The sequence below is a fragment of the Chlorocebus sabaeus genome, chromosome 13 (assembly GCF_047675955.1).
Source record: "Chlorocebus sabaeus isolate Y175 chromosome 13, mChlSab1.0.hap1, whole genome shotgun sequence".
Classification (NCBI taxonomy): domain Eukaryota; kingdom Metazoa; phylum Chordata; class Mammalia; order Primates; family Cercopithecidae; genus Chlorocebus; species Chlorocebus sabaeus.
In genome coordinates, this window is record NC_132916.1 from 1,397,856 (window position 1) to 1,469,944 (window position 72,089).

The window sequence follows — 72,089 nt, forward strand, 5'->3', positions numbered from 1 at the left end:
GGCTGTTCCTGCGATGGGACCACGTGAAAGTGTGCACGAGGGGACTCGGTCGGGTATTGCATGTCACTGGGAGACGTCCTTGTAGGGGATCTTCACTGAGCAGATGAAGCAGAATTTGGGTTAAAATGAATTTTCCCAAAGCTGCAGTACAGTTTTTCAGTCCTCTAACTGCCTGAGATAAATGTTGGCAGCTTCCTTTGACATTACATTTCACTTTTGTCACATAATAAACTTGGTTATTGACCATAATAACTTTATTAATATACAGACTAATTATTGATACTCACCGATGTATTTTATGTGTTATTAAGAGCCAGTCATTTGGTTTAGAAAGACCAATATCACATTGAATCATTCGAAACATATTTAAGGCATAGAACTTGCATTTTTTTCTCTTAAGCAAAATGAGGAGTTCTAGCCAATCTTGCTCGTGTTATTTATAGCATCTTATTTCCTGAGAGAAGACAGGAAAAGTGAGTCCCTGCCTTCCCTCTCTCTGTCTGGCTCCTCCCAGGCCTGTCTGGCAGGGGCCGGGGTGCAGGAGGAGGAGGCGGCCTCCAGTACAGAGGGGCTGGACTTGGACCCCTGCAGCAGGTACTCGGAGCAAATGGTGAGATCAGAAGGGGGATGATGTCATTCCTTCGAAGGAATGAATTAAACGTGCTTCCTCGTGTGTCTGATTGACAGCACTGCACAGGAGAAGCGGCATATAAAGCCGCACTGCCCGGGAGCCGCTCGGCCACGTCCACCGGAGCGTCCTGCACGGCGGGGCCGGTCTCCAGCTCCGGCAGAGCCTGAGTTTTTCTGACTCAGTCCGGAACACTGAAATCAGTCATCGCTGCATCTTTTTAGCAAACCAGGTACGATTATTTCTTAAACTCAATTATTTCATCGTGCTCCAATTTTAAGAAATTAGAGCTCTTGAACTCTAAGAAGGGGAGAAGAAGAAAGAGCTATGGAGATTCTTAAGGTGGGTGGTGCATCTATTAACACTAAACGGCAAGCCTTTCTTCACGTGGAGTTTTTACTGCCCACTGGAAGAGCAAGGCACGTGGCCGCCGCTAAGCTTTTCCTCCGCGGCTCCTTTGGCCGGCTGGCCCGGCACCCCTTCCTCTCTGAGGGCTGTGGTTGCTGCTATTATAATGCATATACCTGCCTGGGAACCCGGTAAAGGCTTTACGTTTTCAGCTTCAGAATAAGAAGATTCCACATGAGAGTTTGTTATTGAGGAGGGAATTAGAAACCACTCCCGGAGTATCTGAAAAGTAACCGAGATTAGAGAGAGACTCTGATTGTTAACATTATTAGTAGTTTAGAGAGAGACTCAGATCTCTGATTAACATTATTAGTAGATTAGAGAGACTCTGATTGTTGACATCATTATTAGCAGATGACAGAGAGACCGATTGTTTACATTATTCGTAGCTGAAAAGTGGTTTTGAACCTAACTAGAGAGTATTTGTGGTAAGTCTATGCAAAGTCCTGTGACTACCGGGACACACAGCGACTTTTAACAGTTTTGCGGCAGTTTGCATATGAAAAGCCAGCTGGCGGGTTGCCTGGCTACCACTTAAGGAAGGTGGGTTTGGCCGCCCAGGGCTGGGGGCTGAGCACCCAGGAGTCTGCTGTGTCATCAGACTGCTCTTGGTGGGGGATGGCCGGTAAACAATTAGCTCTCTGCAAAGTTATCTTTTACTTGGATTGTTCAACTGAAAAGAGTTTTCAAAGACCTTTGCAAATTCAAACTGTGTTCTGCTGCAGACAGGCACTGAAATCTTTCTTTTGGAAAGACACAAGCATAAACGTGGGTGCGTGGCGTGCAGAGGCTGGGGCAGGGGTGAGGGGCACTGGCTCGTCCGTGGCTCCATCCCTGCCCGGTGTCCCTGGATGGGCTGAGGCCAGGCAGCCCGGCTGCTCATCCTTCCTGTGGCATGGAGCTTCACTGTCCTTTGACAATCCTCAGCGGCGGATGCTTTGTTAGACTCCTGCTCTTGTAAGAATCCACCTCAAGGCAGAGACAGTAGGATGTGGTTTTGTCAAAGGAGTTTGCTTTACTTTTTCCAACCTGTCCTTATGAAACTGGGCATCCAGAACTTTCGCGTTTGCCATCCTGTTCTTGGCTGGCCTCTGCAGGGCCAGCCCCACACAGTTGTCCTTAGGGGACAGCGATGTGTCCGGCAGTGTGGGCTGATGAGGTGGAGAGGTGGGAAGAGCCTGCCAAGGCTATACCTGAGCTGTGTATTCTAACACCTCTCTGTGGTGCTTACGGTGTGCAGGCACTGTTCTAAGCTCATGGTCAAGTGTTCACTCATGTCATTAAACCCTCTTAAGAGCTCCATAGAAAGGTCCTGTCAGCACTACCATTATTACTGCGGCTGCCTCGGGCTTTTAGAGCAGAAAGTGCCCCAGACCCAGAGGCACATTCTGCTCCTGTAACCCATGCCTGTGGTTTGCTGGGCTAAGTCAGCCCCTGGTGAAGATTCGTTTGCTGAATTCATCTCTCATAACAACCCGATGAGGTGGGCGTTTTATATGAGGCTATGTTTCTACAGATGAGGAAACTGAGACAGAGAGGTTAAGTAAGTTTTCCTAGGTTGCACAGCTGGTGTTCAGCATTGCTCAGCCTGGTGCTGGCCTCGGCCGGCGGCTGGCCGTGCTGCTTCCGGAGCCAGGACAGATGAAACACTCACCAAGGACCCCGGGGGTGGCACTGGGGGCAGCAGATGGGTTGCAGGGGGGCCGGGGAGCAGATGAGTTTGGGGGAGTCCAGGGAGCAGATGGGTGTGGGGTCTGGAGGTGCTGCCAAGCATTTCTTCTGGGGAACGTTTCTCTATTCCTGGAAGGTGAGGATTTCCAGGTTACCAAATGTTGTTTCTGGAGAGGGAGAGTCCTTGGATTAACAATGAGAAGTTAACAGCCTTTGCTCTTCGAAATACGGGAAGAATTGGGGTCTCAGTCTTTGCTTCAACCTGGGGCAGGGTGTGACCAATTGCTGGAAGGGACTTGGGGAGCCCTGGGACCCACAGGCTCATGCTCCTTCGGGAGAGGAGAAGCTGAGACCCACAGGGTTAATCATGCCGCAGGGCATTGGGCCACGTCTCCTGACTCCGGGTCCAGCCTCCACTGAGCTGTGCCAACTTAAAATCCCCAAGAATGGAAAAACAGGCCTGCAGGAAAATAAAAAGGCAGGGTCAAAATGATGGCTAAGTCAAGTGTTCTGTTTTTTTGTAAGTATAATTCACCAAATTAAGTTTATTTCTAACTTTTTTTACAGTTAGTATTTATTCTGTTTAATTAGGTTATGCGTAACTGTTTTTTTTCTGGATATTTACACAAAATGCTTTCACAGATTATTTTTGTCAGGCTGGATATTTTTCTAAATTCAAACTTTCCAGATCTAAGTCCTGTCTACGAGTCATATGAACAGAATTACTCCGGGCAAGCGCTGACCTTGCCCATCGTCCATTTGCTCATCTGTAAAACGAGGACAATTAGAGCACCACTTACCTCCTCGGCTATTATGAAGATGAAATAATAGGAATATTTAGAAGGTGATGAGCACAGTGCTTGCCGGCGAATGCTAGCCCAACAAATCTTAGTTATAGTTAGAAGAATCCTGCTTGAAAAGTAAATTTCCTCCTTAGCTCTTAGTTTCCCACAAATCCAGTTGGTGCTGAGTTTTATACGCAAACTGTTTTTCAATGGTCATGTGAGTCACTGGGCCAGTCTCCCTCATAGGCAGGGTTGCAGCTGTGGACTCATCACTAACAAAGGTTTCCTATATCCCCAGGAGCTAAACTGCAGGAGGCAGGATGGTCTGGGGGCTGGTCCTGCTGGCTCTGTGGGTGTGGCCCAGCACGCAAGGTGAGTGTCCTCAGAGCCTGTGGTCTCTTGGGCTTGTGAGATGTGGCTTAGCTGCAAGGCGAGAGACGACAAAATAAAGTGTGCAGTAGGACAATTTTACCCGTGAGGACCTTCTAGCTCCTTAATAGTAACTTACTTCAGAGCCAATATGACATGAGAGAATTTATCTTTGGAAAATTCAGGTGTTAGAGAAAAATGCCATTCCACTTGGAGTTGCACAGTTTATCCTTTTTTTTCTGTAGAGGATGTTCACAGCACTGCAAGTATTTGGTGTTTGTTGAATTATTTTTGCTCCACTTTCTTCCTCCTTTAAATATTTTCCCATGTGTTTACTTTTCTACAGTATGATTTTTAATGACCACGTAATATTTCATCACAGATGAAGCCTGATCTTTTTCAATCAATTCCCACTTAGATTGGTTTATTTTCATTAGCATAAACGGTGATACAAAAAATACTGACGTGGATAAATCTTAAGTAGCATTTGTGATTATGTCCTTTGGATAGGTTACAAAATTGGAATTGTTGAATCAAAGCTTTTAATTCTTGCCAAGTAACTCTATGGAAAGTGGTCCCATGCCCACTTCTATCAGCAACACTGTGTATTATACTGTTCTAATTTGCCAAATATTACATGAAAAGGAAGGCTTTGTTTAAACTTTCCGTTCAGTGTATTACTTCGAATTATTTAAACTGTTATGATTTTGGTGAGGTCTGATCACTTTTCTTGCCAATAGCTTAGGTGGTGACTTAAAACCATTTGTTTCTATACTGGACACTGATCACTCTTTCAGATCCTTACCCACAGGGTGCATTAAGCATTGGAGAATACATTTTTACAAAATAGCAACCTGCTAACATAACGGGTTTTAGGCAGTGGATCTCAACAAGAAAGCAACATACGATTGAGCCGCTTTCAGACACTTTATCAATAGCAAGGCTAAAGATCCATGTCTTTCCTAGTTTGTTCATTCATTTACTTCCTGAGCAATCAACTGGTAGAGAGGACGGCTGCTTTTCAGCCTTAGATCTGAGATGGAAGAGCCAGACAGAGTGACTTGGGACATGTGCCAGAATGTCAGTCGAGGCCCGGATTCCCTCACTAGGAAGGTCGGGCTATGCAAAGGGCCAGCTGAACAGACAGGGTGTTACCTGGTCCCACTGATTTACCTTCTGGCACACGCTCCTTGGCCAGCCAGGGACAGAAGTTGACCCCACAGACCTGCAGCTGCGTTGGGACCACACTCTGAGTAGCGGCACTGGCAGTGGCTTTTCATCAGAGACGGCTCTAGCACTCCTATAAAAGAGGGGGAGAAGCTGTGGGATATTGGGAGGCCTGGTTAATTTCCTTACACAGGAGGTTCTGGTTTGTCACCCTGGGTCCGGCCAACCTCGCCCTCTTCCCCTACGTCACCCTTCTGCACTGCGGTTCCCTTTGCAGCTGGTCACCAGGACAAAGGCACGACCTTCGACCTTTTCAGTATCAGCAACATCAACCGCAAGACCATTGGCGCCAAGCAGTTCCGCGGGCCCGACCCCGGCGTGCCGGCTTACCGCTTCGTGCGCTTCGACTACATCCCACCGGTGAACGCAGAGGACCTCAGCAAGATCACCAGGATCATGCGGCAGAAGGAGGGCTTCTTCCTCACGGCCCAGCTCAAGCAGGACGGCAAGTCCAGGGGCACGCTGCTGGCTCTGGAGGGCCCCGGTCTCTCCCAGAGGCAGTTCGAGATCGTCTCCAACGGCCCTGCGGACACGCTGGACCTCATCTACTGGATCGATGGCACCCGGCACGTGGTCTCCCTGGAGGACGTGGGCCTGGCTGACTCGCAGTGGAAGAACGTCACCGTGCAGGTGGCTGGCGAGACCTACAGCCTGCACGTGGGCTGCGACCTCATAGACAGCTTCGCTCTGGACGAGCCCTTTTACGAGCACCTGCAGGCGGAAAAGAGCCGGATGTACGTGGCCAAAGGCTCTGCCAGAGAGAGTCACTTCAGGGTACGCTCTGCAGGGAGGTGGCCACGGTGAGGGAGGAAAGAGCTTTGCTGGGAACTGACCCGCGAGTGCATCTGGTGATGCGATGCTTGAGCAGGCGGAGCCTGGCCTTAGAGAAGCACACTGCACCTCCACACACGTGCTCACATGCACACATGCACACACTGCACACCACATGCAACCACAGGCATGTGCACACGTGCACATGCACCACACACCCATGAACATGCATGCACACAAACACATGAACACACATCCAAAGACATATGCAAAACACTGCATATGCACTCACACTCGCATGTGTATATACATCACACATGCACACACACGAACACATATCCAGAGACATATACACAAACACTGCATATGCACTCACACTTGTATATGTATATACATCACACATGCACACATTACACACACATGCAAACACACATGCACACAAACACACGAACACACATCCAGAGACATATACACAGACACTGCATATGCACTCACACTCGCATATGTATATACATCACACATGCACACACCACACACATGTGAACACACATGCACACAAACACATGAACACACATCGAGACATATACACAAACACTGCATATGTACTCACACTCGCATATGTATATACATCACACATGTACACACACCACACAACACATGCACAGACACACACCTCACCACATACACATGCATGTGAACACACCCTCACATATGCATGCCCGTGTGCAAACACCGTACATGCGCACGCACATGCAGACCCACATAAACACCATTCACACACTCATATGCACGCATGCACACCACAGACATGCATGTGAACACACACATGCACACACATGCACACACCCTACATGGGCATACATGCACATACACAAATAAACACCATGCATACACTCACATTCACACAGATGTGTGCACGTGCCACACATGCACACACACACCACACACACATGTGAACATACTCTCACACATGCACATGTGCACACAACCATATATAGGCACTTATACAGACATGTGGACAAAACAGGTGTGCACACACCACACACAGTCATTCAATGCACACACATCATACGCATGTGAACACACACATACATGTGCACAAAAGCACCATACACAGTCACACACATGCACACACCTCCACACATAAACACACCATACATACACTCACATTCACTCACATCCCACACACACACACAAAAACACATATAGATGCACACACAGAACCACAGATGTACAGACGCATGAACACACATGCACACACACTCATACACACGTATACACACACAAACTCCACATGTGAACTCATGCATACACATACGTCCACCATGCATGTGTACACACACAGGCACACATGCACACACAGGCACACATGCACACACAACGCATGCAGAGCCACAGGCAGTTGTCAGCACATACATACTTTCACACATGCACTCACCCTTTCATGTGCAAACACCACCCACAAGCGCACACACACACACAATGCACGCCTTTCTAAGTCATGATTAATCAGAGAGGGCCGCCCCAGCTGTGCTTTCCTAACTGCACTAATAACCATCCGTTGTGATTGAGGGCTGGTTTGATGATCAGGGAATCAATCCTATTCCAATGTTTCTAGCAATCCCAGACTCTTTTGATCACGACCAAAACCACTCTTAAATGTTTGCTTTAGTAGCGAAATGATGGGAGAGCAAAGTAGCAGGTGCCCTTTTCCAAGGGAAAGGGCTATTGATTTATAAGGGAATGGTTTCATGTCCATTTTGGTTAAAATATGTTTGGAAATGAATCTTCCTTAAACTGCAGGTGTTTAGAATCACAATAGGGTGTGGTACCTTGCTCCCTCCCAGTCATGTAGGGCCTTGGAAATAAGTACATGCTTAAACTCAGTAATTTGAGTAAAAGGCCTAGAGATGCATAGCTTGTTTTTGAGTTAATCTCTCATGGGTGCCCAGGAATTCCATACTATATAGGATTGGCCCAGCCCCACCGTAACTCAGCTGCGGGAGGCGCTCAGGGTCTGTGTCTCTGAGTAGACCAGTGGGCCTCTGTGAGCTCCTTAGCCCAATGCAGAAACTCGCTAATCATGGTGACTTGCAAGGAAAGAATGGCCTTGAACGTCCATGGGAACATGCCCAGAACACACAGCAGGCCACACCTCTCCAAGGGCCATCTCACTCATTTGTGAAACATTTCCTTCTAGGTAGATTTCTTACATTACACTTCCATTTCTTGTGTCATGCTCAAAAGCAAAATTTCAAAAGTCCTATATACAGAAAAACTGATTATAAAGAGACTGCAAACCTGCTACGTAGAAGGAAATACTTTCACTACTTGAAGATTGCATCTTGTATGTTTAGAATGACAGTTAGTTTGGCATCAAACATTGGATGTTTATCTGTGGCTCTATTTTTCTGCTTGTATGTATTTACAGGGTTTGCTTCAGAATGTCCACCTCGTGTTTGAAAACTCTGTGGAAGATATTCTAAGCAAGAAGGGTTGCCAGCAAGGCCAGGGAGGTAGGTGTGTTTTCAAAAATGCATTTGATTTACTGGCTTGGATGGGTTTCTATTGTGACATGATGTGTGTGTGTGTGTGTGTGTGTGTGTATGTATGTGCATGCATGCTTGTAAAAATTTAAGTAAAAATATTTGGAACTACCACTATTGTCTTTGAGTGAGTTAGCTGGTCACCTTAGACATGTTGATATCTGAAAATAATAAATTGATTAAGTAGTTAATTTTAAGCAGATTTTAATAATCCAAACAATTTTATTATAGAAGACAAAATATAAATAGCTGGTACTTTAATATGACTTTAAATATAGGCAACTTTTCCAGCATATTAATGTGTGATGCTCGTCTGCCTAAGGAAAGTCATAGATATTTGTTGAACTTGACTTACAGAAGTTTTTTTTTTTTTTTTTTTGAGACGGAGTCTCGCTCTGTCCCCTGGGCTGGAGTGCAGTGGCACGATCTCGACTCACCACAAGCTCCGCCTTCTGGGTTCACAGCATTCTCCTGCCTCAGCCTCCCGAGTAGCCGGAACTACGGGCACCTGCCACCATGCCTGGCTAATTTTTTGTATTTTTAGTAGAGATGGGATTTCACAGTGTTAGCCAGGATGGTCTCGATCTCCTGACCTTGTGATCCGCCTACCTCGGCCTCCCAAAGTGCTGGGATTACAGGCATGAGCCACTGCTCCCGGCCTAGAAGTTTTCTTACACTGTTCATAGTCGTTATCTCCATCATATGATGGAAATCTATGCTACTTAAATCATTGGCAGATGATCTCACCTTTTCTGTTAGTTACAACTGTGAATAGTATTTCCAAGCATACTTTCCAGTATTTTCTTGAGCATTTCATTCCGAAGGTCGCTGTGACAGGCTCATTAAATGTCATACGTCATTTAATCTTCAGAGTCACTACGTGAGATGCGTACTTTCACTTTCTTCGTTTTACAAAGAGGAAGCCTGGCGCCCGAGAGGTGCTGTGTGGCTGCGTGTTCAGCTCCCCAGTGAGCAGGCAGCAGGGCTGCTGCTGGGGTCTCACAGCCTCAAAGCGGAGCTCACGTCTGCCACACGGTGTGGCTGTGTGCGCATGAAGGCCAGGCCATTTCTGTTCCAAATCATGACAAGTGTGAATTGTTATGTCATCAGGAAGATGTGGGATTTGGTGTCTTTGATGCACAACGACTCTGTGATCCCATCGCCCACTTCAGAACCGGGGTGCGTAGCCCACTCCTCAGTTACACGTTGCAGGTCCTGATTGCTGTGCATGTCCTGTGGGGAAGGAGAACAGGGAGACATTTGATCATCAGTGCAGGGAGAAGCGTGTTCTAAGACCAACCCTCATCCCAGCTCCGACTTTCACCCCGCCACGACCCTCGCTGTGCCTGTGACCTGAGGGGTAATTTGCAGCACAGGCGGCGTTATCTCGGCTCCAGCACTCCGAGTGCCAGGGCCTCAGCTTCGTGAGGCAGTGCTGTTCCCCGGGCTCCTGGGGTGCAGGTGGCTGCGGGGCTTTTGGGTACTTTTTGTTGCAATAATGTTTTCAGTCTGATATATTTATATGTATGTATGTGGGTATGTGTGTGTGTATTTTCACTAATATAGAAAAATATTGTTTTTATAAACAAAACATATATGCAAATATTATTTGTATGAAAGAAAATACACCCTTTGCGGTGTTCCTAATCACACGTTCGTACCATAATTTCACGTGGGTTCAGTTAAACTAGAGCACAGGTTATCTATGGCACGTTGAATTAGTTGTCATAATGGTTAGTGAGTAAAACTAACCTACTATGACAAACACGACTTACAACTCTATGTAAGCAAACACCCTGTGTGTGTGTGTGTTACCAGCATACACCCTAGCAGGTGCAGTCTCCTTCAGCAGGTATTTCCTAGGCTCATAGGTACCAGTGAATAATCCCTGGAACTATTAAAAGCAAACCTTTAAAACTTATGAGAAACTCTTAGATCTCCCCCCCCCCAAAAAAAAATCCTAGACTTACAGAGAAATCTAGATCTGTTATCTCCAGATGTAGAATAAGTATGAATCTATATACATATATCTACCTACCATATGTGGCAATCAACCCTGAGTTAGTCTACTCAAAGCCAGGTGGATGCCGATGTCCCATTTGGAGATCTTTGCCGACGAAGACTCCTTCTTCACTGGTTATGTCAGACTTGAGGAAAATGGGTCTTTATAGAAACAGCTACTTCATGGAATGGTGCTTGGTAATGACACTCCCTTCTTCACTGTTTGTTAAAAGTAAGAGTAACCTTGTGAAGGGGCTGAGCCATTATTATTTTACAACTGAGAATATTGGCAGAAGCCTGGAGAAATGCAAGTTAGTTGGAAGGTTTTACTACCAAGTAAAACTACATTCCTGTCAGAGCCGGAGCAGAAGCAAAGATATATGCGGTCTTTTGTTTAACTTTTAAAGGAATGAAAAGCAAATACCCTAGGTTAGCTAAAGATCAGTGTGCTGGGTAAAATCCGCTCAGGGTGGTTTCTCTCTCTGCTAACACATCGATACTGACCTGACTGTACATGGCTATGGGCATGATGAATCTGAGGGGACGCTTCTGAGCTTAATGTGAATTGCAGCACAGTTTATAACCAAGTAACAAAAACTCGATCATGGAATGCCTGACAGTGCTGTAAAATGTGTAAGTCATTCCTCAATAATGGACTGTCCAAGAGAAGTCAGGCATTTCAAAGATGGGATCCTCACCCCTAAGAGGGAGCGGAGTCCTAGACGCGGGTGAGGTGAGCTCCGGCGTAGAGCCTGGGCCCCTACTGCGTCTGTGCAGGCCCCACTGAACCTGAGGACGGGACCTGCCTCCGACCCCAACTTGCCTTGGGTCAATTTGTAAATTACATGCCATACCCATCCAGGTCCCACGATATAGGGTTTCAGACAGAGCGGTGGGAAGGTAGGAAGGTGGAAGTGGGGGGAAGGTGGGAAGTTGGGAAGGTGGGAGCAGTGGGAAGGTGGGAAGGTGGAGTGGTGGGAAGGTGGGACGGTGGGAGCTGTGGGAAGGTGGGAAGGTGGGAGTAGTGGGAAGGTGGGAAGGTGGGAAGGAGGAAGCAGGGGGAAGGTGGGAAGGAGGGAGTGGGGGGAAGGTGGGAAGATGGGAAGGTGGGAAGGTGGGAAGACTGGGACCAGCAAGGCACAGTCTCGAGGGGACCGGCTGTTTCAGCAAGAGGATGAGTGAATTTTCTTTAAAGCAGAGCAAGGAGCCATAAGAAAGGGTGTTTGGGGATGAAAATAAAAAAGGTTGAAGAGTCGAGAGGAGCCGTCAGAACTTGTGGGAGATGTGTTGTTCAAGAAGCAGATTTGTGGTCGGAAGCTTTGGAAAGAGGGGACCTGGGTCTGAGTGACATGCGTGGCCGCTCCTGCTTCTGCGTTTGGACCGTGTGGGCCTGTCCTATATTGCTGCGTCTCCCCACTCCTAAGCTAACCGCGGCTCCGCTCCTTCTGTGACGCGTGACAGTGTGGGAAACAGTCGCTGTCCGCTGTCCCCTGTCCCTGCTGTTCCTGGTGTCACCCAGCACCAGGCCTCTCTGGGAACCAGGGCAGGTCATCCTCCCTGTGGTTCCAGCCCCTGCTGCTGGCCACATTCTCCGTGACGCTCACGGCCCTTCTGTACTTCCCCTCAGCTGAGATCAACGCCATCAGTGAGAACACCGAGACACTGCGCCTGGGTCCACATGTCACCACCGAGTATGTGGGCCCCAGCTCGGAGAGGAGGCCCGAGGTGTGCGAACGCTCCTGCGAGGAGCTGGGGAACATGGTCCAGGAGCTCTCCGGGCTCCACGTCCTCGTGAACCAGCTCAGCGAGAACCTCAAGAGAGTGGTGGGTGCCCGCGCGGGGCTGCAGGGGTCACAGGGCACGGGCAACTCCGCCACTGGCCCATCTTGGTGGGTCTCAACACTCCCTGGCCTGGCGGTGCCTAGTGCTCGATGTAAAAACCCACAGTTCTCAGGGGAGGCATCTGCCGGGACCCTTGCTCAATATTCAGCGTTGTTAGAGGGAAGTTGGGTAGATCTAGGGAAGTATTCCCAAGGAAAACAGTCCTGGGCACAGTCTCCAAAGTAAATTCTTAATTTGGGGAAATTTACCTCCTTGGTAAATCTGTAGGTATGAGTGTACACACACACACACACGCACCTGCAGAGGAAAATACTTTTATTTAAAGGACTGCATGTTGGAGTAGCTGAAGAAGCAGGATGGGAAGTCCCTGTGAGGCTGGCAGGAGTGAAATGGGTTTTAGCAGCACAGCGTGGCCAGGAAGAGCAAGGGATGCCTGTGGGGCTCAGGACGGGCAGCTTGCAGTTTAGAGAAAGGGACTGAACATAATGAGGTGCTCTGGGCCATAGTGCCCCACGATGTCCACATGGCTAACCAGGGCGCAGTGATGCTGATTGTCACTTGTACCCAGAGGACACGAAGTAAATGATGCCAGGAGATGGAACCGGGGGCAAGGAGGGCCACGAGGGCAGGAGCCCGGGGCAGGGAGGGTGGCGAGGGCAGGAGCCCGGGGCAGGGAGGGTGGCCAGGGCAGGAGCCTGGGGCAGGGAGGGCGGCCAGGGCAGGAGGTTGGCTGTATCCCTGCCTGTCCTATGGCTGCTGCCTGGGGACCTTGTTCCCACCCGCAGTCCCACCTTGGGTTCCCATTGAAGGAGCCCCAGCGTTGCTCTGCACTGACCCCGGTGTCATGTGAGCCGCGCAGTTTCCACTCCCCTGGAAGGCAGGTGGATGGGTCGCCGCAGAAGCCCAGGCAGTGGCAAGCTGTGGCACTGGCTCAGAAAGCTCCATGAGGATGGAGGGCAGCTTCTGGAACTTCCTCCCAGGGATAAGTCAAGTCCTACTTGACTTTAGAGCTTTTTAATGAAGGAGGAACTTTGTTTTTCATCCACAGGCATGATGACTAAATACGTTGTTTTCTTGTCTATACTTAAATATTTCACTTGATTTTCCAGTCGAACGATAACCAGTTTCTCTGGGAGCTCATTGGTGGCCCTCCTAAGACAAGGAACATGTCAGCTTGCTGGCAGGATGGCCGGTTCTTTGCAGAAAATGAGACGTGGGTGGTGGACAGCTGCACCACGTGTACCTGCAAGGTGAGGCCCCAGAACACGGCTCTGGGGGGAGGAGGCCACCACTGGACAGTCGGCAGAGCTTGACTGCCTGGAAATGCCAGCGTTCAGTGTGGCTGTGTAAAACCTGTTCAGCTATGTGAGGAAATCCGAGTGTAAGAACCACAGACGGGCCAGGAACCATATTTATGACTCGAATCAACCTCTTTGTTTGCACATAAAGAACCAGAGCCCAGAGTGGGGGGAGCGACCTGGCCAGCATCACCAGTGGGTTAGAAACAGGAGGAACAGAGAAGCCAGACATGGCCCTAGACTCTGCATTTAATTCCATTCGGTTCTGACAGAGCCTGAGGCTCAGCAGAAACATTTGGGGGAAATACAAGCCACTGCCTGAAGTCTTATAGACAGACAATTTAGCTTTTAGTGTTACTCTATTTCTGTAACAATGGCCTCGGAGTTACCTTAGATAGCGGGAGTTCCTGCTGCGTGTCTCTTCTTCCCTCCTTCTAGGAAGCGTGGAGCTCTCTATTGCTTCCTTGCTGCTCAGTGAAGGGAGAAAGGAACGGAATGGATGCAAAGAGCCATCTGGGGGCCCTGTTCTTGTTAGGCTCTGAGCACTAATGGGAGAAAAAAGATGCCCTTATTTTCACATCTCTGTTTGTAACGTACGGTCCGTAGGATGGAAAACATTCAGCCATTCTGTCGACTCCTTCTAGTCTCAGCCCTTGTACCAATGTCCTCTGCTTTTAAATGAGTGTTTCATGCATGCCTTTCTTCACCTGTAGAAATTTAAAACCATTTGCCACCAAATCACCTGCCCGCCCGCGACCTGCGCCAGCCCGTCCTTCGCGGAAGGCGAATGCTGCCCCTCCTGCCTCCACCGTGAGTATCGCCAGCCGGCGAGCGCATCCTGCATTTTTAGGACGTCCATGCTTGTTTGTTTATTGATTCATTGGTTGGTTTTGGCGGAGAAGAGTGAGGTTCAGCCCCATGAGGACAGGTGAGGGAATCAGGGGGCCACCCCAGGCCACTGGTCGTCCACTGAGGACTGACTCGTGGCCAGAAAGGAGTGTGGAAGCCCTGGGAACGTGGGGGTGGGAAGGCTTGTCCTGATGCTTCTCAGATGTGGAAGCTGAGCCCAGGGGTCATGCAGTGAGCCCAGAACAGGCCTCGATGGGGCCCCAGTTGAGGCAGAGAACACACGTAGGTCTGTGACTGTGTTACGGTGGCGAGCGATCGCTGTATACACACTCCTGGATAAGAACCATAGGAAATCAGACAAACAAAAACCAAAGACTGTTACCCGAGGAATATGTTCTAAGTGATAGAAATACGTTCCAAGGAACAGAACCTGAGACAGAGAGGAACCATGCGTGGACACCCTGGGGGTCCCGGGCCACCCTGGAAACTCAGTGCACGTTCAGAGACTGAGTTGGCCCCAACACTGCCCTCGGGTCTCTGTGCTGCCTCCCACCCCTGCCCCGAGTTCCCTTCCCAAGTTGGCTCTGCTGACCCCACCCAGAGCTCCTGAGCCATCCATGGCTCCCCAGTGCCTTGCCATCCGGGCAAAGTGCTTCAGGTCCACACCTCAAGTTGCTGCTGCACTAAGACCAGGCAACGCTTCTCCCAAACTAAACTAGTCACCATCCCCCAAACATTCCCAGAATGTTCCGGTGGCCCCAGAGCTCTGTCATCCTCAGGACACCTTAACTCTGATGCGGACAGAGAATGAAGGGACTCAGAGCTCACGCTCTGCCACTCTGTGATTTTGAATACAATGGGATTTTTCTGAGTTTCAGATTTATTGCCTGTAAAATGCAGAAAATGTATCCCCTATATGGTTAGTCTTATAATGAAAATCAACAATTCAGTACGCATAAAAGTGCCTGTTAGGTATTCACAAAGCCAGATTGCTCCTGGCACAGCATAAAAATATAATCTTGATAATTAAATGGCCCATATTAGACTAGAAGGAGATATTTTATGTTATCAAGAGCATCATAACCAGAAAAAGATCGCCTTGACCATTTTTCTTTTCTTTCCCTGCTTTCTGGAACACTGAGTCATGGCACATTCATTGGGTTTCTCTCCTTACGAGAATGATTTCTTGCATCAGGTTGTTCTTTCCTTCCATTTGGGGGCTGTGATTACCCGTGAGGAATTTCTTTAGAGGGAATCTCCTTTTTATTAGCTTGTTTCAGTTTACTTGGAAATAAGTGACCTGTAATTTTCACCAATAATTGAAATGTTTCACTACATTATGTAAATCAGTGAACAGAGGTTAAATGGAAATACATTAAGTCTTTCTAACTTTAATGAAACCTCAGGTAGAAAAGATTCAGCACTGTCTTTGGCAAGCTATTTTATAAAATTGATTAGAAGACTTTCCTGGACACACAAAGTTTTAGCTCCTTGCAGCACCCAACAGTAGACCCAGAAATGTGTTTCTGCTCTTCCCTTGAAAGGCAGCCCCTGAAGTCCTGTGCTGGTCACAGACTTGGGTCCCACAGAGCCACAGCCCAGTCACCGGGACGTCCACCTGCCCCAGCCAGGCAGTGGCTCCTCAGACTCCTGGATGCATGAACTGTGGCCCCATGCCAGCTGCCCTGTGCCTGTTCTGTTCTGTGGCACGTCTGCGAGGCAGGGCCTGATTCCACTGTGTTTGCTTCCTCTGGCAGCGGTGGACGGTGAGGAGGGCTGGTCTCCGTGGGCAGAGTGGACCGAGTGCTCAGTGACGTGTGGCTCTGGGACGCAGCAGAGAGGCCGGTCCTGTGACGTCACCAGCAACACCTGCTTGGGGCCCTCCATCCAGACACGGGCTTGCAGCCTGAGCAAGTGTGACACCCGCAGTGAGTGTCGGGCATGTGACACCCGCCTGCCTGTGGGGTGGGCTGGGCTTCCCTCAGCCTTTGAGACCTTTGCAAGGGACACAGTTGCCCTCAGGAGGCGCTGGACCTTTGCAAGGATTCTGGCCAGGCGAGGCTTTTCCTCCCGGCTGATGGGAGGGGCTCTCCTTCCCTCTCCTCAGCAGCCGTGAGATGCTCCTCGGTTAATAAGGCACATGGTTTACAGGCAAACGCCCCTCTACGCGGCACAGCCTGATGTCTCTGTGCTTCTTGTGTTAGTCCGGCAGGACGGCGGCTGGAGCCACTGGTCACCTTGGTCTTCATGCTCTGTGACCTGTGGAGTCGGCAACATCACACGCATCCGTCTCTGCAACTCCCCAGTGCCCCAGATGGGGGGCAGGAATTGCAAAGGGAGTGGCCGAGAGACCAAAGCCTGCCAGGGTGCCCCATGCCCAAGTAAGTGCGGTGAAGACGGGGCCCTGGGTGGGTGGGTCCGCAGGCGGTTCACAGTGATCCGGGGTGCCAGGGTCTGTTCCAGCCCAGTCCAACCGAGCAGCAAAGGGGGCTGCCATCCCAGGCCTGGCTCAGTACTGGACCCATCCTTTGTGGTTAATTCTGCTCACCTGTACTCAGCGCCAACCTCTGAGATAGTCCTGTTTCTTCCCGGTTCAGGAGAGACTGTAATTAAAAGAAGAATGAGCCAGCACTGCAGCTCTGTCATGGGAGGGAGTGTGGATGGGGAGGGAGTGTGGACGGGGAGGGAGTGTGGATGGGGAGGGAGTGTGGACGGGGAGGGAGTGTGGACGGGGAGGGAGTGTGGATGGGGAGTGAGTGTGGACGGGGAGGGAGTGTGGAGGGGGGAGTGAGTGTGAATGGGGAGGGAGTGTGGACGGGGAGGGAGTGTGGACGGGGGAGTGAGTGTGGATGGGGAGTGAGTGTGGACGGGGAGTGAGTGTGGACGGGGAGGGAGTTTGGAGGGGGGAGTGAGTGTGGACGGGGAGGGAGTGTGGACGGGGAGGGAGTGTGGAGGGGGGAGTGAGTGTGAATGGGGAGGGAGTGTGGATGGGGAGGGAGTGTGGATGGGGGAGTGTAGATGGGGAGTGAGTGTGGATGGGGAGGGAGTGTGGACGGGGAATGAGTGTAGATGGGGAGTGAGTGTGGATGGGGAGTGAGTGTGGATGGGGAGTGAGTGTGGATGGGGAGTGAGTGTGGATGGGAGAGAGAGTGTGGATGGGGAGTGAGTGTGGATGGGGAGTGAGTGTGGATGGGAGAGAGAGTGTAGATGGGGAGTGAGTGTGGATGGGGATTGAGTGTGGATGGGGAGTGAGTGTGGATGGGGAGTGAGTGTGGAGGGGGGAGTGAGTGTGGATGGGGAGTGAGTGTAGATGGGGAGTGAGTGTGGATGGGGAGTGAGTGTGGATGGGGAGGGAGTGTGGATGGGGGAGTGAGTGTAGATGGGGAGAGAGTGTGGATGGGGAGTGAGTGTGGATGGGGAGTGAGTGTGGATGGGGGAGTGAGTGGATGGGGAGTGAGTGTGGATGGGAGAGAGAGTGTGGATGGGGAGTGAGTGTGGATGGGAGAGAGAGTGTGGATGGGGAGGGAGTGTGGACGGGGAGTGAGTGTGGACGGGGAGGGAGTGTGGATGGGGAGTGAGTGTGGATGGGGAAGGAGTGTGGATGGGGAGGGAGTGTGGATGGGGAGTGAGTGTGGACGGGGAGGGAGTGTGGACGGGGGAGTGAGTGTGGATGGGGAGGGAGTGTGGACGGGGAGGGAGTGTGGATGGGGAGTGAGTGTGGATGGGGGAGGGAGTGTAGATGGGGAGAGAGTGTGGATGGGGAGGGAGTGTGGATGGGGAGTGAGTGTGGATGGGGGAGTGAGTGGATGGGGAGTGAGTGTGGATGGGAGAGAGTGTGGATGGGGAGTGAGTGTGGATGGGAGAGAGAGTGTGGATGGGGAGTGAGTGTGGATGGGGAGTGAGTGTGGATGGGGAGGGAGTGTGGACGGGGAGTGAGTGTGAACGGGGAGGGAGTGTGGATGGGGAGTGAGTGTGGATGGGGAAGGAGTGTGGATGGGGAGGGAGTGTGGATGGGGAGTGAGTGTGGACGGGGAGGGAGTGTGGACGGGGGAGTGAGTGTGGATGGGGAGGGAGTGTGGACGGGGAGGGAGTGTAGATGGGGAGAGAGTGTGGATGGGGAGTGAGTGTGGATGGGGGAGGGAGTGTGGATGGGGAGTGAGTGTGGATGGGGAGGGAGTGTGGATGGGAGAGAGAGTGTGGATGGGGAGTGAGTGTGGACGGGGAGGGAGTGTGGATGGGGAGTGAGTGTGGAGGGGGAGTGAATGTGGATGGGGAGTGAGTGTGGATGGGGAGGGAGTTTGGATGGGGAGGGAGTGTGGATGGGGAGAGAGTGTGGATGGGGGAGTGAGTGTAGATGGGGAGAGAGTGTGGATGGGGAGTGAGTGTGGAGGGGGGAGGGAGTGTGGATGGGGAGTGAGTGTGGACGGGGAGTGAGTGTGGATGGGGAGTGAGTGTGGAGGGGGGAGGGAGTGTGGATGGGGAGTGAGTGTGGATGGGGAGGGAGTGTGGATGGGGAGGGAGTGTAGATGGGGAGGGAGTGTGGATGGGAGAGAGAGTGTGGATGGGGATTGAGTGTGGATGGGGAGTGAGTGTGGATGGGGAGTGAGTGTGGAGGGGGGAGTGAGTGTGGATGGGGGAGTGAGTGTGGAGGGGGGAGTGAGTGTGGATGGGGGAGTGAGTGTGGATGGGGAGTGAGTGTGGATGGGAGAGAGAGTGTGGATGGGGAGTGAGTGTGGACGGGGAGTGAGTGTGGATGGGAGAGAGAGTGTGGATGGGGAGTGAGTGTGGACGGGGGAGTGAGTGTGGACGGGGAGTGAGTGTGGACGGGGAGTGAGTGTGGATGGGGAGTGAGTGTGGACGGGGGAGTGAGTGTGGACGGGGAGGGAGTGTGGATGGGAGAGAGAGTGTGGATGGGGAGTGAGTGTGGACAGGTAAGGAGTGTGGATGGGAGTGAGTATGGACAGAGGATACCGCAGATGCACAGAACTGTGTCTCTCTGAAACAGCCTTCCCCTGCGTCTGTGCAGACTAGGGTGGGAGTTACAGAGCACTTGGCCCAAAGCATCAAGGGCTTCCCCAGGGAGACCTGGCTCAGGAAGTGCATGGATGTGCTGAGAAAAAGAGGGTGTGTGGGGATTGCTTTCAGCGGTGCCTCATGGATACCGCTTGTGAGGACATTCGGTGTCACACCAGGCTTCTGAGTTGAGGTGACCCTCCATGACAGAGGGACACATTGGCGAGGAGTTCTGAGCTTCTCAGTGTAAACGGTGGTGTGGGGCCGGGCACAGTGGCTCACACCTGTAATCCCAGCACCGTGGGAGGCTGAGGCAGGAGGATTGCTTGAGGCCAGGAGTTTGAGAGCAGCCTGGGCAACATAGCGAGACCCTCTCTATTAAAAAAAATTATTTTATTAAAAAGAGGAGGTGGTATGATTTGTCTTCTGGAGGTCAAGAGGTCGCAGCAAAACCACTGGAAACGCCGTCGTCTGCATCACTCCTGGAATACACCGTTGCAGCAGGCTTGGTGGTGCGATCACGCTCTGACCTGTAGTCAGCCAACCTGGGGAGAAACCAGTTTGTGAGGCTGTATAGGGAACACCACGTCCCACCTGCTCTTCCCTCTCAGCCAGCTCGCGTTCTCCACCCCGGGCCTTGCTCTGACCTCCCCCCATTGGTTTTCCCCGCAGTCGATGGCCGCTGGAGCCCCTGGTCCCCGTGGTCAGCCTGCACTGTCACCTGTGCCGGTGGGATCCGGGAGCGCACCCGGGTCTGCAACAGCCCTGAGCCTCAGTACGGAGGGAAGGCCTGCGTGGGGGATGTGCAGGAACGCCAGATGTGCAACAAGAGGAGCTGCCCCGTGGGTGAGTGAGGGGTGGCAGCGGGGGCGCTGAAACCGGCTTCCGTTCTGATGACAAGCGCAAACGCTTTGGGAAACTAGATGAAAAACACAGAAAAGAAAAATCCATTTAGTTGCACACGTGAAGATAACTGCTTTTAACATCTGTATTTCAGTCCTCCTGTATTTCTAATGTAAAAACAGAAAAGATGCCATGTGGCGTGACCTGTGGAATGCAGGTAGTTGTGTGGTGTGGAATGCGGTGTGTGGGTAATTGTGTGGCGTGGCCTGTGGAATGTGGGTAGTTGTGTGGTGTGGTATGTGGTGTGTGGGTAGTTGTGTGGTGTGGAATGTGGTGTGTGGGTAGTTGTGTGGTGTGGAATGCGGTGTGTGGGTAGTTGTGTGGTGTGGAATGTGGTGTGTGGGTAGTTGTGTGGTGTGGAATGCAGTGTGTGGGTAGTTGTGTGGTGTGGCTTGTGGAATGTGGGTAGTTGTGTGGTGTGGTATGTGGTGTGTGGGTAGTTGTGTGGTGTGGAATGTGGTGTGTGGGTAGTTGTGTGGTGTGGAATGCGGTGTGTGGGTAGTTGTGTGGTGTGGAATGTGGTGTGTGGGTAGTTGTGTGGTGTGGCTTGTGGAATGTGGGTAGTTGTGTGGTGTGGTATGTGGTGTGTGGGTAGTTGTGTGGTGTGGAATGTGGTGTGTGGGTAGTTGTGTGGTGTGGTATGTGGAATGTGGGTAGTTGTGTGGTGTGGAGTGTGGTGTGTGGGTAGTTGTGTGGTGTGGCCTGTAGAATATGGGTGGTTGTGTGATGTGGAATATGGTATGTGGGTAATTGTGTGGTGTGGCCTGTGGAATGTGGGTAGTTGTGTGGTGTGGCCTGTGGAATGTGGGTAGTTGTGTGGTGTGGAATGTGGAGTGTGGGTAGTTGTGTGGTGTGGAATGTGGTGTGTGGGTAGTTGTGTGGTGTGGCCTGTAGAATATGGGTAGTTGTGTGGTGTGGAATGTGGTGTGTGGGTAGTTGTGTGGTGTGGCCTGTAGAATATGGGTAGTTGTGTGGTGTGGAATGTGGTGTGTGGGTAGTTGTGTGGTGTGGCCTGTAGAATATGGGTAGTTGTGTGGTGTGGAATGTGGTGTGTGGGTAGTTGTGTGGTGTGGCCTGTAGAATATGGGTAGTTGTGTGGTGTGGAATGTGGTGTGTGGGTAATGTGTGGCATGGTCTGTGGAATGTGGGTAATTGTGTGGCATGGTCTGTGGAATGTGGGTAGTTGTGTGGTGTGGTATGTGGTGTGTGGGTAGTTGTGTGGTGTGGAATGTGGTGTGTGGGTAGTTGTGTGGTGTGGCCTGTAGAATATGGGTAGTTGTGTGGTGTGGAATGTGGTGTGTGGGTAGTTGTGTGGAATGTGGTGTGTGGTAATTGTGTGGCGTGGCCTGTGGCATGTGGGTAGTTGTGTGGTGTGGCCTGTAAGATATGGGTAGTTGTGTGGTGTGGTATGTGGTGTGTGGGTAGTTGTGTAGTGTGGCCTTTGGAATGTGGGTAGTTGTGTGGTGTGGTATGTGGTGTGTGGGTAGTTGTGTGGTGTGGAATGTGGTGTGTGGGTAGTTGTGTTGTGTGGCCTTTGGAATGTGGGTAGTTGTGTGGTGTGGTATGTGGTGTGTGGGTAGTTGTGTGGTGTGGAATGTGGTGTGTGGGTAGTTGTGTGGAATGTGGTGTGTGGTAATTGTGTGGCATGGTCTGTGGAATGTGGGTAGTTGTGTGGTGTAGACTGTGGCATTTGGGTAGTTGTGTGGCTGGGAACATGGCATGTAGATAGTTATGTGGTATGGAACATGGTGTGTGGGTAGTTGCATGGTATGGAATGTGGCACATGGATAGTTGTATGGTCTGGAACATGGCATGTAGGTAGTTGTTCAGTGTAGAACATGGCACGTGGGTAGCTGTGTGGTCTGGAATGTGGTATGTAGGTAGTTCTATGGTCTGGAACATGGCACGTAGGTTGTTCGGTGTGGAATGTGGCATGTGGGTATGTGGTGTGAAACGTGGCATGCAAACTGTGATATGATCCGGAGCGGGGCATGTGGGTTGTGAAACATGGCATGTGGGTAGCTGTGCAGTGTGGAACGTGGCACATGGGTAGATGTGTAGTCTGGAATGTAATATGTAGTTGTATAGTGTGAAACGTGACGTGAGTAGCTGTGTGTTGTGAAACATGGTGTGTAGGTAGTTGTGTGGTGTGAAACATGGTGTGTGGGTCACGGTGTGGTGTGAAATGTGACACATGGTAGATGTGTGGTCCGGAATGTGGCATGTAGGTAGTTGGGTGGTGTGGAAGGTGGCGTGTGGGTAGTTTTGTGGTGTGGCCCGTGGTGGGTAGTCATAGTGTGCGTAACCCACTGCACTGTGTCCACCTGAGCAATGCATTCTTGGAAATGACACCCCTTGATGCTCATCCAGAATCACACCACAGTATTCCTGACTACACAATTGGATGACAAGGACATTCAGAGTGTTTGACAGCACACAGGGCGGGCTTCCCTCTGTGCTGCGCAGGGTGCGTGGTTAACTCTGCTGCACCTTCTCCCACCCAGATGGCTGTTTATCCAACCCCTGCTTCCCGGGAGCCCAGTGCAGCAGCTTCCCCGATGGGTCCTGGTCGTGCGGCTCCTGCCCTGTGGGCTTCTTGGGTAATGGCACCCACTGTGAGGACCTGGATGAGGTGGGTGACCCCGCCCTGGGCTGTGGGTGCCCTGGAGGTCGGGAGCGGCCTCTCACGTCTGCTTGTCCCCGCAGTGTGCCCTGGTCCCCGACGTCTGCTTCTCCACCAGCAAGGTGCCTCGCTGTGTCAACACTCAGCCCGGCTTCCACTGCCTGCCCTGCCCACCCCGATACAGAGGGAGCCAGCCCACTGGGGTCGGCCTGGAGGCAGCCAAGACGGAAAAGCAAGTACGCAAGGCCGGCCTTCCTTGTGTGTTGTGGAGGCTTTGGAAAAACCAAATGAGCTTGGAAAAGAAGCAGGAGAAAGGAGAGGAAGGGGTGGTGTGGCCCGGGAGAGACATGGGAGGGACTGGCCCGGGGAAGCTGAGCACCGACACGGCTTGGCGGCTCCTCTCAGCGCGGGGTGAAGGGCTGAGTGCTCAGGTAGGGCCTGTGAAGGTCAGGCCACAACCTCTCAGCGATTAGCGGCATCCCTTGGTGAGCTGCAGCCGAGGCTCAGAAACGATGACTGAGTCACTCACAGAGCCTCAGGAACAAACAGCACCTGCAGTGCACGTCCAGAAAGCCCTTCCCACTTCAGGACTTGGGTCTGCTTGGGACAGGGCCTGCTGGGGGCCGCGGTGCCCGACGTCCCGCCTCGACGCCTCCAGAGCCATCGTCCTGCCTGTCACTAACCACACAGCCCTTCTCCCCTTAGGTGTGTGAGCCCGAAAACCCATGCAAGGACAAGACACACAACTGCCACAAGCACGCAGAGTGCATCTACCTGGGCCACTTCAGTGACCCCATGTACAAGTGCGAGTGCCAGACAGGCTACGCAGGCGACGGGCTCATCTGCGGGGAGGACTCGGACCTGGACGGCTGGCCCAACCTCAACCTGGTCTGCGCCACCAACGCCACCTACCACTGCATCAAGGTGAGGCGCGGGGCTCGCAGGGCACCCAGGACCACGGTGGTCAGCCCTCCTCCTGGTGCCAGGGACGCTACGTCGAGGTGGGGAGCACAGCGAATTTGGAAGCGTGGTGAATTTGAAGGGAGCGTCTCTAAGGTCTCTTGCCTGATCACCAGGTTGAATGCGTCCCCCCGGTCCCCTTTCTGGGGGTCCTTAGTAGACACAGCCACACTCTGGCACCGCCCGCTGCTGGGCACCAGAGAACAGCAGGCGCCTCGGCCCATATTTGCAACCGTGTGCATCGCATCACCCGAAAGTGTGAGTAGAGGGAGGACGCTGCCAGCTCCACGCTCAGCTCCAGGCTGTGCCAAGGCCATTGTGTCTCAGGCAGGTCTGGCCAGGCTTTGTCACTTGGAAAGAGTTAGGACATGGTTTTCTTCCCAAAGCCCAGGCGTGTTGCGGTATAAGGAGCAGCTCAGCTGGCTGGGAGAAGGAGCTCCTTCGGGGCCCATCACAGGCTGGACCGCTTTCCTGTGGCCACCGGAACGAACACCACGGTCCAGGAGGCTCAGAACAACAAAAATCTGTTACCTCGCAGTTCTGGAGGCCAGAAACACGACGTCATGGTGCTAGCGGGGCCATGCTCCCTCTGCTTCTCCCAGCTTCTCTGGCTCAGCCGTTGCTGGGCTTCTGGGGCTGGTGGCTGCATCACCCTGACCTCTGGTCTGTCTTCATACCACTTTCTCCAGTGCCTTTCTCTCCCGAAGCTTCCTCTGCCTCCCTCTGATAAGAACACCCGTGGTTGTGTTTAGGGCCCACCCAGATAATCCAGGATGATCCTCTCTGTTCAAGGTCCTTAACCTAATTGCACTTGTTACCATATAAGATGAAATTCACTCCAGCCATATCAGGTGACATTCCCGGGCGCCAGACACTAGGACGTGGACATCCATTGTGGGGACCACCACTCAGTCCACCGCACAGGGTGCCCCACAATGTGTTAGTGCAGTTTTATGCCTTAAGAAAGTCAGACACGGAAATGCCACAAACTGACACAAAATATCACTTGAAAATATAACTATATTCATTTTTATTTAATATTTAATCATGCTTGTGAATTTGTGGTAATTTTGTCTTTCAGTCCCTCTTGACTAAAGATGGCAAATACTGACGGAAACAAAATACGAATATGTTTTAAAATCAATGAGCCGGGCGCGGTGGCTCACGCCTGTAATCCCAGCACTTTGGGAGGCCGAGGCGGGCGGATCACAAGGTCAGGAGATCGAGACCATGGTGAAACCCTGTCTCTACTAAAAAATAGAAAAAAATTAGCCGGGCGCAGTGGCGGGCGCCTGTAGTCCCAGCTACTCGGGAGGCTGAGGCAGGAGAATGGCGTGAACCCGGGAGGCGGAGCTTGCAGTGAGCCGAGATTGCGCCACTGCACTCCAGCCTGGGCGACAGAGCGAGACTCCGTCTCAAAAAAAAAAAAAAAAAAATCAATGAGGCACTGATCCCAACCTATGTTACACCCCTTGGCTACCCGGGCTACCCTTCCTGAAGCCCCTGATTTCAGAAGGTCAGCTGCAGCTGAGACCATGCTGCTGGAAGATATCCTGATTATTCTTTCCATTGTTGTGGAATTTTAGATGGAAATTTAATAATTTCGAAAATGGTACATAATTTACAAAGTTATATATATGTGTGTGTGCGTGCGTGTGTGTGTGTGTGTGTGTATATATATATATGGGACTGCCCAGAGTGTGCTGCCAGAAATGTTTTGAATAATTTTATCTATTTTAACTGCACAAAAATAGATAAATATATATATACACACACACACACACACACACATACGCACACACACGCACGCACACAAAATAATTTAAAAGAGAGACTTGACAAGGGACTCCTGTGCCTGTTCCCATATTCACCCGACACACAGGTGCTGGGTCCTCCCCATTGCCAGGGGCCCCCATCTGGGATCCGTGTCCTCCACGACAAGCAACATGCTGTCCTTTCTTGATCTGTGAGTGCTGAAACTCTGGGCTCCAGGACACGACTCCAGGTTCTGTCTTCTGATTCAATGAGTGATGCACTTTGAGCCACGGGGAGGAGACACCCGTTGGGGCTCTTGTACACGTGTTCAGGAAACTGAAACAGATGCTCTACTCTCTACCTTTCCCTGGATTTCCAGTTCCCTCGAGTTGTTAGTGTCTGTACAGCTCAGTTTTAAATTGTGGTATAATTGGACTGAAATGAAATGAGTTTTTTGCCCTATTACATGCATTACCCACTCACCGTGAAGAGCTGAGTTAGCAGATAATTTCAAGTTCTCAGCCCTGGTTTCTGAATATATCACATACATATTTGAAAGACTCCTTTCTTTGAGATCTTTTGGCTGGTGAGGGTTAAACGTTTATAAGCTTTGGCATTTTGATTTATGAGCTGAAGTCTGTGGGAAGGAAAGCACCACTAAAGCCTCTTTTCTCCCCCACGTTCTCTCAGAGCAATACCTTGTCATTCTCTTCTTGTTTCTGCCGTTGTTTGGCAACCTCACTGGGATCCTGGGCTCCAAACACTAGTTTCTTTTGTCTCCCTCATGAGTAGCGGTGACATAATTTCCAGGGCAGGAGTTGAGATGAAATCCATGCGCCTCTGGCCTCCTGGCTCCTCTCTGAGCTCCCACTGGAGATCGAGGACAGATGGGGGACGCTTCCTTCCTCAGAGCCACGCTGGTTTCATTTCACCTGCATTCCTGAAAGAGGCGCTTTCCTGAATGTTTTTCCAAGTATTCTTCCTTCTCTAATTGCAGGATAACTGCCCCCATCTGCCGAATTCTGGGCAAGAAGACTTTGACAAGGACGGGATTGGCGATGCCTGTGATGATGACGACGACAATGATGGTGTGACCGATGAGAAGGTAGGAGCGGCTCGTGCCGCGCACCTGCCCTGGGTTCCAGGAGCAGTGAGGACCGCAGGAGGCCGCTTTATACCAAACAGCCCTTATCAACGTAACTGCCATTGTCTTGCAAGCGTTTGTGCATGAGCAGTTCCCAAAGGTCACTGTAAAGTCAGTCACTTGCAAAAGCGGATTACCTCAGTGCATGGGACTGCCCAGAGTGTGCTGTCGGAAATGTTTTGAATAATTTTTCTATTTTAACTGCACAAAAATAGAAGACCTCCTCTCCTTGTGCTGAGGAGCCAGTGATGGGCAAGGCTGACACCACCATGAGTGACAGACTTGCCTTTATGGCAACCTTTAAAATATTATCATTTTTCTGAGAAAATTGCTGTGAACACAAATGGTTTAACGTATTTGTACACAAAACAGCTCTAGCAAGAATAGATTACGTTTTTACTCACTGCTTTCTTACATCTGACTTTGATGGAGACATTGACTCACTAATCCATTCATTTATTCGATATTTACATCTCTCCTCACCATGAAGTGTATGTTATACTATTTTTGCCTTAGCAATCTCCGAATTTTCAACAGAAGACAGATGCATAAATGATGATAAAATCATTTTATATTGAAAAAGTGTTTGGCGAGGGCTAACTGGCTTTTTTTTTTGACGGAGTTTCAATTTTGTCACCCAGATTGGAGTACAATAGCATGATCTTGGTTCACTGCAATCTCCATCTTCTGAGTTCAAGCGATTCTCCTGCCTCATCTCCCGAGTAACTGGGATTACAGGTGCACACCACCATGCCCGGCTAATTTTTGTATGTTTAGTAGAGACAGGGTTTCACCATGTTGGCCAGGCTCGTCTCGAACTCCTGACCTCAGGTGATCCGCCTGCCTCAGCCTCCCAAAGTGCTGGGATTAAAGGTGTGAGCCACCTCACCTGGCCCTAACTGGCTTTTAGAAGTGCTGGTATTAAAGGCCTGAGCCACTGAGCCTGGCCCTGGTCTCGAACTCCTGACCTCAGGTGACCTGCCCGCCTCAGCTTCCCATAGTGCTGGGATTAAAGGTGTGAGCCCCTGTGCCCGGCCCTAACTGACTTTTTGGTGTGCTGAGATTACAGGTGTGAGCCACTGTCCAGCCCTAACTGGCTTTTGTGTTTGTTTGATTTCTATATTGATTTTCATCAGTTTTTAGTACATAACTTATAAGCGCTAAACGGCTTGACACACATTCCTATGATCTTCGTTAAAGTCTTCTCGTTCTTGTTTTTCCAGGACAACTGCCAGCTCCTCTTCAATCCCCGCCAGGCTGACTACGACAAGGATGAGGTTGGGGACCGCTGCGACAACTGTCCTTACGTGCACAACCCCGCCCAGATCGACACAGACAACAACGGAGAGGGTGACGCCTGCTCCGTGGACATTGACGGGGACGGTGAGTGCTTCTGCTCCTTCCGACGCATGCAGTTCTTTTTTTTTTTTCTTTTTTATTTTTTGAGACGGAGTTTCACTGTTGTTGCCCAGGCTGGAGTGCAATGGCACCATCTTGGCTCACTGCGATCTCCACCTTCTGAGTTCAAGCGATTCTCCTGCTTCAGCCTCCTGAGTAGCTGGGATCACAGGCACACACCACCACACTCAACTAATTTGGTATTTTTAGGAGAGATGGGGTTTCACCATGTTGGCCAGGCTGGTCTCAGACTCCTGACCTCAAGTGATCTGCCTGCCTTGGCCTCCCAAAGTGCTGGGACGACAGGCGTGAGCCACTGTGCCCGGCCCAATGCATGCGTTTTAAGGGTCACAATTGGAGGCATTTGCAAGCTTCTTGTTTTATTCTGAATTTTGATAAGCTCCTCTCATTTTTACGCTACTATAAGATTAAATGATTCGTTCAGTTATTCTCACAGGGGCCCATGCTTATTCTGCCTTGCCTTTTCCTGAGGGTCGGGGACACTGGCCACAGGACCGCCCTAGAGAAAGCTATGCATTTGGTATCCTCCTCTCTCTGACCCAAGCCTCGAAGTCCTGGGCCTCATGCTTCTTCATGGCATCTTGTCTAAAGTTCACCCTTCATTCAAAAATTCCAAGAAGCCATTACATGTTTTCATCAAACTGAGCTTGCAGGAGCCGTGGGTCTCTCCTGTGCCCCCATCCTGGGACATCTGCCTCTGCGCCCTTATTTCTAAATATGTATTGGAAAGCTCCTCCCACAGGGCTCAGTTAGAATAACGTGGGTGTATTGTGGCTACCTCTGCCACTGCTCCCCGTTGATGCTTTACCTGGAGAGTTTGCTGGTGTTGGTAAGCGAGCTCTGCAACCCAGTGCCACCGTCACCGCACGGCCGCTCCTTCTCTCGGGGTGCCTGGAGACCAGGCGAGCGCTTCTGTAGAACCAACAAGAGCTTGGGGCAGGCTCACGTCCACGCCGAAGCTCGACCCCAGCTCCTTCACACTGGGCCTCATGGGGTCCTCTTCCCAGCCCAGCGCCAGCCACACCCCTTCTGAGCCACCCCAACCTGCTGTTCGGTCTCACGGAGGGGTTCTCAATCTAATCCTTTCCCCTGATTTCTGCCTCCACCCTCTTCTCGGTCTCGGGAATGTGGTGGGTTGCTGTCTAAGGGCTCGTGGTGGCCGGGGGCTCCTCGGTTCTCATCCAGGGTGGCATCTGTGATGTGCTGGATGCAGATCTCAAGCTCCCAGTCCCTTCCGTTTTTATTTTTTAGGGGCTCCTTACTTCCCTTCTCCAGACCTCACATGACCAAAGCAAGGCGAGAGTCTCAGCTCAGTTCTGGCTCTTCCTGTGGACTCGCTGCCGTGTCACGTTTTGCTCTGTCATTTGTGACACTGTCGCTGATGGGATTGTTTAGTTCAGTGCTAGTTTACATTTTTATAACTTCACTATCAATGCGACTCACCATTTTCATATTTCTTAAAATAAGATATGACATCGAAAAACCCTGCCACTGTCTGCCATTGTTTTTTCCTACTCATGTGCATGGATGATAAGCTCCTAGGAGCTCAACGTGTACTTTCTGAGTGGGTATTAGGGAGAAACAAGCAATTTAGCAAGCTCAGATTTACACGGCGACAGCACGTTCAACTGCCCCTCCTGCAACATTGCCCAGCAATCTCCAAAAGTTGGTTCTATTTCAAATGAAAGGAATTTGAGTCGTAATGAAATACATCGTATGTTCTTCTAAAATCTAATAGTCTTTATATTTTACTGTATTCTTAGGCTTCTTTTTATTATCATTAAATAAAAGTGTAGCTGTAAGCAATTTCACTTGATAGGAACCCAGTGAGCTTCTCCTAAACTCACATGTCCTTCTGGTTTGTTTTTTTTTCCCCCTTTGAACACCAACAGATGTCTTCAATGAACGAGACAATTGTCCCTATGTCTACAACACTGACCAGAGGGACACGGACGGTGATGGTGTGGGGGATCACTGTGACAACTGCCCCCTCGTGCACAACCCCGACCAGGTGAGGGCAGCTGCGGGCAGGCGGGGTTGGGGGTCCTCATCAGAGGGACTCGGATGGTGACGGTGTAGGGGGGTCACTGTGACAGCTGCCCCCTGGTGCACACCCCCGTCCAGGTGAGGGCAGCCGTGGACAGGCGAGTCTCAGGTCCTCATCAGTCCCCTCCACGGGGCCTTGGCAGTCTTCCATGAGCTCCGCCAAGACAGGATAACATGGAGTTTTCAATGACTTCAATCGAACACATTTACTCAACTCAAATCGCAGCACAATTCTTGTATCTCAGTGGCCACAGGCCAAATGAATAAATGCCTTCACCTCATCAGCTGGAGCGAGGTTGCATCTTCACAGAATTCTCTCCCCATTTTCCTGATGCCAACTAGGAATTGGCTTTATTCCCAGGTTTGCGTTTGAAAGAGACAAGGGAAGGCAGTCATCTTGATGCAGCCCATAGGACATATTATAGCAAATGGTGTAAAAAAAAGACATAATTACTTGGTAGTTCGTGCTTTTCCAGTGAAGAAGCACAACGTCTTCCTTTAGTGAAGTGAATTACTGTGGAGAGGTGGCAGAGGGTGGAGAGATTCCTGGCCCCAGTGCTGGTCCTGACGTCAGGGTCAGTGTGACCTTAGACCAGCCGCCCTTGCATGACCCGGGGCTTGTGCTGCAGGACGAGGAGGCGGCTCTCAGACTTGCGTCCTGCTGGTTCCTCTCCACCTCCTCAAACTGGCGCTCCTCTGCTGTTTCCCTCACGCCCCATCCCCTAGACCGACATGGACAACGACCTCGTTGGGGACCAGTGTGACAACAACGAGGACATAGATGACGACGGCCACCAGAACAACCAGGACAACTGCCCCTACATCTCCAATGCCAACCAGGCCGACCACGACAACGACGGCCAAGGCGACGCCTGCGATCATGATGATGACAACGATGGCGTCCCCGACGACAGGGACAACTGCCGGCTTGTGTTCAACCCAGACCAGGAGGACTTGGACGGTGGGTGCTCTCCCAGCTCATCAGGCATGGAGGAAAACAGCTTCTGAGCAACCCACCAGGGCAGAGACACGTATGCACAGAGATCAGCTTAAATCTGCTGCTGGACAAAGGGCAGTTACTTTGGGCATCTTAAAGCTATGGGTCCACACAATATGAGTTTCCTCTGCCCTGACACTCAGCACGTTCTTGACTGTGTGTGTGCCCTTCAACAGGTGTGCTGCCTCAAGTGTGTGTGCGCGTTGGGAGGAGGAGAAATCCCTGCCCCCATGTCACTGCTAGATCATTGATGATCTCCTAGAAACAAAGCCAGTTATAAACATAGGATGAATTGGAGATTTGGCATATGGGGCCAGGCAGGGGACAGGGAGGATTTTTTTTTAAGAGCATTTTTTTAAGAGCAAAACAAACAAAAGTGGCACGAGTGTGAAGCGTGAGAGGAAGAGCTGCTTTGCTCAGGGGTGAGCATAAATAGGTGGCCCATAGGCACGGGGGGCGCTGAGGAGGGAGCTGGATGGGCTGCAGTCCTCAAAGTCAGAGTCCCTGAGTAATAAACAAGGGCACAGCTGTGCTCTGGGGATTCGTGGGTGGCTGTGAGAAAGTGGTCCTCACTCGGAGTTGGGGTCTGGCTGACACAGGCTCTCTTTGGAAGCCGTGTCCTTGACAGATGGAGATAAGGACTTGAGGGGCGCCTGAGACAGCATGACTCAGAAGTACGTGGGAGACGCTGGGATCAGAAGGGCAGCTCCTGGGTTCTCCCTGAGCAGCATGAAGGGATGGAGTGAGCACAGGAAGCCTCATCCGGACTCCATGCTCTAGTGGGCAGGGGCTTGCTCCCCAGGCAGCCTTTCCACAGAGAGAGCCTGGGGTGGAGAGAAACTGACAGGGAGAGCAGCATTTCAGCATTGCAGAGTGCCCTGATAGCAACTACGCGCCTGCCGCACGGTGGATGGAGTATGTTCTTGAACAGAACGAAAACTAGTTGAAGAATATGATGAGATATTCAATCCAACTTACCTTTCCTCATTCTAAAACAGCAGGCCATGTGGAAGCTAATTCAGTACGTTGCTATCTGCCTGTCAGGTTATCGTCATTGCCGTAGACTGACTGGACACGTGGCAAATTCGTGTTGCCCCCCGTTTGCACCAGGCCCACCTCATCCCCAATCCCCACTATGCCACAACCCTGTTGAGAACTTGACAAGGACCTCCTAAACAGCAGAAGTCCATGTCTCCCTAGGAAAAACCATTTTAGTGTGAGTTCCGCTTTGATGCCCAATAGACTATAAAAGGCAGGGATGACTAAGAAAAGTAATAACAGACATTCAGAGAACTATCCAAAAAGAAAGCTGGAAATGCAGGTTGATATTACTTGACAGCCATTCAGGTTTTATACCCTCAGCGTTGAGTTTGGAACACAGCGAGAAATGGCTTTATGTGAATTTGCTGTGCTGGCCTTTGCTGTGTAATTATCACAAAAATGTTGTGAAAAGAGTTGAGGCTCCTCACAGCCGCGAAGTCAAATGTTTTGGGGATTGCAGAGCATGAATCCACAAAACACGGCAAAGCACTCAGTCTTAGATGTCCGGGGAATGACGCCCTCATGCTTCTCAGGCATAGAAAAGCAAATGGCAAACCACCGACTTTGCTTCTTTGTTTCGTGTGTGTGTGTTTTAGTTATTTTTATTTTTTATTTTTTGGCTTGTTCTTTGTGCGTAGGTGATGGACGGGGTGATATTTGTAAAGATGATTTTGACAATGACAACGTCCCAGATATCGATGATGTGTGTCCTGAAAACAATGCCATCAGTGAGACAGACTTCAGGAACTTCCAGATGGTCCCCTTGGATCCCAAAGGGACCACCCAAATTGATCCCAACTGGGTCATTCGCCATCAAGGCAAGGAGCTGGTTCAGACGGCCAACTCGGACCCCGGCATCGCTGTAGGTGAGTCTGTGAGTCATGGTGGTGGTGCCAGCATTGCTCTGGGGGAGGCACCCACAGAGGATGCAGACTGTGCTTTAAGATCATGCAAGTGGGATGCCGTGTGGTCTTTCTGGAAGCCCCCATCCTTCCATGGTCTGTGAAACTGTCTGCCTAGATAAGCTTGACAGGCACATGCACCTGCTGTTCTGAAGTCTGAAATGTCAGTAAACCATTTTATTTTATAGACTTGGTCTATGAAATGGGACCTCATAACCCCCTCAGTACTCTTGTAAGTTGGATCTTAAATCCCTTCAATTCCAATAATCTCATGGTAAAAGAGCCCACTGGGGATGAAGAGGGGAGCCCGCCCCGCCCGCTGGGCATCCACTCTCAGATGGTCACAGGGCCAAGCTGGGGATTGCCTGAAATCTGTTTCTTTTTTCTTTTTCTTTTTCTTTTTCTTTTTCTTTTTCTTTTTCTTTTTCCTTCCTTCCTTCCTTCCTTCCTTCCTTCCTTCCTTCCTTCCTTCCTTCCTTCCTTCCTTCCTTCCTTCCTTCCTTCCTTCCTCTCTCTCTTTCTCTCTCTCTTTCTCTCTCTTTCTTCTTCTTTTTTTTTTTTTTGAGATGGAGTATTGCTCTTGTCACCCAGGCTGGAGTATAGTGGTACGATCTCGGCTCACTGCAACCTTCGTTCCTGGGTTTAAGTGATTCTCCTGCCTCAGCCTCCTGAGTAGCTGGGATTACAGGTGCCCACCACCATGCCCGGCTAATTTTTGTATTTTTAGTAGAGACGAGGTTTTGCCATGAGTGGTCTCAAACTCTTGACCTCAGGTGTTCTGCCCGCCTCGGCCTCTCAAAGTGCTGGGATTACAGGCATGAGCCACCACTCCCGGCCACCTGAAAGGTGTTTCTAACAAAACCTTATGGCATTACATCCAGGTTTTGACGAGTTTGGGTCCGTGGACTTCAGTGGCACGTTCTATGTAAACACTGACCGGGATGACGACTATGCCGGCTTCGTCTTTGGGTACCAGTCAAGCAGCCGCTTCTACGTGGTGATGTGGAAGCAGGTGACGCAGACCTACTGGGAGGACCAGCCGACACGGGCCTATGGCTACTCCGGCGTGTCCCTCAAGGTGGTGAACTCCACCACGGGGACGGGCGAGCACCTGAGGAATGCGCTGTGGCACACGGGGAACACACCAGGGCAGGTGAGGATGGCCAGCCGGGCCCATGCATCTCCTGTGTGCCACTGTGGCTGCGGGGGGAGTTTCAGCAGGACTAGCCCCACCCAGAGACCCCAATTTTGTTTTTATCAATTTTAACTCCAGGCACAGTTATTTTAATAATCTTACTTTATTATAGACACTGTGCCTGGGGTTACAACTCAACACATTTGATTATTACCAGTTAAACACAGTTGCTAATCCTTTTACAAATTAAACCTCTTTTACCTTCCTCTGGAGAACAGGAGTGAGCACAGGACATACCGATCAGATATAATATGAAAAACATTTTTTTAAATTGAAGATAGGTAGAACTGAATATCAAAACTTTAAGTATTTTGCCCAACATCCAATATCAAGGAAAGAGAAGATCCAGACATGAACCCAGGAATCTAGGGTCAGGTGCCTGGGCTCTTCAATCCAGGAATCTGAGGGTCAGGTGCCTGGGCTGTCAGCCCTGAGCCACACTCTCTGTCCATGGGCTTCAATCCACAGTAGAGATTTGGATGATAAACACATCAGAGAGAGATGGAGCACCATGAGCCTTAAATGTGAACTTTCAGAGTCATGTTTTTGCTTCCTGCTTGGTGTTACGGGGCTGTGGTTAAGGTCCTGGGTGCCCATGGCACTCAAGAGTGCTGTGTTCTCCCTCAGGTGCGAACCTTATGGCACGACCCCAGGAACATTGGCTGGAAGGACTACACGGCCTACAGGTGGCACCTGACTCACAGGCCCAAGACTGGCTACATCAGGTGAGGGCAGGTCAGCGCAGCTGCATTTCTTCCAAGGGGCTTCTCATCAGACGGCACATTTGAACATTAATAGACAAATAAGCTCAAGTGAATTCTAATTTTTGGTTTTATTCTAGATTCTTCAGCATTAACTGCCTTCTCTTTTCTGTCCTGCATCTCTACTAAATATTACATAGTTTTAAAAAATGGTTGAAAAGGAGAACATACAATCTGCTTTGTTTTTAAAATGACTTTTGGGATGATAAGCGTATTTTCTCCTAATGAATAGCCCAGGCAAGGGAGAACACCTGCAGTTAGAATAACTGCATCTTTGCAGAATTAGCATGTGCTTTATTGGAGATTAGATTTGTACCTGCTTCTGATGATGTAGATGGCTGAATTTAAAACACGGTTGTATGAAGTTTTGACACGGTTAGCCCAACATAATCTTTTCCTTTGGCTTAACGGCTTTTGTAATTGATTTTTATTGAAACAAAATGTGGTCAGTTTAAAATCAAGGTATTTTCGTTTTTGTTTCTTCAAAGTTAATAAGCACCAAGATCAGGCCGGACTCTGTACAGATGCCAGGAGTGTGTGAGTCCCTGGCAATAGTAGGCAGATCTGTGTGGGTGAAGTGCAGGCTTATGGCCTGGCTGGAACGTTTCCCTAGAGGGCCTCCCATTTATTCACACTTACGCCCCATCCTCCCGTTGGGGGCTTGGTGTATCTGGTCCTGCTCCCACACAGCTTCCACAGTGGGGAGGAAAGTCAGTGAGCTCATGATTTTAGCACATGGTGAAGTAGGGAGAGTCCAGTGTGGCTTCCCAGGAAGTGGGAAGTTTCCTCCTCACCCCACCAAAGGCAGAGTCTCCTCTAAAGCCCTTGCCAGGGTGACTGTAAGTGAACTCACAGAGTGTGACAATGGTGTGGTTGCAAGAAGGAAGGCGTGCCCTGGATCAGTGCTGCACCAGGGGAGGCTGGAGCTCCAAAGGAGAAAGCCAGCAATGCCCCCTGGGGCACTGAAGCCCTGGGCAGGGTATCCACAGCTCGTGTCGGGAGCCGACCTGCCACCACTGGTGAATGCTTCATGGAGTTCATGTTCTCTTTCTTTCCTCCTCTTCTTTTTACAAACCATTTTTAGAGTCTTAGTGCATGAAGGAAAACAGGTCATGGCAGACTCAGGACCTATCTATGACCAAACCTACGCTGGCGGGCGGCTGGGTCTATTTGTCTTCTCTCAAGAAATGGTCTATTTCTCAGACCTCAAGTACGAATGCAGAGGTGAGTGTGAGTGCTTCAGGTTAGTGGGGAAGGCATGTGGCACCCAGAAAGGGAAAGGGGTACACAGTGCACTTTTCCACTTACAAAAGCTGTACATCAGGGCAATAAACCTAATGCATGATACCACACGAGATCCCTGCACATTCCAAGCAGCCATTTCATTTGGTCAGCTTGGATTGTTATTTGTGGTAATTGCATTTGGATGCCTCTGGTAGAACACTTTCCAATTATTTACAGGTCCCACCCATCCTCATTGTGCCATATCCTGGAGTTTCCTAGATTTCCTCCACCTTCCAGGCTCCTGACGCCATTTTAGATTGGTACCCTTGCATTAGCAATGGCAGGCAGGCAGGCAGGAAGGAAGGAAGGAAAGAAGGAAGGGGTTTCTCTATAGTTATCTCGCTACAAGTATATTTGAATCAAAATATTATAGACCTGGAAGATAACTTGAATCCCATCTGCTCTAATTCCATGACTTCACGTGCACATTACCCTTCCACAGATGCGGGAAATAAGGCTCAGGCTGCTTCTCAAAAATTACACATTGAAAATCGTGTGTTTGGCTGGGGGCAGTGGCTCATGCCTGTAATTCTAGCCCTTTGGGAGGCCAAGGCGGGTGGATTCCCTGAGTCAGGAGTTCAAGATCAGTCTGGCCAACAGGGCAAAACCCTGCTGGGGTTGATTTCTCTGCTTGTTCTGTGGAAGTTTTCTTCTTATGTTAGGATGTCTTTCAAGGCATCTCATTTCTTCCCATCCATCCATATCATTCATCCACCCACCCATATATCTCATCCATCCACCCATCCATCCATCTATCCATCCACCCATCCGCCCATCCATCTCATCCATTCACCCAACCATTCATCTCATCCATCCATCCATTCATTCATCCATCCACCCACCCACACACCCACCCATCTCATCCATCCATCCATCCACCCACCCATCTCATCCATCTATCCATCCATCCACCCATCTCATCCATCCATCCACCCATCTCATCCATCCATCCATCCACCCATCTCATCCATCCATCCATCCATCCATCCATCCATCCATCCACCCACCCATCCATGTAATCCATCCACCCACCCACCCACCCATTTCATCCATCCATCCATCCATCCACCCATCCATCCATCCACCCACCCACACACCCACCCATCTCATCCATCCATCCATCCATCCATCCACCCACCCACACACCCACCCATCTCATCCATCCATCCATCCATCCATCCACCCATCTCATCCATCTATCCATCCATCCACCCATCTCATCCATCCATCCATCCATCCACCCATCTCATCCATCCATCCACCCATCTCATCCATCCATCCATCCACCCGTCTCATCCATCCATCCATCCATCTATCCATCCATCCATCCATCCACCCACCCATCCATGTAATCCATCCACCCACCCACCCACCCATTTCATCCATCCATCCATCCACCCACCCATCCATCCATCCACCCACCCACACACCCACCCATCTCATCCATCCATCCATCCATCCATCCACCCACCCACACACCCACCCATCTCATCCATCCATCCATCCATCCATCCACCCATCTCATCCATCTATCCATCCATCCACCCATCTCATCCATCCATCCATCCATCCACCCATCTCATCCATCCATCCACCCATCTCATCCATCCATCCATCCACCCGTCTCATCCATCCATCCATCCATCTATCCATCCATCCATCCATCCACCCACCCATCCATGTAATCCATCCACCCACCCACCCACCCATTTCATCCATCCATCCATCCACCCACCCATCCATCCATCCACCCACCCACACACCCACCCATCTCATCCATCCATCCATCCATCCATCCACCCACCCACACACCCACCCATCTCATCCATCCATCCATCCATCCATCCACCCACCCACCCACCCACTCATCCATCTCATCCATCCATCTACCCACCCATCCACACAACCATTTCATCCACCCCCACCCACTCATTATCCCATCCATCCTTCCATCTCATCCACTCACCCACCTACTCATCCATCCATCCACCCACATATCCATCCATCTCATCCATCCATCCATCCATCCATCCATCCATCCATCCATCTCATCCACTTACCCACCCACTCATCATCCATCCATCCAGCCACCACTCATCCATCTATCTTATCCATCCATCCATCTCAGTCACCCACCCACCCACTCACTCATTCATCTCATCCATCCACCCACCCATCTATCTCATCCATCCATCCATCCATCTCATCCACCAACCCATTCATCCATCCATCCACCCACCCACCCATCCATCCATCTCATTCACCCACCCACCTATCTTACCCATCCATCCATCCACCTATCTCATCCATCCATGTCATCCATCCATCCATTCATCTCATTCATCCATCCAGCCATCCATCCATCCATCCATTCATCTCATCCATCTCATCCATCCATCCGCCCATCCATCTCATCCATTCATCCACCCATCCGCCCATCCATCTCATCCATTCACCCAACCATCCATTCATCCACCCAACCCACACACCCACCCATCTCATCCATCCATCCATCCATCCATCCATCCATTCACCCAACCACCCATCCACCCATCCATCCATCCATTCACCCAACCACCCATCCACCCATCCATCTAATCCATCCACCTCATCCATCCATCCATCCATCCATCCCCCCATCCCCCCACCCACCCACCCATCCATTTCATCCACCCCCACCCACTCATCTATCCCATCCATCCATCCATCCATCTCATCCACTCACCCACCTACTCATCCATCCAGCCACCTATCCATCCATCCATCCATTTCATCCACCCACCTATCTCATCCATCCATCCATCCGTCCGTCTCATCCATCCATCCCCCCATCCCCCCACCCACCCACCCATCCATTTCATCCACCCCCACCCACTCATCTATCCCATCTCATCCACTCATCTATTTCATCCACTCGCCTACCTACTCATCCATCCATGCACCCACCTATCCATCCATCCATCCATCCATCCATCCATCCATCCATCCATCCTTCCATCCATCTCAGCCACCCACCCATCCACTCATCCATCCACCAATCTAGCCACCCATCCATCTAATCCCCCACCCACCTATCTATCCCATCCATCCATCCATCCATCTCATCCACCCACCCATCTCATCCATCCATCCACCTATCTCATCCATCCATCTCATCCATCCATCTCCTCCATCTCATCCATCCATCCATCCATCCATCCATCCATCCATCCATCTCATCCATCCATCCACCCATCCATCCATCTCATCCAGCCACCCACCCACCTCATCATCCATCCACCCATCCATCCACCCACCCATTTCATCCATCCATCCATACATTTCATCCATCCATCCATCCATCTCATTCACCCACCCACCCATCTCATCCATCCACCCATCCATCCACCCATCCATTTCATCCATCCACCCATCCATCCATCCATCCATCCATCCATATGGTAGCTCTCATTTTTAATTAAAGTAGTTATATTTCAGGTTCTAGGTGAAACAAAATAAAACACTACCCATGGCCCAGTCATCCTAACTCTGTTTATTGCTTTTTTTCTTTTTGTAGATGTTTAAACAAGATTTGCTGCATTTCCGGCAATGCCCCGTGCATGCCATGGTCCCCAGACACCTCAGTTCATCGTGGTCCTTGCGGCTTCTCTCTCCAGCAGCACCTCCTGTCCCTTGACCTTAACTCTGATGGTTCCTCACCTCTTGCCAGCAAACCTAAACCCAAGTGCCTTCAGAGGATAAATATCAGTGGAACTTAGAGATGAACATCTAACCCACTGGAGGAAACCAGTTTGGTGATATACAAGACTTTATGTGGAGTGAAAATTGGGCATGCCATTACATTGCTTTTTCTTGTTTGTTTAAAAAAAATGACGTTTACATATAAAATGTAATTACTTATTGTATTTATGTGTATATGGAGTTGAAGGGAATATTGTGCATAAGCCATTATGATAAATTAAGCATGAAAAATATTGCTGAACTACTTTTGGTGCTTAAAGTTGTCACTATTCTTGAATTAGAGCTGCTCTACAATGACACACAAATCCCATTAAATCAATTATAAAGAAGGTTCAATTCAAATTTGAGGTAATGTTATAATAACGAGAGATTAGAAGACAACAGGCATAGCAAATGACATAAGCTACCAATTAACTAATTGGAACATGTAAAACAGTTACAAAAATAAACGAGCTCTCCTCTTGTCCTACAATGAAAGCCCTCATGTGCAGTAGAGATGCAGTTTCATCAAAGAACAAATATCCTTGCAAAATGGGTGTGATGTGGTTCCAGATGTGGATTTGGCAAAACCTCATTTAAGTAAAAGGTTAGCAGAGCAAAGTGCTGCGCTTCAGCTGCTGCTTGTGCCGCTGTGGTGTCGGGGAGGCTCCTGCCTGAGCTTCCTTCCCTAGCTTTGCTGCCTGAGAGGAGGCAGAGCAGACGCACAGGCTGGAAAAGGCATATCTAACTCATATCTAGGCTTTGGTAACTGCAGACAAGTTGCTTTTACCTAATTTGATAATACATTTCATTAAGGTTCCAGTTATAAATGTTTTGTTAATATTTATTAAATGAATATAGAATGCAGCTCCATTTACCAATAACTTATTTTAAATATGCCTAGTAACACATATGTAGTTTAATTTCTAGAAACAAACATCTAACAAGTATATAATCCTGTGAAAATATGAGGCTTTATAATATTAGGTTGTCATGATGAAGCATGCTAGAAGCTGTAACAGAATAAATAGAGAATAATGAGGAGTTTATGATGGAACCTTAATATATAATGTTGCCAGTGATTTTAGTTCAATATTTGTTACTGTTATCTATCTGCTGTATATGGAATTCTTTTAATTCAAATGCTGAAAACGAATCAGTATTTAGTCTTGCCAGGCACACCCAGTAATCAGTCATGTGTGATATGCACAAGTTTGTTTTTGTTTTTTGTTTGTTGGTTTGTGTTTTTTTTTTTTTGCTTTAAGTTGCATGATCTTTCTGCAGGAAATAGTCGCTCATCCCACTCCACATAAGGGGTTTAGTAAGAGAAGTCTGTCTATCTGATAGGGGGCAAATCTTTTTCCCCTTTCTGTTAATAGTCATCACATTTCTATGCCAAATGGGAACAATCCATAACTTTAGTCTTAATGTACACATTGCATTTTGATAAAATTATTTTTGTTGTTTCCTTTGAGGTTGATTGTTGTATTGTTGTTTTGCTGCACTTTTTACTTTTTTGTGTGGAGCTGTATTCCCGAGACCAACGAAGCGTTGGGAGACTTCATTAAATGTAGCGACTGTCAACAGCGTGCAGGTTTTCTGTTTCCGTGTTGTGGGGTCAACCGTACAATGGTGTGGGAATGATGATGATGTGAATATTTAGAATGTACCATATTTTTTGTAAGTTATTTATGTTTTTCTAAACAAATTTCTCCTATAGGTTGATGAAACGTCATGTGTTTTGCCAAAGACTGTAAATATTTATTTATGTGTTCACATGGTCAAAATTTCACCACTGAAACCCTACACTTAGCTAGAACCTCATTTTTAAAGATTAACAACAGGAAATAAATTGTAAAAAAGGTTTTCTATACATGATCTCTCTCCCTTTTTTAAAAAGAATTAGCAGGGTTTCTACTGGGGGGAAAGGGGTAGAAGGAATTGGCATTTTGCTTCCTCTAATGTAAGCAGGCCTGTGGTGTGATCACGGGCTATCTCCTCACAAGTCACAGGTTAAAATGCAGGCAGAAGGGCCTGGTGGAGAAGGAAGCCCTGCTTGGCACAGGCCTCTGTTCTGCTGAGCCTCCCAGCGCGGTGTGGGACACAACCATTTAGCAATTCATCTCTCCTGCCTCTGCTCATTGTCAAATGAGGGAACAGAACTTTGTAGGGAATTTGGCAAACATGATTGAAATGATTCAGAAAAAGGCAACAGCACAAGGGACCCTCTCCCTAATACGAAATGTTCTTCCCTCTTGACTCATTCTTCTGACTCAGGCGGAGGGAAGTAGCAGACCCCAGAGGAAGGGCCCATTTCCAACCATAGCACTGTCTAAAAATGGGCCAATCAGGCTCACCAGTTGGAGGAGGCAACGGCAGCAGCACAGGATGCTGGGGTTTCTTTAGCAGTTCCAGCTGTTCTTGTTGGGATTTCTGAGTAGTATGGAGCCAGACACAGGAAAGACACAGAGAAGAAAAACACGGAGAGAGGGCATCCAGAGAGAAAGGGGAAGAGAGGGAGGGACTGGGGAGAGAAAAAGAGACAAAGAGACAGAGGGAGAGTGTGGGGGAGGGAGGAAAAGAGAGCGAGATGAATAAAAACAAGTATATTTGGCTGAAACACGCTGGAGTGAGTCAGACAGTGAAGCAATAAGATATAGGAAAGGCCATCTGAGGCAACGGTCTGTGAACTGAAGGCCCTGGCTTTGAGTTGTGAAATGGGTGAGTTTCATTTCATTAATATGGAGGAAAGAGCTAGACCTACATGTGTAAATGAAAAGTTTAGAAACAAAATAATGATGGCAGTGATAGTGGCTGGTCTATGAACAGCTATTGGAGGAAGCTCAATGCACATTTTACTCATGAAACAAAAAATACATAAACTGTATTGAATAAGGATGCTTAGAAGTCAGGCATTAAATTAGATACATTTCTCGTGCATTCAGGTTTTGTTGTCATTTATCAAAAAGCTGAGGTTTCCTGACAGCCATATTCCCTGTCGATGGCCTTAGACACATCAGAATGGTTGTTTCCAGGGATTAATGTCTGGTGCCTTTGTGAGCTGACCTGGGAGGAAGGTGTCCCTGGACCTGATGACTCCGTGCGAGGGCCTGCTCTGTGCCCCTCCATCTCCCTTCTGCGAGCGGCTGCCAGCACACCACTCGAGCTCCGCACCTTCCACCGTGGACAGGGAGGGCCATCGTTCTAGACGCTGCTGCTGCTGCTGCTCATAGGGAAAGGTTCAGCCCAGGCCCACGCTCTGAGAGTCGACTGTACCAGGCTCAACCAGCTCGCCCTCAGGGCAAGGCACAGGTCTTGGTCGTGTGGAACGAGTCGGTGGGTGAAATAACACATCTTCATTCCCAAGTACCCAAGCTTGGGATCTGTGATTGCCGGGAGGAGAGAGGCCTTCAAAGCGTGACCAACTCACTGGTTGCTGCGTGTCCCAGCGGTAGGATACACGGGGGAAGGGGCTCCTTCCATCATTCCTGGAGGACCAAAATCTTAGGCCAGCTTTGCTCAGCCTGAGTTTCACAAAGTGATGCTTTTGACCATGGAGCAAGTAGTGCCTAGGCCTTGAGGAACGCAGGTGTGGGGTGATCCAGGAGCTGCCACTCAGCTCCATGGCTATAACCCTGTGGGCTGCCAATACCCAAATGGGAGGGCCCTGCTGAGGGCTGAGATCACCCAGACGAGGCCCTTAGCCCAGGACAGGTACTGCACTGATGCTTCCCACCCTCTTAGGAAGCTCTTTCTGGAGCCACCAGTCTGGGGGCCCAGGGGAGGGGCTGAAGCAAGCCTGGACACACCTGCTTCGCCCGGGTGTCAGCCCTGTGCCCAGGGGAGTGAGCTGCGGGCCCAGAGCATTAGTTTTGGGGACCACGTGGGCATTTGTGCCGAGAGGTCTGGGCCCTGAGCTCCCCCGGTCCCGTGCAGTCCCAAAGGGGCCCCCGACTCACCCTTCCCCAGCCCTCGCTCAGGGGCCCGGCCCCTCTGGCTTCCCCGACTCTGCGCTTGGCCCCTCACGGGTGGGGTGGGCGTGGAGCCACGGCTGTCCCAGCCGCATGGCCCACCCAGGACACCCGCCGACCCTGCAGCCGTAGCAGGACCTCCTGCCAGCTTCTCAGTTCCTGTCTCGGTCATTTTCAGGCCCTTGAAGACTTCTGCCACTTTTCAGATACTTTTTACCACATAATGGCTTTTTCAACCCCAAAGCACAGCAGGAGCAGGATGGGAAGTGATCTTCAACTTTCCGGCTTTCAGCGGACACCCCAGACGCGCGTGGACTGCAGGGCTTGGGTCGGGGCGTCCCTGGGAAGCTGAGTGCGTTCAGTACCGGCAAGCCCCGCTCGTGCGCCTCCCCCGGAGCCCGAGGCCCCGCCGAGCGCATGCCCAGCCCTCCCCGCGCGCCTGCGCCCTCCCTGCTCTCTCTCCTGGGCCCTGACTGTGATTGAGTGACAGCTTCACTGCAGGGAAACCAGGAACCTTCGAAAGGTCGATTCTGCAAACAAAATGGTGTAGAGAGAGGAAGAAAGTATTAGTGCAACAAAACTCAATTGCGCTTCGCTTTATGTACGATTTATTTACTTTAAAAATATTTATTTTTTTTTCTGTTTTTAGATTTATTTTTCTACTGAAAAATTGTTTAGTTATCTTGAGGTGGGACAGAATTCTTCATATGACTTTTCCCATTTAAAAATGTAATTATTTTAAAATATGGCTTTAGGAATAAATTACAGTTAAAATGGACATATGCATTATTTATATTTATGTATTGATTATTGAATAGTATATACGCAAGCCACATACACGTGACTAACATGCATCATGAATACACAAACCTTCTCCCTTGTCTCAGGCCATACTTATTCTGGATTTTAAAAAAGTAGAAAATTTGACAAACTTTCAGAGAACAAGATCAACACACAGAAATCAGTTGTGCGTCTGTATACCAGAGAGAAACAATTTAAAACGGAAGTTAAAAATACAATACCATTTGCAATAACATACAAAACAATAAAATACCTCGTAATAAATCTAACTTGGGAGGCTGAAGACTTGTACTATGAAAACAGAAAAACAATGCCAAATAAGTTAAAGGAAACCTATATAAATGGAAAGACACCTTCTGTGTATAGTTTGGAAGATTTAATTCTAATTGATTATAATATCTGTAGTGTTCTTGGGTTATATGTGATATTTTGATATCTGTATAAAATGTGTAATGATAAAGTCAGGGTAATCGGGATACCCATGACCTCATACATTTTTGTATTCTTTGTATTGAGAACCTTACAATTCTTCCAGCTATTTTGATATGTACAATAAACTATTAAGTTTAATTTTCCTACTATACTGCATGTGATAGCTCATTCCTTCTGACTGTATTTTTGTACTCCTTAACCAGCTCCCCTTCATCTTCCTCTCCACCGTTCCACCCTACCAGCTGGCATCCACCATCCTGCTCTCAACATCCACAAGACCCACTTTTTTAGCTCCCACATATGAATGAGAACATGCAATATTTGTCTTTCTGTGTCGTGCTTATTTTACATAACAAAATGATCTTCATTTTGCTGCAAATGACAGGATTTAATTCCTTTTTATGGCTGACTAGTATTCTATTGTGTAGATATACAACATTTTCTTTGTCCATTCACCTATTGATGAACACTTAGGTTGATTCCATGTCTTGACTATTTAGTGAGTAGTGTTGTAAAAAACATGAGAGGGCCGATGTCTCTTTGATATACTGATTTCCTTTCCATCGGGTGTATATCCAGCAGTAAGATTGCTGGACCATACCAAACATAGTTCTAGTTTAGTTTTTTGGGGAACCTCCATACTGTTTTCTCTAGTGGGTGTACTACTTTACATCCCTACCAACGGTGTATGAGTATTCCTCTTTTTCCACATTCTCATCAGCATTTGCTATTTTTTGTCTTGGTGATAATTCTAAATAGGGTCAGATAATATCTTCTTGTGGTTTTGAATTGCATTTCCATAATGACTAGTGATGTTGAGCCTTTTTTCATATATGTGTTGGCCATTTCTTTTAAGAAATGTCTGTTAGGTCCTTTGCCCAGCTTTTAATTGGGTTGTTTGAGTTTCTCATATATTCTGGTTACCAATCCCTTGTTGGATGGGTAGTTTGCAAATATTTTCTCCCATTCTGTGGGTTGTCTCTTCACTTTGTTGATTGTTTCCTTTGCTGTGTAGAAGCTTTCTGGTTTGATATATATATATTTTTCTATTTTTGTTATAGTTGTCTGTAATGTTGAGGTCTTACCAAAAAATCTTTACCCAGATCAATGTCCTGGAATTTTTTCTCCCTATTTTTTTTTAGTAGTAGTTCTATCGTTTTGGGTCTTGCATTGAAGTCTTTAATCCATTTCAATTTGATGTATGTATATGGTAAAAGAGGGGGGTCCCGATTAATTTTTCTGCATGTCTAACTTTCCCGGCAGTATTTATCAAAGAGACTGTCCATTCCCCAATGTATGTTCCTGGTGTCTTTGCCAAAAATAGTTGGCTATAAATGCATGGATTTATTTCTGAATTCATCATTTTATTCCATTGGTCCACATATCTGTTTTAGTGTTGGTACCGTGCTGTTCTGGTTGTAATAAACACGAGAGGGCTGATTTCCTTTTTCCATTTTTCCTTGTTGACTATATATTAAATATGGGTGTGTCATATATGGACTTTCTTGTGCTGAAGTACATTCCTTCTATACCTTATTTGTTGAGAGTTTTTAAAAAATCAAGAATGGATGTTGAATTTTATTAAATACCTTTCAACATCTATTGAAATGATCATATGGTTTTTGTCCTCAATTCTGTTGATGTGCTATGTCATGCATATTGATTTGCACATGTTGAACCATCCTTACATCCCTGTAATGAATCCCACTTTATTACAGTGAATGATCTATTTAATGTGTTGTTAAATTCAGTTTGCTAGTGTTTTGTTGAGAAGTTTTGCATCCATGTGTATTAGGGTTATTGGCCTATAGTGTGTGTGTGTGTGTGTATGTGTGTGTCCTTGTCTGATCTGGCAACAGGATAATGCTGGCCTTACAGAATGAGTTTGAAAGCATTCCTCCTTTTCAATTTTTTGAAATAGTTTGAGTAGAACTGGTATTACTTCCTATTTAAGTGTTTGACAGAATTCAGCAGTGAATCCATCAGGTCTTGAGGGCTTTTTCTTTTGATGGGAGATTTTTCATTAGTGCTAATGTTGTTACTTATTATTGGTGATTTCTTGATGGTTCAATATTTGTGGGTTTTATGTGTGTAGAAATTTATTCATTTCTTACCATTGTTTTCCAATTTGTTGGCATGTAGTTGCTTAGTTTCTAATTATCTTTAGAATTTCTGTGGAATCAATTGTGATATTTCTGTTTTTATCTCTGCTTTTATTTATTTGTGTTTTCTCTCTTTTTCACTCGGTCTGGCTAAGAGTGTCAAATTGTGTATCTTTTCAAAAAACTAACATTTTGTTTTGTTGATATTTTGTATTTTTTTAATTTCAATTTTATTTATTTCTCTTCTGTACTTCATTACATCTTTCTTTCTATTAATTTTGCTGTTGGTTTATTCTGACTTTTCTAGTTCCTGCAGTGCATTGTTAAGTTGTTTATTTGAAGTCTTTCTACTTTTCTGATATAGACATTTATCACTGTGAAGTTCCCTCTTAAAAATATCCCATAGCTTTTGATGTGGGTGTATTTCCATTTTTGTTTGTTTTAATACATTTTGTAATTTCTTTCTTAATTTCTTTTTTGATCCATTAGTCATTCATGAGCATGTTGTTTAATGTCCACATATTGTACAGTTTTGAAAGTTCCTCTTGTTATTGATTTCCAGTTTTATTCTATGTGGTCAGAAAAGATACTTGATATGATTTCAACTGTTTTAAATTTCCTGAGACTTGTTTTATTGCCTAACATGTGGTCTATCCTGAAGAATGTTCCATGTGCTCAGGAGAAGAATATAAGTTCTTCAGCAGTTGGATAAAATATTCTGTAAATGTCTGTTGGGTCCATTTGATCTAGAGTGTAATTTAACTCCAATGTTTCTTCATTGGTTTTCTGCCTGGATGCTTTGTCCCCTGTTGAAAGTGGGGTGTTGAACTATCCAACTATTATTGTGTTGCAATCTATGTCTCCCTGTAGTTCTATTGGTATTTGCTTTATATATTTGCATGCTGTGGTGTTGAGTGCTTATTTATTTATTTCCTCTGGCTGAATTGATAAATTCTCTTTATCATAATTTTCTTTGACTCTTTCTACAGTTTTTGACTTAAGATCTATTTTATCTGATATGAGTACAGGTACTCCTGCTCTTTTTTTGGTTTGCATTTGCATGAAATATCTTTTTTTATTCTTTCACTCTCAGTCTATGTGTGACTTTATAGATATAATGAGTTTCTTGTAGGCAGCACATAGCTGATTCTTCTTTTGAAAAAAAAGTCATTCAGCCACTCTATGTCTTTGAAATGGATAATTATTCCATTTACATTCAATGTTATTATTCATAGGTAAGGACTTTTAACTACCATTTTGTTACTTGTTTTCTAGTTCTTTTGTAACCCTTCTCTTCCTTTCTTCTGTTTTTTTCTGCCTTCTTTTGTGGTTAAGTGGTTTCTTCTGGTTGTATGTTTTAATTCATTGCATTTTATTTTTAGTGTACTGATTATAGGCTTTGGCTTTGTGGTTACCATGATTCTTACAAAAAGCATTCTATAATTATAAGTAGTTATTTAAAATTGATACCAACTTAACTTTATCACCAATGAAAGAAATAACCAGGAAAACCTGTATACATTAACTCCCTTCTCCCACCACATTTTAAATCTTGATTCACAATTTGTATTTTTAATATTGTCAATTTCTTAAATATTGTCGTATTCGTTTTTACTTCAATTGCTTTTCCTTTTAGTCTTCTTAGTAAATACACAAATAGTTTACACACCACGATTGCCATATTAGTGTAGCAATCACATTAGCATTATTTTCTTTCAGTTTTAAGAACCCCCTCTAGCATTTCCTATAGAACATGTTTGGTAGCAACACATTTTCTCAGCTTTTGTTTTTCTGGTCAAGTTTTTATCTCACCTTTATTTTTAAAGGGCATATTTGCTGGGTTTAGTATTCCTGGTGGGCAGTATTTTTTCTTCAGCACTCTGAATATATTGTCCCATTCCCTTCCTACCTGTAAAGTTTCTGCTGAAAACTCTGCTGCTAGACATATTAGATCTTCCTTATATGCCATTTCCTACTCTTCTCTCACACTTCTCTCACTTTCAAGAGTTTACCTTTGTTTTTGACCTTGGAGTGTACTTGTAGCATGTTTTGGGGTATTTTTAATTTGGTGGAACCTGACTGGTGACTTTTGACCTTCCTATACCTGGATATTCATATCTTTCTCCATATTTGGAAAGTTTTCTATTATTATTAATAAGTAATAATGATAATTATTATTTTAAGACAGGATCTCACTGTTGCCTAGGCTGGAGTGCAGTGTAGAGATCCTGGCTTACTACAGCCTTACACTCCCAGGTTCAAGGGATCTTTCCACCTCAGCTTCCCAAATAGCTGGAAGAACAGGCATAAGCCGTCTTGCCTGACTAATTTTTAAAACAATTATTGGAGACACAATAAATCACTTGTGTTGTCTAAGGTGGCCTCAAACTCCCAGGCTTAAGTGATTTTCCTGCCTCGGCCTTGCAAACTCTTGGGATTATAGAGATAAGTGACTGCACCCAACCTTATATTTTTGCATAAGGTTTCTACCCCTTTTTATTTTTCAGTTTTCTCTTTATCTTCAATAACCTGAATATTTGATTTTTGCCTGTCATCTCATAGAACCTCTAAAGCTTTCTCCATTCCGTTTCACCTTTTCCATCTTTTTCTTTCCTTTTTTTTCCTCAGTTAGTCTTCAGGCTCACTGATTCTTTCTTCTCTTTGCTCAATTTCTGTTATTGATACTGTCTATTTCATTTCTCATATTATTCATTGTTCTTTTCTGCACAGGATTTCTGTTTGATTTTTTCTAAAATTTATTTCAATCTCTCTGTTAACTTTCTCTGATAAACTTCTGAATTGATTCTTTGTATTTTCTTGAAGTTCATCAAACTTTCTTAAAACAGCTATTTTTACTTAATTGTCTGAGAGATTATGTATCTCCATCATTTTAGGGTTGATCTCTGGCACCTTGATCTGTCTGTTTGGTGAAGTCACATTTTTCTGAGTGTCATTGATGCTTATGGATATGTGGTAATGTCAGCACATTGAAAGATTACATATTTATTTTAGTCTTCACAGTATGGCTTTGTTTGTGCCTGTCCTTCTTCTAAGTAGAAAAAGTATATTCTAAGTAGATTGACTGTTGAATTCCCTGAGCCTGTGACCACTGCAACCATGTTTGCACTAGAAGACACTCTAAGTCTAGGCTTGAAACAAGTCTTGTAAAGACTCTGAGGTTGACATGGCTTTCCACCTGAGATTAATTTGGGGAAGACCCAGGGAAGGTACTTGGGCTGTGTGGGAATGCCGGCCAGGAAGCTGAGTCCAGAAGACTGTGTCAATGGCCCAGATGGATGTGCCACCAAACAGGTCTCTGCCCAGTTGGGCTGGGTTCCCAAGTGCAGCAAGAGTGGCTGAAATTGAGACTGGGTCCCCTAGAAATCTGCTGTTGAAAGAAGGCTTATGGGTCTTTCACGTTGGCTCAGGTGGGTATGTATCTCCCAGGGAGTTCTTGCAAAGATAAAATCATTCCATAACTGTAGCAGAAGGGGCTGGAGCTTGGAATGGGCCCCTTTGGAATCTACTGTGGCACAGAGGCTGGAGAGACTGATCTTGGTTTAGAGTGATGCATGTTGCCTAGCAAGTTCCTGCATCAATGAGATAGTTCATCAACTATAGCAGGAGGGGCCAGAACTGAGCCTGGGCCCCTGAAGATCTGCTGTGGAATGCAGGCTGGAGAGCCTGGTCTCATTGGCTCAGAGGGGTGCACATTTCCCTGCAGATCTTAGTATAGTTGGGATAGTTCTCTGATTGTATCAGAAGGGGCCAAGCTGAGATGGGGTCCCCTGAGGATCTGCTGTGGCATGCAGGCTGGAGAGCCTGGTCTCATTGGCTCAGAGGGGTGCACATTTCCCTGCAGATCTTAGTATAGTTGGGATAGTTCTCTGATTGTATCAGAAGGGGCCAAGCTGAGATGGGGTCCCCTGAAGATCTGCTGTGGCATGCAGGCTGGAGAGCCCGGTCTCATTGCCTCAGAAGGGTGCACATCTCTCTGCATGTCTTAGTATAGATGGGATAGTTCTCTGATTGTAGCAGAAGGGGCCAGAGCTGAGACTGGGTCACCTAAGGATCTGCTGTGGGAGACAGGTTGGCAATCCTATCAGGCAGTCTCGGACACCTGGGCTGCCATAGATGGGTGAATCTCTCTCTGGGTCCTTGTGCAAGCAGCTCTGAGCTGGCACCTCAACTGGGGGACACTGGGACTGAACCATGGGGAAACTGTCAGGTTCACCACTGAGACTGATGTTAGCAGGCAGATGAGCCCTTCTGCCAAGGCCCTAGTGTGTGTGATTCCTTCCAGATCCCTTGGCAGGTGGTTTGGATTGCAGCCTCAAGCCCAAAATGGGGCTGTAGCCAAACCCCTTGGAAGACTGAGTCATTTCTGGGTTTGAGCCTGGGAGCAAGCTCAGCAGACCAGTCACCCGAGTGTGGGTCTAAACTCTTAAAATGACCCTCCACAGAGTTGGGCTTCAAACTTCTACCTGAATCCTGAAGCTCCAGCAGAGACTTGACCGTGGACGCATGCAGAATTCTTATTGTTGTGGGAGGATATGAGCTAGTTACCTTCTATTTTGCCTTATTGGTGACATCACCTACTTAATATTGTAAAGATGGTAATACTGCCCCACAGTAATCCACAGATTCAGTACAATTGCTATCAAAATTCTGATGGTTGGGTGGTTTTTGGCAGTATTAGAAAAAATTATACTCAGATTCATATGTAATTACAGTGTCTTCTAAAAATTCAAAACAAAATTGAAAAAGGAGAACAAAGTTGGAGAATTTATACTTCTTGATTTCAAAACTTACTACAAAGCTACAGTAATCAAATAGTGTAGCATGGACGTACAGATAAACATAGAGACCAATGGAGCATAACTGAGAGTCCAGAAAGAAACATACATATGTATAGTGAATTGATTTCAACAGAGTCTTAAGACCATTGAATGAGGAAGGAGCAGGCTCTTCCGCAAGTGACCCTGGGACAATTGGATCTCTACATACAAAAGAAAGAAATGGTTCCTACCTCACATTATATACACAAATCGACTTAGAAATGTATTGGTGACCTACTGTAAGGGCTAATACTATAAAACTCTTAGATAAAAACATAGGGGTAAATTTTCAAGACCTTAGATTTAGCAATGGATTCTCAGATATGCCACTGAAAGCATGAGCAACAACAAACAAAACTAGATAAATTGGTCTCTATTCAAATAAAATTAAAAACTTTTGTGTAATCCCATAAGCAAACTATTTACTTTTGAAAGTAAAATGATGTATGACTGAATGGGAAGAATATTTGCAAATCATATATTGTATAAGTGTCTAGTGTCTCAACAACTAAAAGACAAAGAAGTCAACTCAAAAATAGTCAGTGGATTTGAATAGACATTTCCCCAAAGAAGTTATACAAATGGCCAAAAATCACATGAAAACACTCTCGACCTCATCAGTCATTAGAGAAATGAAAATGGAAACCACATTGGGGTGCCACCTGCCACTCACTGGGATGGTGATAATAATAATTAAAAAGGGAAGTATTTGTGAGAAATTGGAACCCCCATATACCACTGCTGGTGGGAATGTAAAATGGTGCAGCTGCCTTGGAAAACAGCTTCACATTTCCTCAAAAAGTTAATCTTGAAGAAAGATTAACTTTGATCCAAAAGTTTCACTCTTAGGGATATATAGCCAAAATAATCGAAAACAGATCTACAACCATAGTTCCATACCTGAATGTCCATAGCAGCATTATTCACAGTAGCCCAATCATGTAAACAACGCAAATGTTCATCCATGGATAAACGGCTAAGCACAACATGGCGTGTACATACAGCCGCATTTTCCTCATCTGTAAAAAGTAATTTAATACTGATACACCTACAGCATGGATAATCCCCTAAAACACTGTGCAAAGTGAAAGAAGCCAAACACAAAGGTCACAATAGATATAATTCTGTTTATACGAAATATACAGAAAATGTAAATCCGTAGAGACAGAATGCTGATTGGCGTTTGCTGGGGCTGGGGGCAGGGGAAAATGACGGTGACTGCTAATCGGGTACAAGGTTTTCTTCTGAGGTGATGAATATGCTTGGTGATAGTTTAACAACATTGTGAATGTACTAAGTGCCATTGAATTGCATACTTTAAAACTGTTACTTTCATATTATGTGAATTTCACTTTAACAAGAAAAAAGAGGCCAGTGTGGTGACTCATACCTGTAATCCCAGCACTTTGGAGACCCAAGTTGGGTGGATCTCCTGAGGTCAGGAGTTTGAGACCAGCCTGTCCAACATGGTGAAATACCGTCTCTACTAAATATACAAAAAATTAACCAGGCCTGGTGGCAGACGCCTGTAATCTCAGCTACTCAGGAGGCTGAGGCAGGATAATTGCTTGAACCCGGGAGGTGGAGGCTGCAGTGAGCCAAGATCGCACCAGTGCACTCCAGCCTGGGTGACAGAGTGAGACTCCATCTCAAAAAAAAAAAAAAAAAAAAAGAAAAGAAAAGAAAAGAAAAAGAAAGAAAAAAATGGGAAGCAATCGTAACTACAGTAAACACTCAGCACATGAAACTGTCAGACTAATAAACTGACCTTAAGACATGTTTTTTTCTTCGATTGAGAAAAGGCCTAAAGCCTTTAGGCCTAAACATTTATCATCTTACACATACAAAATAAACAGTTTCTGAGAATCGAGTGTACAAAGCAGTGACATCTCACACTAATGTATAATGTATAATGTATTGGATACTTAAAATTTGCTGAGAGTAGATCTTATACTCTCACCACATGCATGCACACGCACACAATAACTATGTGAGGCGATGAACACGTTAAGCAACTGGACTAGGGTCAACATCTCACAGTGTATACGTATATCAAAACATCACATTGTACACCTTGAATGCAAACAATTTTCATTTACCAATGGATATGATTTGGATCTCTGTCCCCACCCAAATCTCATGTCAAGTTGTAATCCTCAGTGCTGGAGGTGGGGCCTGGTGAGAGGTGAATGGGTCATGGGGGTGGAGCCCTCATGAATGGGTTAGTGCCATCCCCTGGGTGCTGTTTTTGTGGTAGTGAGTTCTCGTGAGATCTGGTTGTTTAAAAGTGTGTGACACCTCCGATTTCCCTCCTTCCTCCTGCTCCAGCCATATATGATGCGCTGGCTTCCTCTTTGCCTTCTGTCATAATTGTAAGCTTCCTGAGGTCTCCCCAGAAGCTGAGTAGCATCATGCTTCCTGCATAGCCTACAGAACCGTGAGCCAATGCAACCTCTTCTTTATAAACCACCCAGTCTCAAGCATTTCTTTATAGCAGTGCGAGATCAGCCTCATACACCAACTATCCCTCAATATAGCTGAGAAACCAAGGTAAGCGTGTGGACCACGGCAGACCTGGCTGTGAGGAGTCCGAGTCTCCCTGCTCCCCCACGTCCACCTGTTCTCACGCCTGCTGCTCTCTGGTGGTGACGCAGACATGGAGGGAAGGATACATTCTGGAGTGGGGTATCCATATGTGATGTCAGCTCCAACACACCAGCCACACTGTAACTTATGTTCACTGAGCTTCGCTGCTCCCATCTCTAAGATGGGAACACACTGTCTGCCTCCCTGAGTTTCCGCGAGGCCAAATGAGGCTGTGTATTTAATGCACGGGTGTGCACAGTACAGAGTTTCCCACACGTGTATGTTCTTTCCCCTCCACTCAGGTTTTGTGCACAGACAAGTTTTGAGAGACAGAGGAGAAGCAGTGGCAGGAGGCCTGTGCTGGGGGCAGAGGAGTGCAGGTGGCTGCCTGGGTCTGCCTCTGTTTGCGAAGGAAGTGCTAGGAAAGTAGCTAAGGAGAAAATTGTAGGCTGAGGATCTTCACTCTGAGTGATGTTGGGCCTCCTGTGGCCTCCCCTTAATTGTCCCAGGGCCTCCTCTGCTAGGCCCTCTGCAGTTCCCATCGGGGGTCTGCGCCGTATGACTAAAGGTATCGACTCGTCTCATTCTCACGGAGATTCTTCACCTGCCGCCAGGCTCCCTGAATGCTCCATACTGGATTATTATATATACAAGGCCTTTTGTTTTTCTGGCTGGTGGTTCCATTGCTTTCGTTGTTTCTTGAAAGGGTCATGATCTTAAAATTTCTACAAGCTGTTGTATTGGACAGAGTGTTTCTTGACATACCATAGTGCTTCGTGTGCACACGTGTGTGTGTGCACATGCCTGTGTGTGTGTATGTGTGTGTACGTATATTCAGTGACTGAAGGATGTGTGTCCAGCCCTGAGATAGATGCTACATGCCCATTACATTTTCAAATCATTCCTGTGTTCAGTACCTGTTTCTGGGTCTCCCATGAGGAAGCTGGGGCTCAGAATTGTGGAGCCCCTGTCTGAGGTCCCCCAGCCCGTGCCGGCTGTGGCAGCACAGGGATTCTGGACCTTGCCGTGGGGGCTGTGTTGTGTGTCTCATCCAACAGCGCAGACCAGACGGTGCTGAGGACGTTCTGCCGGAGAACAAGCTCAGGGGCATCTGGAGTTTTCTTATGAAGAATTCCATTGTCTCGCCAGTTTGGATTTTGGGAAGCCTCTCTCTCCTGCCAGAGTAATCATGCTTTCTTTCGATGAGGAATGAGGGTATGAACTTCCAAGCTGGCCTTTGGGATGGACGGTGTTGGCTGGGGCTCCCGGGCTGTGTCCAGAGGGCTGTTTGATGGCTTCTCCATCTGCCCCCGTCTCCTTCCTGGCCTCTCAGGAGTGGGGTGGGGCTTCGTGGCTTCATTGGAGGAGAACGTGCTTGCCTCACCTGGAATCCTGGCATGTCTAAATGTTAATGCATCTTATACCACCCAAAGCTTAGCTCAGTTCAAGTGTCGCCTGGGTAGGTAATGATTACACAACCTCTGTGTACCTGGGGAGGCTAATGGCACGAGGGTAGGACTCCTGCCCGAGGTAGGGTTGTGTAAATCCCAGCGTGTCCGCTGCCTGGCTTTCGGGTACCTCCGTGTTCTCATGCGTGGCGTGGGGATGCCCATTTCAGCACCCGGCTCACTGTTTTGATGCCAGAATGATGGGACGTGGGTGAAGCTCTTTGCAGATTCCCTGACACATAACATGCAGTCAGCGAAATTTAATTATTATTTTTTATTTGCAGGGAAGTGTGTTATTGACCTCATCTTTGAGGAAACGTGAAGCTTTTTGGGAGTATGTATCGTGTTGAGGCTGGCAAGCACAGGGGGCCATGTCCCTCAGTCTGCCTTAGCCATTGACTGCCTGTGTAGTTCCTGGGAAAGTCACTAGCCTCCCTTGAGCTTCAGTTTCCTCATCCATGATATGACAGAAATAATATATTCCTCATGGGGCTATTGTAAGAATCAACCTAAATTAATGCAATAGAAGAATCAAAATGGCTAATTTGAGGTGTTTTGGAGTAACTATTAGATGAATAATAAAACAATGGCTAGCGGGAGCTAGAAGGTGGGCAGAGGGGTTTAGGGGAGGGAGCTGTCCATAGAGCCCCCCATTGGAGAGGGCAACGGAGAGTGGGGGCAGGAAAGCGCCCACCCATGGGAGAGTTGCATTGAGGACACAAGGCAGGGTCCAGCTATGGGGAGTTGGAAAAATGCTTCCCAGAGAAATGGGAACCGACACAGAGTCACGTGTGCCGGGAGCTTGGGCCCTACTCACGCTGGCCCCTAACCCGGTCCATCAACCCTGGACAGAGCCTGGGATCTCAGCCTGCAGGTACTGAGCAGGGGAAGATGCTTCCCTCAGAAGTGATGGGACAGGAGGAAGAGATGGCAGCACTGACCGGGCTATCTGTGGGGACTTCGACCCCTGGAGTCCCCTCTCAACAGCGTTGGGAGGCAGGTCTGGTGCAGCCTGCACCAGGGCAGCTCTGAGGGTGGGGATGAGCAATATCTACCAGACCCCCAAGACAGCCGCATGGGAAGCAGAGGCCACAGGCTTGGCCTCCCAGCTTTGCAGTTGCATAGGGTCAGCACACTCATGGGGAATGCGGAAAGGATCCGTGGGATCTTGAAGGGGAAAACTGTCTCCTTGAGACATGTCACAGCCCAAAGTCTGCACCCCTGAGGCTGAGAGGAAAAGAGCAGAGGACACATGTTCCCGACGTGGCGTGAAAGCGAAGGTCTTGGTTGTAATTCTGGAACACGGGTGTCCCCAAGGAATACTCAGGAATATTCACCTGCCCTAAAGCACTTCCCTCAAAGAGGGAGCAGACATGCAAAGGTGATTGACCGTTCATCGACAGAACCTTCTGTGCTTACATGCTTTCAACATGTACGTTTACCTCAGCATCAACAAAGCTACCACGGAGTAAAAGCACATTGATTCTGCCCCAGATCAAAAGATGTCAACAGCAGAATACATGGTCATTTTCATCTTGACCATCACATTGTCGTGTTTCTGTGTGTGTGTGTGTGCGTGCACGCACAAGTACTTGTGAAGGTTCATGTAAACCTGCTTATGAGCAAAACTGTAGACTCAGATTAAAAGCATCTTTGTACATCACATGTACTCCAGAAATACATACAATCATTGCTCACCAATAAAAACTTAAGCCGGGTATGGTGGTTCACATGGTGGCACTTTGGGAGGCCAAGGCATGAGGATTGCTTGAGTCCAGCAGTTCTAGACCAGGCTGGGCTATGTAGGGAGACCCTGTCTCTACACAAAATTTAAAAAATAATTAGCCGGGCATGGTGGTGAGCACCTGCAGTCCCAGCTGCTTGAGAGGCTGAAGCAGGAGGATTGCTTGAGCCTGAGAGGTCAAGGCTTCAGTGAGCCATGATTGCACCACTGCATTCCAGCCTGTGTGACACAGAGAGACCCTATTTCCTAAAAACAAAATTAAAAATTTTTAATAGAATTTCTAAAATAATTAAAAGCAAGCGAGAAGAGTAAGGAGCAAAGATCACCAGACGCTCAGTTTTCTTGTGAAACAACCTTGCATAGACGGTGTATATCAGTTGTAGGCTGCTTATTCACAAGTGGAACTCACAAACAGCCTTTATACTGTAGCCTCTTTATTTTTTTTTTTAACTTTTATTTTAGGTTCAGGGATACAAGTGCAGATTCGTGTAGGTGAATTGTATGACCGTGGGTTTGATGTACTGATTACTCAGTCACCCAGACAATGGGCACAGCACCTGATACGTAGTGTTTGGATTCTCACCCTCGCCTTCAAGTGGGCTTCAGTGTGTGTTGTTCACCTCTATGTGTCCATGTGTTCTCATCATTTAGCTCCCACTTACAAGTGAGAACCTCTGGTATTTGGTTTGCTGTTCCTGTGTTAGTTTGCTAAGGAGAGTGGCCTCCATCTCCACCATGCTGCTGCAGAAGACATGCCCTTGTACTTCACTATGGCTGCATCGTATTCCATGGTGTGTGCACATTTTCCTTAGCGTCGTATTCCATGGTGTGTGTGCACCACATTTTCTTTAGTGTCGTATTTCATGGTGTGTGTGTGCACAGTTTCTTCAGCGTCATATTCCATGGTGTGTATGTACCACATTTTCTTTATCCAGTCCACCAGTGATGGGCATTTAAGTTGACTCCGTGAATAGTGCTGCAATGAACACATGGGTGCATGTGTCTTTCTGGTAGAATGATTTCTATTCCTTTGGGTATATACCCAGTAATGGGATTGCTGGGTTGAATGGCTAAGTTCTTTGAGAAATCACCAAATTGCTTTCCATAATGTCTGAACTAAGTTACATTCCCACCTGTGGTATGTACATGTCCTCTTCTCTCTGCAACTGTACCAGCACCTGTTATATTTTGGCTTTTAAATAATAGCCATCCTGCCTCCTGTGAGTCAACTCAAGATACATTAAAGGCTTAAATGTAAAACCTAAAGCTATAAAAACCCTGGAATATAACCTAGGAAACACCATTCTGGACAAAGGCCCTGGCAAAGATTTCATGACAAAGATGCCAAGAGCAATTCCAACAAAAACAAAAATTGACAAATGGGACCTAATTAAACTAAAGCACTTCTGCACGACGAAACAAACTATCAACAAAGTAGACAGACAACCTACAGAACAGGAGAAAATTTTTGCAAACCACGTCTGATAAAGGTCTAATCTTCAGAATCTATAAAAAACTTAAACTTATAAGCTAAAAGTAACCTCATTAAAAAGTGGGCCAAGGACATGAACAGACACTTTTCAAAAAAAGACATACATATGGCCAACAAACATGAAGAAAAGCTCCACATCACTGATCATTAGAGAAATGCAAATCAAAACCACAATGAGGTACCATAACCTCTTTATAACAAAAACTTTCATTACACTTTCAGCAGGAATAAAACTAGGCCACGGGTGTTTGGAAAGGATACATTTTAGGCCTTGGTAGCCTGCATGGCACTTTCCCTTTGCCTTAAGCAGTCAGGCATCTTGAGGCCCCCATCTCTTGCCGGACCCAGGCAGAGGTGGGAGGAGCACAGACAGGAGCCTCTACGCAGGAGCAAAAGGTGGGACCCTTGGAGAATTTGCTCAGGATAAACCAGTGTGGAGTGGATGAGCTCAACCATCACAGAGGCAACTCCCATGCAATAATCTCTGAATGGGATGCTGAAGAGTTTAAGAAACACCCAAATCTTAATGTGTCCTGGGTGTAACTTTCCAATGGAATGCTCTTTCAAAACTTAAATGTGCTCCATTGTAGCCGACTTGGGAAAAAAAAAAAAAAAAAGAAAAAAGAAAAAACAACAACAAAACTGTGTTACTGGAAAAAGGATTGCCTGCCCTAGGGCTGAGGGCTGGGAGGAGGTGGAGAGTGAGGGTCCGGGCCCAGCTGCAGAGGAGGGGGCTTTCCAGAAGGCCCATGAGCATCCACGTGGGAGCGCTCTCTGGGGCTTGGATGATCATGGTTTCATGTTGATGAAAGTATGATAATTATAGCCTTGATAATAATACAATTAGTTTCCTTGTGTTGATTCTCTAACCACCAAGAAAACTTTCATTGGGCTTTGTCTTAAAGCAGAGCATTGGACCTGAGCTTGGGGCCAAGCCATTTATTTTGGAGGTGACCCCAGGAAGCTGAACCCAGGGAGCAGGGAACCTACAACAGAGATTTAAAGTGTACATTATTGAGTTGGCTATTGCTGTGGGCAACTGAAGCTCAATTTTCACAGGATCCTATTGAGGAACCGGGAAGAAATGTTCCTCTGAAGGAGTCTGGGGTGTTTATTCATCAGCTCACCTCCCACCCTCTCACCCTCCATGCCTTTAATTGCCCATAATTCTGGGCTGCATCCACCTGTAGGCTTAGAAAATGTGAGAAACACAGTGTTTACTTGAGGTAGGACGCCGTCAAAAGTGATCAGAATGTCCATGGTCACTGTAGCTCATGCCAGAGCTGGTCGAAGAAGACACAGTCCAGGGAACTAAGAGTGTCTGCGATAGGCAGACTCTCCTGGAAAGTGAGACAGCGTTGATGGGGGCTCCAACCTGGGTTAGGGCAGGGCACATTTGTGCATCTACATCCTGGTTTTCAAGCAGTTCTCCTCCAAGAGTGGCTGGTGCTCAGCAAAGGCCTCTGAGTGGACATCTAGGACTTCAATGATGCTGAGAGTATTTTCTGGTCTCTCAGCTGTGTTTCTCCCACTTTCATCCAAAAGAGCTTGAATCTAACGTACCTAACTTAGAAGAGTCTTCCGAGAGGTTCACCATTTTGAATTCAAGACGGCATCTCATATCATGGATTGGGATTCCCTGGAAAGCATAGAATCTGTTTTGGCAAAAAGATTACCCAGTTATTGGAAGGGGCTCTGCATGATTTGTTGAGGAACACTGACCACCAGAATAAGGGAACAGGAATTGATTACAGGCAGCAAGAATGACGTTGGAATGGGTGTCTGTGCAGCCTCTGCCACCTTTCCAGCTGTGCACAGCTCGTTTTGAGTCTGTGCTCCTCTCCTCTCCTTTGGAGCAGTGTCCTTCTTGCAATTCTTAAGCATTTGTTCATTGGCAGACTCCACAGGTTCCCCACTGGGATGAGCCATGGGAGAGATCTCTTTACCTCCTGCTTCTCTTTGCATAGAAGTCAACAAAAGTGAGATCTGAGGAGAGATTGTTCTGCCCGGCACCTTAGGAGAGCGAGTTTCCAGGGACTGCTGAGCACAGATGCTGAGAACTGGAGTTGTAGAAAAAGGGGTTAGAGGAGAGGTTAGGGAGGTCTGTGTGCACCACCTGCCCTGAAGAAGGTTCATCATGAAAGATGGAGGAAATACAGAGAGGGCTTGGGGAAGCAAAGGCATAAAGCCCACGATACAGGAAGATGGGGACATGGGAAGAGGAGTGGGCAGAGGAGAATTCAAAGGAGCAGAAAGTGGAAAGAGGGAGAGAAACAATCCTCTGATTCTGTGAGCATGATCAAGGTGTTTGGTCACCAGAGTTCGGTTTTAGGAAAAACAGACATGTCATCTTCTGAAGCTGCTGCTAAGGAGAGAATTGGGGTACAAGGGCAGAGGGAAGTCATTGAAAGGAAGAAGCAGGCACTGGAAGGACATTCCAGATGCACCAAGAGCAGTGACTTCAGTCCGCTCCGGGCACATCTTCCAGCCTAGAAAAAGAGGCGCCCCAACGTGCAGCCATGATGATCACCTCCCAGGGTTAGGTGGAGCTATGATTATGCACCCGTAGGATTACACGGGGCCATGATTATCTCCCTCAGGACTACACAGGGCCATGATTATCACCTGCCAGGGTTAGGTGGAGCCATGATTATATCCTCCTAGGAGTACAGTAGGTCATGATTCTCTCCTCCTAAGATTACACAGATCATGATTATCTCCCCCAGGATCACACGGGGCCATGATTATCTCGCCCCGGGATCATACGGGGCCATGATTATCTTCCCCCAGGATCACACGGGACCATGATTGTCACCTTCCAGGATCACACAGGGCCATGATTATATCCTCCCAGGATCACATGGGGTCATGATTATCTCCCCCCAGGATCAAACGGGGTCATGATTATCTCCCCCCAGCATCACATGGGGTCATGATTATCTCCCCAGGATCACACGGGGCCATGATTATCTCCCCCAGGATCACATGGAGTCATGATTATCACCTCCCAGGACTACACAGGGCCATGATTATCACCTCCCAGGGTTAGGTGGAGCAATGATTGTATCCGGAGTACAACAGACCATGATTCTCTCCTCCTAAGATTACACAGATCATGGTTATGTCCTCCCAGATCACACGGGGCCATCATTATCTCCTCCTTGGTTTATATAGGGTTGGAGCAGGGTCAATGTCAGAAATAAAAATGGAGCAAAAGGGGCTTTCCAACCACGCCTTCAAAACTAATAGGAAATTTGATACCAGAGATGATCAGAGTCATTGGTTTAGAATCTTTATAACTTTCATCTCTCAATATCCTATTTGTTTATTGTGTTTAACAGTAAAATGATGTAAAGAAAAATTGCTATCAAAATATATTCCCGATGAAATGAAATTATATTTGAAGCATCAGTCAAATACAAAAAGAAAGTGACCTATCTCACTACCTTGTATTTTACTTAACTCTGACAACAAATGAGCTGGTGCGGGTCAGTGGAATTACCGTCTTCTGCAAGCCAAGGCCCTAAGAGGAGGCGTAGAGGCTGAGTGAACCATGTAAGGTCTTAAAGCAAGTTCTTGAGGGGCCAGGATCCTTAACTTTGGTCCCTGACTCTTAGGTAGCTGCTACAACCTTTTCCTTAAAATATGTTTCATGCACAAATGAAAGCAAATGTTTGTACAAAGCAGGCACTATTATGTAATGAGAGGCACAGTATTGGAACACACGCTCTAGATCTGTGTGACTCTAAATCATTCAGCTCTCTGGAAACTCAGTTTTCTCATCTGTGCAGCAAGTCTGCAGAGACAGGGTGAGAATTTCAGGAGACTCACAATGGGTGACCAGTGAGATGGCTTTTCTGTCCTGCCTTCAGTGAATTCCTCTTGGGATGCTCACAGTCACAGTTCCACACTGACTATTATTAGGACCATGTTGGGGTTTCAGAGACCATACCTACTGTTTTATGGCCAGAATTAGAGATTTTTGAGTTACTTTAGGTCCATTTTAGTTGTAGCCACTTTGTGTAGCTTTTTCTGAGTTTGGGTTTCTCTTATAGTTTAATAAGCTGCAAGCTTTACACATTTTAATAACTTAAGTTATGCAGTATTAAACTTTTCATAATGTTCTGGTTTTTTTTTTGTTTTTTTTTTTTTAGTTTTAAAATTGAAATAGTCTTCAACATTTTAAATCCAGAATTCTTATTCAGGAAAAGCTCCAAACCCAGAAATAGCTTTACATTTTCTGCCAACACATGACATAAAAATATTTCTTTGAAAAAAAATAGCAAATCATTTGTGGTTCTCTTAATGGCTAGTAAGAATATGTCTAGCTTTTACTTGATTATGAAATGGAAAATTGCAACACTTACCTTAAATAAGTAATATGACTTTTGTCAGACACCAAGATCCCAAATTTCCCAGAAAAGCTCAATAACGATGACCCAAGGCAGGAAGAACTCAGATTCCTACGGTTGGGCTGCCTTTGGCTGCACACAGGGCTCCCACAGGCATGTCTGGCGCGGTGCTGAGGTCCACTGATAGGGGAGAGGCAACTGCCCGGGGGAAGGGCCAGGAGACACAGGGCTTTGTTTGGGACTGGTGCAAATCAGGGCCTGGGAGACACTGGGCAGGACCAGAGCATTCACGTCTCAGCTTCAGGGCTTGGGAAGCTGGAGATGCTCAGCCTGTCCTAGGAAGCCTCGCTGTGTGTGTGGGAGGGTGGGGTTGAGTATTATGAAGGTGGATGAATACTACAGTAAGGGAGTAACTGCATGTGGCCTTAGAAAATATTTTAAAGTCAAATAATCATGAGAATGCATTAATTCATCACTCAACCCTTCTGCCATATTTTGTTCATGCCTGTGGCATCCCAGAGGATGCAGGCTAAGGCCCTGCCTGGTGGCTCTGAGGCTCACAGTTCCTTAGGAGCGAGGATGCGAGTAGAGCAGGGACGAATTCAGGGCTCAGGATTTGGCACTTTCTCCAGAAACTTTTTTACAGAGAAGCCTCCCAACATCTGGCAAACATCGGCAACATTCGACAACACAAGGCAAGGCCGCGGGGGCATGGTGCTCGGGCTTGGGGGCACCACGGGTCCCACAGAGCTGCTTTGATTAACAATAAGGAATTTCATGCCCCTGTGTTTGCCCATGAGAAGCAGAATACTGTCTGATGTGCTGAGTATCCCACACATATTTTGATCCTCTTAACTCATCATTTGCATAACAAAGCACAGAAAATGAAAGGAGTAAATAAATTGCACCTTGCAAAACAGTACAATTTTGCAGTTTACAAAGTGTTGCCGTGAAGCTAAGGGATCCCAAATCAACTCCTGCACCCCTGCGTTCCCTAGCTTGCCCTCGTTCTGCAGCTCCTGCAGGCCCATCCTCACCCAGACCCCAGGCCTAACCTCGTCCCACTTGGCTCTCTGATGATACCACAGCTTTGTGTCTGATTGGCTGCTCCAGGGCCCAGGGAGCAAAGTCGCCCTCTGACTTCACCTTTGGGGCCCGGATGCTGTGACCAGTGGTGTTTCCCCAACAGCCAACACAGCGGCAGGTGGTTTTCCTGGAGAGTAGAGCCCTGTCCTGGATGCCCTTCCCTGTCTGGAGTCCAGAGTTCCCCCTGCAATTCAGTGTGGAGTCTTTCCCTGGTCCTGGACTCTGCTCAGCGCCCCAGGGATTCATCTGCACCCAGAGATACCTGGAAGTCCCCCGAGGAGACCCGTGCTGGTCTCACAGCTTCGCACTCAGGAAATGGCCAAGCCCATGGACAGGGAGGTCGGGTGTCCATCCCCTTCCCTGCACTGTCAAAGGAGCCTGGAGCTTTGCGGCATGAAGGCTCCTCTCCAGGACGAGGGTTCTTCAGCACAGAGCAAGGTTTGGAAACCACATCCTCCATCACAACAAAAATATCCCATAGAAATCCTTCTGACAAAAACATAGATAAACGTAAGCATAAAACACAAAACAAGTACTAGACAAAGTTCCAAATTTCCTGAATCCTTATTTCTTCCTGTTTTAACTGTCAAGTCTTCCTCTAACTCTTGGCTTTTACGTATACATTATATTGTCTAAATATGCACATATTCTCTTTAATATATTACATTAAACTGTCATCACTATTTTCCTGTAAACAAACTAAATCATAGGAGCAAAATACTTCTGTCTACTTTTGATCTCAAGTACGCGACACTTTCTTTCAGATAACTGCAGATTTTATGCCAGATATAGATGTTTTTACAAGTCATCTGAGATTTTCTTAAATGTTGTTTTTCTTTCAAATGAGCTACGCGTTGGAATAAAAGAGAGGTCTTTTTAAAATGTTTGTAGGCGAACCTATTTTCTGGGTATGGGAGCAGCATGCACTGACATAAATTGTTTCCTGTCCCCCTCTACACACACACAAGTGCACACTCATTTACACACACAGGAGAAACAACATCTACACAGAATTCATGAACTAGCACACGTGAGTTCATAAACTTGCCAGTTTTCAGATAGAAAACTCTCTGAAGAGTGGACTAAAATGTCTACATTTTGAACCACAGAAATCCCGTGAGTCAATGGGAGGGGCAGGACAGAACTGCTCACGGAGATGTGGAAAGGGACTCATGTATCCCAGCTGTTGAAAGCAAGACCCCAGAAACCTAATGGCTTCTCTGGCCCCTAAAATGTTTTCCAGACTGGAGCAGTCACCAATGACACATTCCCAAAGGGGAACTCCTGGTCTGCGCATACTTACGTCGAGACTTGTCTTTGTAAAACAGATGCGACTGCTAGTATTCCGATTTTAATAAATTGAAAAATCCCCTCGCTTCCTCTGCAATTTCTCGTGCAGGTGAATGTACAAAATGTAGACAAGGAACAAAGAATGAGGAAAACAGGTAGTGGATGGCACAAAAGCAATATTCACGCAAAAGCAGTGTGCATACTGCTATGTGTTTTCATTCACACGTCATACTTTCTCGTTTTTATCACGATGAAGCACTGGGACTTCCAATATCATTGGTGGAAAAATTATGTATACAATTTATACATTTCTATCACTTACTATTTTATCTTCAGAATGGGACAAAAGGGCTGTTACTGGCCTGGCGAGGTGGCTCATGCCCGTAATCCCAGCACTTTGGGAGGCCAAGGTGGGCGGATCACCTGAGGTCAGGAGTTCGAGACCGACTTGACCAACATGGCAAAACCCCGTCTCTACTAAAAATACCAAAATTAGCCGGACATGATGGCACATGCCTGTATTCCCAGAGACTCGGGTGGCTGAGGCAGGAGAATCACTTGAACTCAGGAGGTGTAGGTTGCAGTGAGCCATGCCTGGGTGACAGAGCAAAACTGTCTCAAAGAAAAAAAAGGCCGTTACTAAGATGAATTATATGAATACTGGGGACAACCGGGGTGGGCTTACATATTTCAGTTTAGTTTTTTCCAACAAAATTCATCTTATAATTTCCAGGCATTTTTGCTTCAGCAAATGCACACAGATATTTACACATTACGCTGTGTGAAAGGAAAATAAATCTTGGAACCCTAAAATCACTAAAATCACCAAGCCACAGGGAAAAGTCAAGCTGGGAACTGCTCAGAGCAAGCTGCCTCCCATTCCACCCCTTAAAAAGATAGCTATACTACGATATAAAGCTCCACACTTCCCTCACAAGGAATTTCCTGTAGACAAAGGACAGACGGAAGTCAAAGTCACCCCCCTCCGTTCACTGAGATAAACGCACACCTGATTCTTCCTTTGGAGAGGCTAATCAGAAACTCAGAAGAATGCAACCATTTGTCTCTTACCTGCCTATGACCTCACAGCCTTTCCCCGCTTCAACTTGTCCTGCCTCTCCCAACAGAATGAATGTATGTCTTAACGAATGCACCCCTTACATATACTGACGGATGTCTCAAGTCTCCCTAAAATGTATACAACCAAGCTGTCACCTGACCTCCCTGGGCACACGTCGTCAGGACTTCCTGAGGCTGTATCACAAGCACGCATCCCTAACTTTGGCAAAATAAACTTCCTCAATTGACTAAGACCTGTCTCAGATATGTGGGGTTTACAACTGAAATTAGGTTTGCAGGTCTGCCCTTCACTGGACAGAAATTCATCAAGAATAAGACCCATATACACACAGTTGTTGAGAGGGATACCCCCTCCAGTCACCCTGAGGAGACAACCCGGCTGTAACCGGACCTGCGCTGCGGTGTTCACGCGTGTGCTGGACGGCAGAGGTCCTGGAAGGGGGCCAGGGATGATTCAGAGCGCTATGGTCTCCTTAACTTCTGATTCTTAAAATCAAGATCTTTCCTGAAAGAGGCTCTTCAAGGCTGTTACGGCGTGACGCATACCAACATGTACCATAAAGCAAGTGGAAAGACCAGCACTCTCATGGTGGTCTCTGAGTCAGAGGGTGCATGTGTGCTAGAAATGGTTGATGTTGAAACACAGACGCTGCATGTAACACACGCTCTTTTTGGTTGTGAAGTCTGAAACTTCCCTGAGAGGTGAGCAGATGGAGGAGAAAGGCTGGGGAGCAGATTCACCCTCCAGTGTCTTTACTGACAGGGTGGAGCATGGGGCACTGGCCCATTCCCGACGCCTGGGCACTGCATTTCTCTGAGACGCTGCGGTGGGCTGGAAGAAGGCTCCAGCACCTTCAGTGCTTCCCGGTCCCTGCAGGTCAGCTCATTGGATGCTGATGACGGGGCCGTCGAATGGAGCACAGCAATTGGGATATTGTTCAGTGACTGCCCTGGCAATACCTGGTGACAGAAAATAAAATATTTCAACGGTCACCTCTGCTCAGTGACAGGTCATCCATGTCACCGTGACACAGGCTTCCACCAGTCACGTGTGGGATAAAGTGAAGGCCTCCAAGGTCAGCAATAAATGCACCCAATTCTGTGGGCTGTATGTGTCCGGGCAGAGATGTCCGAGCATGGTGCAGCTACTGGAAAGAGCCCCAGGAGGCAGCCGCCACCTTTGTAGTCCACATTTGGAAGACCTGCAGGTCGGGAAGAGCACAGAGCAGCTGCACTCACAGACCAGGGACCACCGCATCAGCACACAGAGCTCAGTCAGCCCGATGCCACCTTGAGCTTCCATGCGGGCAGACTGACCCCATCGCGGGGTGTCATGGGATACGCACTCGGCCGAGAGCTGTCGAAGTCAGGGCAACGATGTGGAATGAGCTCTGAAACGAGTGGAGTGGAAGTGGCATTTCACTCTCAGCTGCTGGCATGATGCTGTCCTCGCCAGGACTCAGGGACTGATGACTTGCAGGCACCTGGAAGCTGATGCTCTGCCCAGCACGCCCTGCCCACGGCTCAGCTGCCATCGTGTCTGTTTGCCTCTGTGATGAGTGCAGCGCCTGCCTTTCTGTGTAAGCTATGCTGAAGCGCCCAGGAGGATTTCTGTGAGAGGGAAATATGCAAAACCCCACTGATGTCTGTTCCCAGTGATCTAGAATGGAAAAGGCTCACTGTTCCAAGAGGTTGTGGAAGTTTTTCTATCACCTTAATTGATACGTGTCTAGTGTAACATTTCAATGGCCAAAAGGTACAGGAAACGTTGCACTTTCTTCAGTCTAGCCCAACAATGTTTCACGTGCTACCGTGAAACAGAACTTCTGTGAAAGGGCTCCTGGCTAGGCGCGGTGGCTCTCGCCTATAATCCCACACTTTGGGAAGCTGAAGAGGGTGGATCACCTGAGGTCAGGAGTTCAAGACCAGCCTGACCAACAGGGTGAAACCTGGTCTCTACTAAAAATACAAAAATTAGCCAGATGTGGTGGTGCGTGCCTGTTATCCCAGCTACTCAGGAGGCTGAGACAGGAGAATTGTTTGAACCTGGGAGGTGGAGGTTGCAGTGAGCTGAGATGGCACCACTGCACTCAAACCTGGGTGACACAGTGAGACTCCATCTCCCAAAAAAACAAAAACAAAAACAAAAACCAAAAAAAACCACCTCTGTGAAAGGACTCCTAAGCAGGTGCTCAAGGAAAACAAGCTCGCCCCTTACCGGGCAGCTGCCAAGTGAGTCAGCAACTCGCACCATTTTCTGAGCCTCTGGTTTAAAAGCTGAGGTTCACCGTGAATTATGACATCACCAGACTCCATGTGGCTTTGATATATATAAGTAAAAGTCTCAAAATGTGAGCTTCCTTGTTGTCGTGCTTTGCTGCCGCTGGGGACCCTTGTGGGTAGTACTGCAGGGAACAGCTGCAAACCTGCTGCTTGCCTGTTTCCCGACTGAGGGCCCAAGATCCACCCAGCACCCCAGATGGAGTCTCCAGACTGAGGGCCCGACTCCACCCAGCACCCCAGATGGAGAGTCTCCAGACTGAGGGTCCGACATCCACCCAGCACCCCAGATGGAGAGCTCTCAGTCTTCCTCCGGCATTCTCCTCCCTCCTCTCCCATCCAGCCAGTCTCCAAGGCCTCCTGGGACACCTGGGCTCAGTTTCCTTCCCTCCAACCCCACGGCCGCTCTGCAGCTTGGGCCAGAGCCAGTGGGCTTTCTGCTCCCAGGCCCACTTCCCTCCATCCTCCAGCAGCGGAGGGAGGAATCTTCTAAAAGCACAGCTCTGAGTGTGCTTCTCACCTCCTCAAAACCCTTCAAAACCCTTCCTTCAAAACCTCATGTGACTCAGCGAGCACCACAGTGGCCCGACACCCCACAGCACCTCCTCCCTCACTGTTGCTGGAGGCAACCTCACCAGCAGGCCTCTTTCATCTCCCTGAGCATCCAGAGACCCCCCTTGCCCCACGCTGTCTGCTTTGGCTCTTCTGTCCGCAGAGCTCTCCTCTGTGTGGATGTCGGGCAGCTGTGGGAGGGACCAGCCATGTGCTATCCATGGCTGGTGGCCTTCTGGGGACAGGGATGGAAGACAGGGGGATGGGGGGCGAGGGGACAGGGACAGGGGGATGGAGGGGCAGAGGGACAGGTGGACAGCCTGCCTGCAGCTTTGTGGTCATTTGCAGGGTTTACATTTGCTCAATTCTTTTTACTTTTTAAATCTTTTTTAAGTGCATGGCTGTGTTGGGTTCACAATTATTTGAATAGATGATCGTTTAATTAGTTTAGTTTTATCCAGTTGTTAACTGTCAGTAGATATGTGATCTGATACAAGCTTATCCAAGGAGAAGTTGCTCTTTGTTACTGTGTTAACGGTATTTCTTCTATTTATAAATAGATTAATCCAGTAAAATGTAGAGCGTTTAGAGAGAGCGCTGAAACTAAGGTCTGCTGAGTGTTGAACTTGAATACGCTCTTATTTGGTGGCTGCTTTTAAATAACCCTAGAAATTTAATAAATTGATCTGGATAAAAGGTTGCTTCCTGGTTCTAAGGAGCTGTCCCTCTTTAGATCAACATTTAAACTTACAGTAAGATGAATACTTCTTCTGGTAATTTAAAGTTGAGCTGAGATTCTCTTCTGGATAAGCACGATCACCAGGTTCAGATGGCTTTTCTCTGCTCTTGGTTCTGCTCACGTTTTGCCACATTGGAGAGTTTGTTCTTGTAACTGTCCATGAGTAACTTGTCTGCTTTCAGAGGTTTTAGCTAAATTTCTCTTTGTAAAATCATTCTAGCAAATTTATTATGCAAATGGCATAAGGGATTCGCTTTGCATTTTTTTGTATTTTAAATTGTTCTGTCATCTTTCTCTTACAGTACCTCTCCTGTAGCACCTAAATACATTTCCATCTCCTATACCTTTTGTTGTGAATACATATTTTGGTCTGAATATGTATAATTGCTAAGTTTTGTTGATTTGGGACTAGTTTGTGTTCAGAGTGGTGCAGTCGATGCGAAGTCTCCCGGGTGTGAGCAGGTGCCATGCAGAGGCTGCGCAGGACTTCCCCGGACCCGCTCTCCAGGACGCCCACCTCGTCAGGCTCACCCCCACTGCACCTGAGCTTCTGTCTGTGGCGGTGGCTGAGACGGCTGGCGGGTGGCGTGTGTGTGGTCACGGTCCTGTTCAGTTACGCTGTCTGTTCTTAGCTTCTGCTACATCCTCCTTCGGCTTTTCATTTCATGAGGGTTGTTGAGGGGGAATGTTCTGTGGCCCATTTCTTTCCACCTCAGAGCTACCCCTGGCTTTTCATTTCATGAGGGTTGTTGAGGGGGGATGTTCTGTGGCCCATTTCTTTCCACCTCAGAGCTACCCCTGGACCTGACGTTTTTGTGTAAATGCTGGTGCTCACTCTGCGGCCGTCGTGGGGTTTGCTGAAGATGGTGGCGTGTGGCTGGTCAGCAGCAGTCGGTGGGGGCTTCGGGGTTTGCTGGTTGTGGAGTGGTCTCCTCCGAGGAAGTGAAGTGCTGCCCTCAGTCCCAGCTGCTGCTGGCGGCACTCGGGCCTGTGGCTCTGCTCATTTTGAGTTCATGGCGAGGCGTAGTGGGGTAGCTGACCCCAGCTTGGGTCTTAGCTATCATGCTCAGAACACACTAAAGTCACTTTCACAGTTTGTTTTTGTTTTAGCTGTAGTTTTTCATGGCTTAGTTGGGTT

General features: G+C 47.8%; 1 protein-coding gene across 1 annotated transcript; it reads left to right on the forward strand.

The window, feature by feature from the left end:
- The first annotated feature begins 737 nt into the window (after positions 1–737).
- On the forward strand, positions 738–41,742 carry THBS2 (thrombospondin 2). The gene is made up of 22 exons (XM_008007878.3): positions 738–860; positions 3,791–3,864; positions 5,306–5,862; positions 8,291–8,375; positions 12,034–12,230; positions 13,358–13,498; positions 14,260–14,356; positions 16,153–16,323; positions 16,600–16,776; positions 20,081–20,254; positions 22,816–22,943; positions 23,018–23,170; positions 23,640–23,858; positions 26,647–26,754; positions 28,017–28,176; positions 30,105–30,223; positions 30,985–31,219; positions 32,935–33,162; positions 34,080–34,351; positions 35,021–35,118; positions 36,239–36,378; positions 39,995–41,742. Exons 2-22 carry the CDS (start codon positions 3,813–3,815, stop codon positions 40,000–40,002), a joined length of 3,519 nt encoding a protein of 1,172 aa, XP_008006069.3. The 5' UTR covers positions 738–860; positions 3,791–3,812; the 3' UTR covers positions 40,003–41,742.
- The last annotated feature ends 30,347 nt before the right edge of the window (positions 41,743–72,089 follow it).

Coding starts and splice junctions, on each gene's coding strand:
- THBS2 (XM_008007878.3), top strand. CDS start 3,813: ATGGTCTGGGGGCTGGTCCTGCTGGCTCTGTGGGTGTGGCCCAGCACG. Junction 8,376..12,033: donor TTGCCAGCAAGGCCAGGGAG/GTAGGTGTGTTT, acceptor ACTTCCCCTCAG/CTGAGATCAACGCCATCAGT. Junction 31,220..32,934: donor AGACCAGGAGGACTTGGACG/GTGGGTGCTCTC, acceptor CTTTGTGCGTAG/GTGATGGACGGGGTGATATT.